Below are 72,089 nucleotides of genomic sequence, written 5' to 3'. Positions count from 1 at the left end.
CACAGTGTGGAAAGGGTGGAATATTTGCCGGGGGGCCTGTCGGACCATAATCCTCTCTCCCTCACCCTGTCGTTTCCGACCGGATCCGGGAAGAGGGGATGGAGGTTGTCTGCCAGTTGGTTACAGAAGGAAGATGTGCTCTCCCAGCTCAATCCTGCTTTTCAACATTACTGGTCAGAGAACATGGACACCTCGGATCCACCCGTGGTTTGGGATGCCTTTAAGGCAGTTGCAAGGGGCGAATGTATCTCAGCAATAAAAACAGCTCGGGTCAATAATAACGAAGAATTGGTCAGGTTGAAGCAGCAGGAGAGGGAGTGTGCAGAGGCTCATGCGGGGTCCCCGACGGGGGCCACTCTTGAGCATCTCCTGACGGCAAGGAGGAGTTTGTCGCTTCATATTAAAGAGTTGACTAGCGCTGAATGGACTAATACTGCCCACAGAGTGTTTGCTGAAGGGGACAAAAATGGAAAGCTCCTGGCCACTTTGGTGGCTGATAAGCCACCCCTGGTGCATATTCCTAAAATTAGAACTGACTCAGGTGCCTTGGTTACTGACCCAACCTTAATAATGCAGGAGTTTGTGGCCTTTTTCACGAAACTGTACCAGCCCATCCCTAGGTATGACCCTGGAGCTTTGGATTCCCTATTAGGGGGTCTGCCAATCCCACGACTGGCGGAAGACGACTGCTTGACCCTTGATTCCCCTATTACGCTTATGGAAATTCAAAAGGCCATTTTATCGTTTCCGCCCAATAAGACCCCGGGACCGGATGGTTTTCCAATAGAATTTTACAAGTTAAATGTAGAGCTATTGGCCCCGCGTTTTAATTGGCTGCTACAGCACTGTCTAGATGTGTCAACACTGCCGCCCTCCATGATGGAGGCTTATATGCTTCTATTGTTAAAACCGGGGAAAGATCCTACAGAGTGTGCATCCTATCGTCCCATAGCTCTCCTAAACACGGATCTTAAGGTCCTCACGAAAATCATAGCGACCAGACTTGCCAAAGTTATTCAGACGGTGGTGAACAGCGACCAGACAGGGTTCATGCCTGGCAAATCAACGGACACAAACATAAGGAGGCTTTTTACACATCTGCAGCTCCCGCCAACGGACTCTGACTGTAGAATTGTAGTGTCCATAGACATAGAGAAAGCGTTTGATTCTATTGATTGGGAATATATGCTTAAAGTGCTACAAGTCATGGGTTTTGGGCCGCAGTTTTGTAAATGGGTATCCATTTTGTACACGAATCCTAAGGTGGCTGTTAGAATGGGAGCAAAGACCTCTGATTTTTTTGCGGTGGGCAGGGGCACCAGGCAGGGTTGCCCGTTGTCTCCCTTTTTATTTGCCCTGGCCATGGAGCCCCTGGCCATCGCACTTAGGTCTGCAGAAGGGGTACAGGCCATCAAGGTGGGGTCTATTAGAGAGACTTTAGCCCTCTATGCGGATGATATCCTTTTGTTCCTTAATGACCCGGAGGAGTCTTTGAAAGAGGCGTTGGCTGTCTTTGACAGATTCGCCGTCTATTCGGGTCTTAGAGTGAACTGGACGAAGCCATCCATCCTGCCAGTGGATGAAAAGGCCAAAACCAGGATGGATCCACATTTGCCACTTCAATGGGTGGACTCAATTAAATATTTGGGTGTAACGGTCACTCCCCGGGTGCGCGACTATTTCTCCTTGAACCTGCTTCCCTTGATAGGTCTCCTTAAGCATAAAACCCAGGCCTGGGTCAGACTGCCCCTGTCCCTTATGGGCAGAATCAGTTTACTTAAAATGAAGCTGCTTCCGGTAGTCCTATATTTTCTGAGACATGCCCCGGTCTGGATACCAATGTCCTTTTTCAAACAATTGGAGGGGATTATAAATACATTTCTATGGTCGCCAAAGTCACCTCGGATCGGGTTGAAGGTCCTACAGGAGCCAACGGATGGGGGTGGCTTGGCAGTACCGGATTGGTTCAAATATTACCTAGCGGGCCAGATGGTGTTTGCACGCCGGTGGCTACTATCCGACGAAGGTGACGCGGCTACTGTACTGGAAGCCGCGCATCTAGGTTACGTCTGGCGCTTTTTCGGGGAACTAATTCGGATTTGACCATCACCGTAACCATGACGGCCACGATAAGGGCGTGGGAGAAGGCACATACTTTGGCTGCCCCTAGCTATAAGGGGATATCTCCGTCCACACCTCTGTGGATGAATAGGAAGCTCCCCCATTTCTATGGTCTACCTGATCCCATGTTATGGGCGATTAAAGGCATAAAAACGCTCGGGGACATTACAAACCTGGGGGATTTGCAGTCTTTTTCGCAGCTACAAACTAGGCATGATCTGCCTAACTTGTATTTTTTCCGTTTTTTCCAACTCAGGCACGCGTATCACGCTCAATTTGAGGAGTTGAAGGTGGCATCTCTGCCTTCGACGCTCGAATTATTGCTATCCCGGGAGGACCTGTCTAAAACGCTCTCCGTAACTTATAAGGAACTCTTTAAATGTTCGCCTAAGGCAGTCACTAGGTGCAGGACTAAATGGGAAATGGAAGTCCCTGATATACAGACAGAGGACTGGGACGATCTATGGGCTCAGCCTTTTCGGCATCTTGTGTCAGCCAGGGATCGCCTAATACAATTTAAGTTCTTACATAGAAGCTACTACACACCGGCCAGAATAGCCAGGATATATGGATTGACGACGGCGGAGTGTTGGAGATGTGCTTTTTCTCCGGCCGATGCCGACCATGTATTCTGGAGCTGTGCTCACATTAGGAGGTTTTGGCAGGAGATTGTCTCATGTATATCGGAGGTAGTGGAGGTACAGATCCCCCTGACGGTGCGGGTCTGCTTGTTGGGCCTGGTAGAGGAGGTGGTGCCGTCCAGGGCACTAAGAACATTGATTACCATCCTGCTATTCTATGGCAAAAAGGCCATTCTACTTAAATGGAAGAACAAACAGGCTCCGAGCATAGGTTTTTGGAAACATCTAATCAATGCTATGCTGCCTTATTATAAAACGACTTACAGGGTGCGGGGAACTGCAAACAAATTTGATAGGGTCTGGAGAGTTTGGTACGAAGCGGAGGGCACTGCGGGCTAGTCCCGGGGGACTCACTGTGACAGGGATGACTAAGGCAACAGGGTCCTGTGGATCACGGCATGGAGGTTGGTCTGAAAAACTGAAATGGGGAGTGTAATGTAATGATATCCTGCTTATGACTAGTATGCTGTAGAGGGCTGCCGGTATACCGGCGCATAGATAATAGTTTTTGATGAACTGCAGGAACCTAGATCTGAGGTACTTGTCCGAGAATTTTTGGGGGGCTGAGTCGTGACAAACAGGGGGAGGGGGTTTGGGGGGGGGGGATAGTTAGCCGAAATGTTGTTATGTTAGGCCCTGCGAGGCCAACGGTTGGGATACTGCTATGTTGGCAGGACTCAACTTGTGTTGTAACTGTTCTTATAAATTGAAAACTCAATAAACAGAAGTTATAAAAAAAAAAAAAAACACGTAAGTCCGCCGGGGCGAACGACGGCAATAGGCGAGCGGACCGCGAACGGCCGAAATTCGCCGCGAAACGACCGCCGGGCGAACCGTTCGGCCATCACTAATCACCACATTTAGGGCATGTCGGATCATAGCCAGATCTAAATTTGGACAGTCGCCCAGGGGTTAGATATGACCTGTGCAGCATGTAAAGGTGTGTAAGTCTGTCTGAGAGTTTAGGGGAAACCAATTTAGGGGTGTCTAGCCCAGTTTCCCAGTCCGCGTCCTCGATAACCCCCACGTCAGCCTCCCATTTAGTCTTAAGTCGGTATGCACGGACGGTAGCCCCCGGCGTGAGTATGTTGTTGTAGAAGAAAGAGATCATTTTCTTAGGGTCATCTCCTAACACCGCTGTTGCTATCGGGAGTGTCTCAAGCCCGGGGATAGGGGAGCCGAATTGGGAGTTAAGGGCATGACGGAGCTGAAGGTATCTAAAGAACATTCGGTTAGGGAGGTTGAAGTCATCTTTAAGGGCTTGGAAGGATCTGACATTTCCGTTGGTAATGACCTGGGACAAAAAGATAACACCCCCGGCCAGCCGTTGTAGATAATTCGGGGAGTAGGGGATTATCCCAAAGGGGGGTGTGGGAGTGAAACCTGGGGGCCCCAGTAATGGACGTAGCCTGCTGCCAAATCAAACAATGATGGGACAGCATGTCTCTCCCCGGGGCGGATGGTCCCCGGGGGCCACGCATAATGAGACGGAGTGGGTGTACGACCGGAGCCGAATGGGGAGAGCATACCAAGATGGCGTAGCGATCTTTGTCAATCTGATTGAGATAATAGAAGTGGGACAGTTGGGAGGCCAGGTAATAATAGTACAGGTCTGGCAGGGCAGTACCACCCAGGTGGGAAGGACATTTCAGAACACCCCATGAGAGCTTGTGCCGAGACGAGCCCCAAATAAACGTATTTAAGAGGGCCTCCAAGGATTTGAAGGTTCTGAGTGGAATTCGCAGGGGAGCGTGCCAGAACGTATAGAGCAGCTTGGGGAGGAGGATCATTTTGACCAAATTTACACGGCCCATCACCCCAAGGGGGAGACGGGACCAAGTCTGGGTTTTTTGTTTGAGCAGGGCGAATAAGGGTTCTATGTTTAAGAGGGTGTAGTCAGTTAGTGATCGTGAACAATGCACTCCCAGATATTTTATCAGACTTGCCCTGACCAAGGGCAGTGCCGCCTGATCAGTGGACGGGGCTCCCAAATCTAGGGGGAGGATCTGGGACTTGGACCAATTAATTCGTAATCCAGAATATTCCCCAAACTGCTCTATCAGTCGTAGGGCCGCCTGCAAAGAGGGACCCGAGTCTTCAAGGTATAACAACATATCGTCGGCGTATAAGCTGAGGGTTTCCGTCAGAGGGCCCGAGCGCAGGCCCTTAATGTGCGGGTGAGCACAAATGGCAATGGCCAACGGCTCAACCGCCAGTGCATACAAAAGGGGGGACAGTGGGCATCCCTGGCGAGTACCCCGAGACAGAGGGAAGGAATCTGAGATCCTGCCATTAACCTGGATCCGGGCAGTGGGAACGCTGTACAGAAGCTGAAGCCATTTAATTAAGTTAGGACCAAACCCAAAGTTGGCCAGGCGTTCCCATAAATAACTCCATTCAACGGAGTCAAACGCCTTCGCGGCGTCTAGACTCACCACTACCCGGGAGCCAGTGTTATCATGGGTAGCCTGCAGATTCATGAAGAGCCTGCGGAGATTAAAGGCGGTGTTTTTGTTGGGCATGAACCCCGTTTGATCAGGGTGTATCAGGCTGAGGATAACTTTATTGAGTCGCAGGGCCAGAATTTTAGCCAGGATTTTTACGTCCAGTTGCAGGAGAGAAATTGGGCGGTATGACTCCGGATAGCAGGGATCCTTACCAGGCTTGGGTATGAGGACAATAAGGGCCTCACCCATGGAGGCAGGGAGGGTCATTGTGTCAAACATATGAGTGTACAATGTGTGCAGCTCTGGGACTAGCGTGTCTTGGAAATGGGTATAAAATTCCAGGGGCAGCCCGTCTGAGCCAGGCGCTTTGGAAGATGGGAGGGAGGCAAGTGCCTCGGCAATGCAGTCGGGGGAGATGGGGGCCTCCAGGAGGGATCTCTGCTCTGGGCTAATAGAGGGGAACCTAATGGTGTGGAGAAATTGGGTGAGGTCAGTGCGCGAGTGTCGCGTTGTGGAGGTGTAGAGGGTGGAGTAGAACAGTCTAAACTCTCGTAAAATCAGGTCAGGGTCAGAGATCACGACGCCGGTGTCGCTACAGAGCTGAACCACAACCGGGGGGCTGTGGTCCAGCCGGGCCATATAGGCTAACAGTTTGCCCGCTCGCTCGCCGTGTTCAAACACACGCTGTCTACTGAAAAAAAGTCCCTGTTTCGCTTTCTCATAGTGAAGGTGGTCGGTCAATCGGGACTGGAGGCGAAGCTGGGTGGCGTGTTCCAGGGAAGGATCTGTCACAAATAATTGCTCAAGGGACTGCAGGCGCTCCTCAGCCTGTGTCAATGCCTGTCTAGAATTAGCCTTGTACCTGTTAATGCGGGTGACCAAGAGTAGCCTAGCATGAAGCTTAAATGCCTCCCAAATTGATCCAGGGGACGCTGATCCCGAGTTTGAGCGGAGAAAGAAAGCCATTTCCCTCTGTAGTTCCTCTGAACCCGGGATAACCGTAAGCCAGAAAGGGTTCAGCCTCCATATACGGGGGGTACAGTTACAGGCAGTCGCAGCGTCAACCAGTATGGGGAGTGGTCCGACAGCACTCTGGCGTCAAAGCCAACCTCCAATAAGTCGGGCAGCAGGGAGGGGGAGAGCAGGGCCATGTCTATACGGCACATGGCTCGGCGAGAGGGGGTGAAGCAAGAAAAGGCCTTGGTTGTTGGGTACTTATGTCTCCAGGAGTCTGTCATGGCTAATTCAGCTGCAAACCTACCAAACCTAGTGGTATGAGGGGGGGGGGGACGTACGTTCAGGTGTGCCAAGTCTGTCAAGGTCGGGGTTAAGGGTCATGTTGAAGTCCCCTATCCAGATTACCGGTACTGTGGGGAATTTGGTCATAAAAGTGAGACCCTCTTGCAGGGCCTGAAACTGGAAGGGTGGGGGTATGTAAAATGCCATGATAAGCAGCGTCAGACCGCTCACAGTGGCATGTAAAAACAGAAATCTACCATGGGGGTCTGAGCGCAGGTCATGTAACTGGAACTGCACAGTTTTAGCAATTAAAATGGCTACTCCTCGGGAATGAGATGTGTAAGGGGCGCTGTACATCCAGCCGACCCAGGGTTTTCTGAGCGCTCTTTGGGATTGTCCTGTGAGGTGAGTCTCGACGAGGATCGAGATGTCTACTCTCAGGCGTTTAAGGTGAGTAAGGACAGCCAATCTCTTGGGTTTGGTGCCAAGGCCCCTGACATTCCAGGTTGCAAACTTAAGCGCAGCCATGGAACATGCAGGTATGTGGTGAGCCATGGCTGGCCTCCAAAATGAAAGGCAGGGACAGGCAGTGTGTTTGGACAACCACTGGATCCCCCCGGGCTAGCATCCACATATACAAGAACACATCTTCAGTATAACTACAGCTGTAAGGAACACAGTACAAAACGTAAATAACCATTAAAACAGTTGTAACAATGCCTACACTGGACCAGCGGGGCAGAACCGTAAAACGGTCACTCGCCGCATCCGCGGTAGTGACTGCTGGCCAGGGAAACAAAACACTTGTGGGCGCAATTATAACAAACTGCAGAGCAGACAGTGTAACGGGTTGCAGGGGGTATACTTTCCAGAGCAAGAGTCAGCAGGTCGTCTGAGAGACCAAATGGAAGCATATCATGGGGGGCAGTCAGGGGGAAAAAGGTGAGACCATGGTGTGCAAAAGGGTAGGCCAGAGGGGGTGGCGGGAGGGTACAAAAATACAAATAAAGGGTCCAAGCAATACAGGGGTACCTCCGTATGCACCAGCAAAAAAAAAAAAAAAAAAAGGGGGGGGGGAAGAAAGCAAAAGTGGAGTGGGACAAGGGCAACGACATCACTTGCCGATGCAGGTCCCCCCGCATGATCCACACCATCAGCACACAGGCGTTCGCTATAGATAGGGCGGAGGAGAGTGCGCCCACCGGTCACCAGCCCATCAGCAATGCAGGAGAGACGGGCAGAGTAGGGGGCAGCAAGAGCTGTATGTCCGGGGCACAAAGGAAGTCCGGTGGTGGGCACCACATAGGTCAACAGCATAGCGTTCTCCCAGACAGGGGATAACAGCAACAAAGGTGATGGCAGTTCATAGGATCAGTGGAAAAGGAAGGGGGGGGGGGGGATACAACAGGAGAGGCAGATGAGAACGGGGGTCACTCACGGTTGTTGAGGTGGAGAGGTATGCACTTCACAAGAGCTGCAGTGGTCATCCTTGAACAGGGCCCCGTGCCTCTCCCTGTTCTAGCCACGAGGAGGCCGCATCAGGGTCCTCGAAAAAATATGTCTTGCCTTCGCGGGTCACCCGGAGCCGGGCAGGAAACAACATTGCATATGGCAAATGGCGAGCTCGCAACTGTCGCTTGACCCCGGTGAATTGCGCTCGTCTCCGCTGAACCTCCGCCGAGAAATCCGGGAACACCGCCACCGTAACATTGTCGACCGGGATATTTCCCCGTTCGCGGGTGAGGTGAAGCACCGTATCACGATCCCTGTAGTTAAGTAGCTTAGCAATGAAAGTCCGCGGGGGTGCGCCGGCTGGTGGCGGACGGGCCGCAAGGTGGTGCGCTTGTTCGATCACGAACGTGGAGGAGAAGGATTCCCTGCTGAAGGTTTTAACGAGAAGATTTTCCAGGTATGTGGGAGGATCGGAGCCCTCCGACCGCTCCGGGAGACCCACGAAGCGAAGGTTGCACCTGCAGAGTCTATTTTCCATGTCGTCCTGCTTATGAAGGACGACACTGAGCTGGTGTTGCAGACGCTCCACCGAATGTTGTAAAGGAGGGATGTCCGCCTCCACATGGTCCACTCTTCGTTCGGTCTCGGACACCCTGTCCCTCAATTTCTGCAAGTCATGCCGAATATGGGAGATGTCCACCTTAACCTCCTCAATCTTGGTAGTGAGGGCAGTTTGACAGGAAGAGACGGCCTCGAGGATCTTGGCGGTGTCATTCGCGGGAGGCTCCTCTGTGGTACGAACAGGGCGGGCGCCATCTTGCTCCGTCGCGTCCTGGCCCTCGTGGCGAAACGTAGCCAGCTTGGAGGCCGCCTCGGAGGATCTTTTAGTCGGCGACATGAGGTGTAGATTGAGCACCAGGTCCCCGGGCTTCGTTGTAGCAATTAGCGAAAATAAATCCCCCAAAGGATAAGGTAGAAGGATAAAGTCTCAGACGGAGCTCTCACTCAACACGTCCTACACCATGAAGCTCCAGGCCCCTTTCGTGCTAGCTTTTAGCATCTTCAGGGATGTTGTTTGCTTGGTCAGTCCTCAGAGAAGGGAGGAGCTTGACCTATATTTATACGCGGTGGTGGAGTTGGGACAGAAGTATAGTGAGTCAGATTTTTTATGATTATCATCGGTCCTTTTCGGCTAAAGCAGCGGTGGTGTTCGCTCAGCACCAGGTCACGACTGACTGGAGCAAGGTGGACACCGAACTTTTTTTTCGGCATTTTGCTGGGTTGAGGTCCCCAGTCTGCGCCACTTGCCAGTCCTCAGCACATACTACTTACTGGTGCTCTCTCATGGGTCCCCCGTCAGTGCCAGGAACTTCCAGGGGCCTCTCTAGTGTTTTACCTTCTCCGGGGCTTTCCACTTCATTTGACAAACTGGGCCGGCCTATTCAGTTTTTGGGGAAATCTCAGGTCTGCAACAATTTCAATCAGGGTTCATGTAATTACAGCCAGTGTTGTCTCCTACATGTCTGTGCCAGCTGCTTTAGGGCACATCCCAAGTCATCTTGTTCTCTCAAGCAGGGGAAATCTTCCTGACTAAGCCGGATCAACGTCTTGGTTTTGCAGGCCTGTTTGGAGTTTCATCCGTCTCCCACTTTACGGCAATTCTTGGTGGAGGGTTTTACGCACGGGTTTCGTACGGGGCTCATCACCTTACCACAGGGCACCTTTGAGTGCAAGAATTTATTGTCCGTAGGCACAGACATGGAGGCGGTGGATCGGCTGCTTCATTCGGAGCTGGAGGAGGGGTTCATCATCAGCCCCTTTTTAGCAGTGGAGGGTCAACCCTCTGGGGTTGGTCAGGGGGAAATTCTCAAATAAACTAAGGTTAATCTATGACTTGTCTGCGCCTCATTGTTCAGTAGTGCCTAGTTTGAATTCCCTGGTTCCCTCTGAGGAATTTTCGCTGAAGTATGCATCAGTGGATTTAGCTATCCAATGCATCATTTGTGCAGGAAGGAATGCTTGGCTGTCTAAAGCAGATATTTCTGATGCTTTCAAGCTCCTTCCTATTCAGCCAGCACTTTGGCAGTGGCATGGGGTCAAATGGAGGGGATTGTATTATTTTGCCACCAAGCTTACCTTTGGGTCTAGTAGTCCTTGGCTTTTTAATGTGTTTGCGGAGGCGCTCAATTGGATTCTCAAGCAGAAGGAGCATTGTCAGGAGGTTATTCATTACCTAGATGACTACCTCCTGATTGAGAGTGCGGGTCGGGTACCTTCGGATCTTCAGAAGTTGGTAGCTGTTTTTTCTGCACTCAATGTTCCCTTTGCAGGCAAGAAGCTGTAGGGCCTGGCTACCACCCTGACCTTTCTGGGTATTGTTCTGGACTCTCAGGCCATGCAGGCCAGCCTGCCGGAGGATAAGTTGGTCAGAATAAAAGAGCGAATCCATGGGTTTTCTCATTTCCCAAGCCGCTACCAGGAAGGATTTGCAGTCATTACTGGGCATGTTGAACTTTGCCATGAGGATCATTCCTCAGGGCAGGTCCATTTTCCGGTTGCTGGCTTTGCTACCAATGGCCCCTGACTCAGATTCTAGGATAATTTTAGATTCCGCAGCTTTGTCAGATTTGCACATGTGGGATGAGTTCCTCCATCACTGGAACGGTATTTCTATGTTTATCCCAGCAGTTTCAATATCTTCCTTACAAGTGGTTACCGATGCCGCCGCCTCTAAAGGTATGCGGCCATTTTTAATACGCATTGGCTGGCAGGGGCATGGCCGGAGGAATGTGGTACGATTCTCAGGTTCTTTCAGTCATCGGCATTATTTGAGATTTACCCCATAGTGGCGGCAGCCCAGGTGTGGGGGCATTTACGGACAGGTAATACGGTCACATGTTTCATGGACAATCAGGCAATTTCGGAAGTCATCAATAAAGGCAGGTCTAGTTCCTTGCTCATCATGTAGTTTTTACGCAGGCTCACTTTGTTGTCCCTTAATTTTAGCTTTCACATACACTGCAGGTTTATTAGTGGCGTGCAAAATTCAGCAGCGGATGCTCTGTCCCGTTTTGATTTTTCATCTTTTTTTTCCATCAGGTTCCGGACACAGACGTCTCGGCGACCCCCCCTCCCCACAGTTTTCGCTTCTGAGGATGGATTAGGGTTGCATTGGACAGGCGCATTGGGGTTGATTGACAGGTCTCTGTCCATCAACACCAGGCGGGCTTACCACACAGCTTGGAAAGCATTTTCAGACGTTTCGCACCCTGTACCCCAGGTCGGATTGTTTGGACGTGCGGTACATTTTGTAGCATACTGTCATTCCCAGCTTAGGTTATCTCACGGTACAATTAGGGGATACTTGGCGGGCATGCACCATTTTTTCTCTTTACAACATCCCGGTAGACCCTCAGTGTTTGCGGCTCACGCGGTCAAGTCGGTTCTGAGGGGTATTCAGAAGGGTAGCTCTCCGAGCCCCAATAATAGGCTTCCTATCTCCGGGGACATTTTCCGTGCCTTGTCAGTCATGTTATCTAGTTTTCCTTTCGGGGTTTTACCTAGTCTGTATTTTATTTGGCTTTCTACGGTTTTCTTAGGCCAGGGGAGTTTGCTCGTACCGGGGCTGGGTCTCGTACGTTGTCCATTAGTCAACTAGTCAGGTATCCTGACCATTTTTTGCTACATTTAGAGGCATGTAAGACGCAACAGACTGGGTCTGGCACAGATATTAGGTTTTTCAGGATCAATTCTGTTTGGTGCCGGGTCATGGTTTTTGATCTGTTGTTGGTCCAGTTGGCAGGACAACCCAGGGATAGTCCTCTTTTGCCCTTTAACAGGGCCCTGCTCACTTCATCACTTTTTATCAAATACTGCCGCACTCTTTTGGGGAATTTAGGGCTCAATCCCAAGTCCTACTCGGGTCACTCTTTTAGGATCGGAGCAGCCTCTGCGGCTACACGTCAGGGGGTCCCCGTGCACATCATTAAGAGGTTGGGTAGGTGGAGGACTTCATGCTACACCAGGTACGTCCCGGAGCCAGTGACAGAGATGCCCCAAGCTTTTCTTCATTTGACTGATTGGTTCTGGTTAAATAAACTTTGCATTTTTCATCTCACTGTCTGTTGTACTTTTTGCCCCCTTTTAGGCATACTGACCACGGCACACCTTCAGGTCACCTTCTTTCAGTGTCTGTCGATTCCCTTTCATCATTATTACAAGAGTCTCCGAGCACAAGTGGGAAGGCAGGACACAGGCCCGCCTGTATTTGTGGGAGGAGCCTCGCCGTTATAAGACTGCCTCGGCTCCTCCCTGCCCTGTCGATCTTTCCGGAGGTTGTCCCACCCTCCCGTTCCCCCTTTTTTCTTCCATCTCTTCTTTTTTCTTACTACTTGGGTGTACCCCCTTTTAGGCATACTGACCACGTGACCATGGCACACCTTCAGGTCACCTTCTTTCAGTGTCTGTCGATTCCCTTTCATCATTATTACAAGAGTCTCCGAGCACAAATATACATATTATACAGTATATATATATATATATATATATATATATATGTAAAATATATATATATATATATATATATATATATATATATATATATATATATATATACATATATACACATACACACACACATAAACATATAGTTATTATTTATATCAATCTTTAAGCTTGCTGCTGCTGATATTAGGAAGAAAGAAGCCTCCTTCCTCACATCACAGCAGCTTCTCACCCATAATCTCCACCTCTGAGCTGGAGAATTTGGGACGGGGATATTTTACACAGACGGCCAGTGAGATCTTCAGATCTCAGCTTCATAAACTGGTCATCTGTGAAAAGCCTCGTACACACGATCGGATTGTTGGCCAACAAAACCGTGGAATTTTGTCCGAAGGGCGTTGGCCCAAACTTGTCTTGCATTTAAACAGCACACAATTGTTGACGTACTACGTGGTTTTTCAGCTCTTTAGTGCCACCCTTTGGGCTCCTTCTGCTAATTTCGTGTTAGTAGAAATTTGGTGAGTGTTGATTCGCACTTTTCAGTTTGTTTCTAAATGGCCGTTCATCAACCAGCCATGTTGCGGAATTGGAGGAGATAACGTGTTATTTATTATTGGCCTTGGAGTCATTGCTTTGACATTATTTTTTGGGTTGAATAATAATGGTTTAATTTGGTATATTTTCTATATTTTTGGATGCATAGAATGCACTTTTTGGTTAAGTTCTATTGGCAGGTAGCATGTCTAATTTTATTTGTTTTTTTTTTAATGCACAATAAAAAAAAAAAATGTGTAGAATAATACTTGGCTATGTGTTTTACTTCAAAAGACAGTTTGGGAGTAGCAGTTACATTAAAAAAAATACAATGTAAATTTGACAAGATACACCAACATAGTTGTATCTTTGATCTTAAAAACTACAGGTAAATGATAAATTGCCCAAAAAAATTTAAAAATAAACATAATACTATTATTCTTGATATCACTAGAGGAAAAAAAGCCTTTGAAAATTTGTTTGCAATAATAACTCCATCAGTATCACCAGCAAAGCAGCTTCATTATTATCCCATTAAAGAAGAAGAGAATTGTGCGCTGCATTTCCAGATTTCATAATTTGCCACGTCACGAATGTTAATTCTCCATTACAAACGTTAGTTTACATGACCGACCGCTTCCGGCTCATCCTTGCTTCCGAGCATGCGTGTTTGTACTTTGGACTTTTGTCCGACGGACTTGTGTACGCCCGCTCGTAAAATCCGACAACAGACATTTGTCTGCGGAAAATTTTAAAACCTGCCATCCACCATTTTGTCCGATGGAGCGTACAAATGGTCAGATTTCCCGCCAACAGCCTGTCATCAAATATTTCCCATCGGAAAGTCCGATCATGTATACTAGGGGGGCACTTCTTCCCTGGTCTCACGATACGATTCCGATTATCTGGTCAACGTTTTGATTCGATTCCGCAATGCATCACGATTACTGACACGCTCCCACTTCCGCTTTGCCCTTCCTCTCTGCAATCTTCTGGGACACATCACAGGTCCCAGAAAATTGCCCGGCTGTGCAGGACAGCTCGGTGAGACATGCGCACCAGGCTGTGAAGCTGCAAGATGTCACACCTGGATGCCCACAGTAGTATTGCCAGCGCCGTGGACAGGCAGGGAAGAGAATGGAGGGTTCGGTTGGCCACATCGCTGGATTGTAGGACAGGTGAGTGTCTTTTTATTAAAAGTCAGAAGATACACTTTTTTTTTGTAGCTGCTGACTTTTAATAAACAAAAAAATTACTAGGCGGCCCCTCTCTGCCAGCGATCTTCTGGGACCATTGGCTGGCCAATGGCAGAGCGCGCCCGCCTGTAAAGCCGTAAGCTGTCACTGCCCACAGTAGATATGATGGTGCTGAGCAGAGGAGGGGGAGAGGAGCGATGCTCCGTGTGGCCACATCAATGGACCGTGGAACAGGTGAATGTCTGATTATTAAAAGTCAGCAGCTACACTTTTTGTAGCTGCTGACTTTTAACCACTTAAGCCCCAGACCAATTTGCAGCCAAAGGACCAGGCCCCCTTTTGAGATTTGGCACTGCATCGCTTTAACTGACAATTGCGCGGTCGTGTGACGTGGCTCCCAAACAAAATTGGCGTCCTTTTTTTCCCCACAAATAGAGCTTTCTTTTGGTGGCATTTGTTAACCTCTGTGGTTTTTATTTTTTGCGCTATAAACAAAAATAGAGCGACAATTTTGAAATAAAATGCAATATTTTTTACTTTTTGCTATAATAAATATCCCCAAAAAATATATAAAAAAACATTTTTTCCTCAGTTTAGGCCGATACAAATTCTTCTACATGGACCGAGCAGTCACATGAGCGGTGTATACAGTTATATACACACACTAAAAAAAAGCGCAGAGAACGCTCTTCCGGGAGGGGCGGGATAAGTCGGGAGGACGTCACCCGACATCGATTTTTCGGGTCGCATGCATCGATGTTGCATCGGGGACCCCCGAATCGCAATGCAGCGATTAAATTACACACCCCTAGTGTATAAAAGGCTTAAAAGTGAATGACAGAAGGATGTGTCCTGTGATGAGAAGAACATGTTCTCCTCTCCTCATTTCACCTTCATAAACTGGTCACCTGTGTAAAAGTGAATGACAGAAGGGCGTGTCCTGTGATGAGAAGAACATGTTCTCCTCTCCTCATCTCTTCTTCATATAAACTGGTCATCTTATAAAAGTGAATGACAGAAGGATGTGTCCTGTGATGAGAAGAACATGTTCTCCTCTCCTCATCTCACCTTCATAAACTGGTCACCTGTGTAAAAGTGAACGACAGAAAGGTGTGCCCTGTGATGAGGAGAACATGTTCTCCTCTCCTCATCTCACCTTCATAAACTGGTCACCTGTGTAAAAGTGAACGACAGAAAGGTGTGCCCTGTGATGAGAAGAACATGTTCTCCTCTCCTCATCTCACCTTCATAAACTGGTCACCTGTGTAAAAGTGAATGACAGAAGGGCGTGTCCTGTGATGAGAAGAACATGTTCTCCTCTCCTCATCTCACCTTCATAAACTGGCACACCTGAGAGATCCACCGTGATCATCAGGATCTCTGCTCTTCTCTGTATTATAAACGCACAGTGAAGGAGTTTTTCAAGTGTTTGTGTTTAAAAAAAAAAAGAACCTGAAAAGCTAAAAAAAAAAAAAAAATATTCCCTTTAAAGTCAATGAATGCTTTCATGGCGGGGCGGTGAAAAAAATGGGGATTTTTTTTTTTTTTTTTTTCAAATGACATTTCATCATTGTTTTTGTTTGTTTTTTTTTTGTTTGTTTTTTTATTGTATTTAGTGTAAATATGAGATCTGATGTCTTTTGACCCCAGATCTCATATTTAAGAGGTCCTGCCATGCTTTCATTCTATTACAAGGAATGTTTACCTTATTGCTAGAATTATTGCTCTCTAACGATCGTGGCAATACCTCACATGTGTGGTTTGACCACCGTTTTCGTATGCGTTCGCTTCTGCGCGCGAGCTCATTGGGACAGGGCACTTAAAAAAAAAAAAAAAAAATCGTATTTCTTTTCTTTTATTTATTTTGACATTGTTTTTTTAAAAAACAAAACAATACTTTGGGTCACCTTTATTTCTATTACAAGAAATGTAAACATCTCTTGTAATAGAAAAAAACATGACAGGGCCTCTTAAATATGAGATCCGGGGGTCAAAAAGTCCTCAGATCTCATATTTGGACTAAAATGCAATAAATAAAAAAAATGACATTGAAAAAATGTGCCTTTAAGAGCCTAGGGGCGGAAGTGACGTTTTGGCATTGCTTCCTCCCTGCAATGGTATGGAGATGGGTGGAGGCCATCTTCCCCTCACTCGTCTCCATACCAAGGAAGTGACAGGACCCGATTGCCTCCGCCGCTGCCGACAGCTCCGGTAAGCGGCAGGGGGAGTGGCACCTCTCCCGCTGCCGATAACGGTGATCTTGCGGTGAATCCGCTGCAGAGACCACCATTATCGTTTACCAAACCGCCGCCTGAAGAGATGGATACCTCGGTTGTGGCAGCAACTGCTGCCGTTACCAAGATATCCCTCTTCAAAAAAAGGGACGTACATTGTCGTGCGGCAGTCGGTAAGTGGTTAAAGGAATTTTTCCTTTTTATTGTTACATTGTAAGCATCATTAAAATCCTGAAAAAAAAATAAAAATCTAACTTTTTTTTTTTTTTAATTGATACATGTCCCCCAGAGCAGCACCCAGGCCCAATATCCCTTTTTAAAGGTCAATTCAGCCTTCAAAAATGGGCACTTTTGATTTTCTCGTGTTCGGCTCCCATAGACTTCAATGGGGTTCACTGGGTTAGAACTTTTCCCTGTTCTGCTGTGAACCAAATGAGGACGATCTCTAATCATTAGTACACAGCTTTCGAGAGCCGATCACAACAGTTTATCCAATGGAACAAGCACAAAAATAGAAAAAAAAATAATAGAAAAATAAATAGAAAAAAATAATAGAAATAATAATAATAATAAATAATAATAATAATAAATAATAATAATAAATAATAATAATAAATAATAAATAATAATAATAATAATAATAATAAATAAATAATAATAATAAATAAATAAATAAATAATAAAAATAGAAAAATAGAAAAAAAAATAATAGAAAAAAAAATAGAAAAAAAAAAAAAAAATAGAACAAAAAATAGTTTCTTGTACAATTTCTGTTTAACAAGAACAGTTTTTGTTCAAAAATCCAATAAAATACAAACAAAAACAAAAAAAAAAAAATCACTTTTGATTTTTTATTCTGTCGTACGAGAATTTTCACTTTATATTAACTTTAGTAACCTATTTAGTTCTGAACATGCGACTAGCAAGCCAAAAAAGTTGGGAGGATCTGTTGTCTGGTTTTTGGGATGGTGTCACTGTGTACGCGGAACACAAGCTGCTGATTAGGGAAAGGCAGGAGGCTCCGACTTCCGTTGCTAATGAGATCAGGTGTGACACCTGCAGGGTGGTCTTCCTATAGTGTGGGAAAAAGTCTAAGGCCCCTTCCACACTGCGGCGTTGCAGGCGCCGCCGGTAAAACAGCGCTATTTTTAGAGCAGCTTTACTGTCGTTTTAGGGGAGCTATTTGGCCGCTAGTGGGGCGGTTTTAACACCCGCTAGTACCAGAAAAAGGGTTAAAACTGCCTGCAAAGCGCTGCTGCAGCAGTATAGCTGGAAGTATAGCCGCGCTGCCCCACTGATTTCAATGGGCAGGAGCGGTGTATACACCGCTCCTTCACCGTCCCTAAGATGCTGCTTGCAGGAATTTTTTTAGGCTATATTTTCACACTGAGGTGCATTTCAGGCGCTAAAATGCTAAAAATAGCACCTGCAAAGCGCCCTGAAAAAGCTGCCCAATTCACTCCGCTCCTACAGCACCCCTTCCCATTGAAAACAATGGGGCAGCGCTGCAAAGCCAGGAGCTTTGCAGGCACTATTTTTAGCGCTGTATCGCCTGCAAAGCGCCCCAGTGTGAAAGGGGTCTAATAGACAGCAATGAAGGACAAAATCCAGAAAAACCATCTGTGGTAATTGGGGAAAACCTTTACATACAGGATATTTTAGTGTTATATTCTTAATATTTTAATTCGGTCCTATAAGTATCTAACGGAGGTTATGAAATCCCCTGTAATTTGTGTACATGAAAGGTCTTTTGAGCTAATGACTTACAGATGTTGACATTTGAACTGAGTTCTCAATTCCAAGAAGCTGTCAAGACATTTTGATTAATATTTCTGGTTATATTTTCTTAAAGGGAATTCATATGTTACTGATATTCCGTTTGAGAAACGATGTGTATATTAATTCTGTGGCAGGTCGATGAACACCAGACACAGGAAATGGGGGATGATAATTAGACATGCTGGTCAAATAGAATTCGTACTCCTAGCCCCCACCCTTGTGGGCAGTGGATGGGAGGTGATAATAGGACTAATATGGGAGGGGTTAGTTTGGTGCAAAATTTTACAAAGGGATCAGGTTTATTTAACCACTTGCTTATTGGGCACCTAAACCCCCCTCCTGCCCAGACCAATTTTCAGCTTTTAGTGCTCTCACTCTGTGAACGACAATTGCGCGGTCATACAACACCGTACCCAATGAAATGTTTATTATTTTTTCCCCACAAATAGAGCTTTCTTTTGGTGGTATTTGATCACCTCTGTTTTTTTGTTTTGTTTTTTTTGTTAAAAAAAATGTAAAAATCACAATTTTTTCCCCATAAAATACAAATAACTGTTTCATATTTTGTTAATAAATTTTGCAAACAGGTAATTTTTCTCCTTAGCTGATGTACACTGATGAGGCAACACTGATGGGCACTGATAGGCTTCATTGATGGGCACTGATAGGTGGCACTGGTGGGAACTGAGAGGTGCACTAATGGGCAGCACTGAAGGGCACTAACCAGCACTGGTAGGTAGCACTGCTAGGTGGCACTGATTATGTGGCCACCAGTACCACCTGCCAGTGCCATTAAACAGTACCCACCAGTACTTATGAGGCAGCTTTGCCTCTTCCTCAGACTGATGTCCCTTCAACAGAAGCTGGTGATCGGCTATTTTTTCTCCTCACGCCGTCAGCATGAAAAAAAAAAAAAAGATTGCCGATCTCCTGTTTACATCATTGGCTGACAGCTGATCATGCGTTAAGGGGTTGGGACTGCCCCCTTACTCCGATCTGTGATCACCCGAGTCTCATTGACCCTTCAGGGGGGCGTGGCGAGCGTGCAAAAGGGGAGGAGGTCTATTGATGGCCTCCCGGCAAAGCAGGTCCGTGCTGTAGCCATCATTCGGCTATAGCGCGGATCTGAAGGGGGTTAAGTCAAGATCTGCATGCAGGAAGTCTCTCTACATCTTCACTTCTAACATACCTACAGAAACCCAACATACAGACAATTTTAAAGCTGTTCTCCGTACAAAAGGAACTGCACATGTCTTGAACTTATTTATTTTTTTTTGAAACAAACAACTTTATCTCATATCTTCGACCTTATTTGAAGCTACATTTATTTTGTATTTGAATGTTCAACTTTTATAAGTATTTTTGTAACTTTTGTGTGGAAATAAATCACACGGTTTGATTCAAGTCTGACTCAGTCATACAACTAAGAAATGCGTCTCGCAAACATCTAGAAAAGGCAGAAGAGTCTTTTCACAGCTATATTGACTTATGACATTTAGTCATCACAACATGAAGCTTCCCGTTCCCACCGATAATTTAATATTAGAGGATTTACATCACATCACGTGAGCGGTCACTTTTTTTTTTTTTTGTAAAATATAGTTCAAACTTGGATAGCTCCTACAACTAAATGAGATCTGAATCTTGTTTTCATATCAATCTGCAACTCTTGGTCTGTTCTGCCTGCCTAATGCCAGTCTGCGTTAGTCCTCCACCTGTCTGGAACCTTAATCATTTCCCGGCCCGGCCCACAGACAAATGACGGCAGGCCAGTGATTTTGATGAGTGGACTTCATCTAACGTCTTTCTCAGGAAGCACCAATCGTGGCTCTCATACACTGGTCTTACAGACTACGGGGTCTTCCTGTTCGAGTTCAGTCCGACAATGCCACAGCAGTGGCCTATATCAATCACCAGGGTGGCACCAGGAGTCTGGTTGCACAAAGAGAGGTGAATCGTATACTTGTATAAATATGATCTATCACTGGCCGTGTCCATGGGACCCATTCCATGACTGATCAGTGTACCGGCACCATGTGACCTCCATGATGGATCACAGCAGGTCACATGACAGTTGTACACAATGGATGGCTTCCTTCCATGCAATCCATCGTGTACAATTGTGTTGCTAGCTGTGATTTGTCAATGTGATCACATGGTACAGAAAAGACCATCCACAGCCCATCTGTACCTAAATATAATGTAAAATCTCCATATCTTATTATAGTTTTGCCTGTAGGTAAAAAATTGAAATTTGGGCATGCAACCGCTTTAACAAAGGTCTAGACATGGACTGAAACATTCCAATGTAAAATGGGGTCTGTACCTTTTTTTTTACTGCCATGATTATGAAATAAAGCTATGAGCATATAAATATGGGAGTGATTGTTTCTCCTCACTATCTGAGGTGTGCACAACTGAAAGAAAAACATGGAGTCACTGCTGACTTTTCTTTCTGAAGATTCTGTATACTTGGCTGAGCTCCACGTCTTCTTTTTTGATTATAGACACTTCTGTGGATCTCCGACTGAGATACATATAGACTGGGTAGGACAGCCAAGTAAGGATGAGCTCTGGCATGTTCGCAGAGCCCACCAGGAAGTCGGCACTGCGCTAATCACAGGTAGTGAGACATTTCCCGATGTGGCAATGTGTCACCTGTGATCAGCGCAGAGCCGACTTCCTGGCGGGCTCTACACGTGGGCTGTGCAGACATGCTGGAGCTCATCCTTACTTGGCTGTCCTACCCAGTCCTTCTGGATCTCAGTGGGAGATGACTCCAGAGCCACGGAAGTGTCTATAATCAAAAAAGAAGACGTGGAGCTCAGAGTTGATGGGATGGAAACGCTGCTCTTTAAACTGCTCATATAGGAAGCTTCACACAAGGATTCCTCAGAATGTTTGGAAGAATTGGTTTCAATGGGATCTTCCTTCTTTTCTTTCCAGATTTCACCCATGTATTTTAGGACTTCCACACTCTGACTTCTTTTGGTATAGCCAATGGCCAACAGATCAATAAACATCTTTTGTATCCCAGTGGAAACCTCTCTCCATGATTTGGGGAGGATTATCCACCTCAAAACTCTTCTGCCAGACAACAAAACTTTTAAAGTCTTCATCGTCAGGGAGGGTGTCCTGCCATGGAAACTCCCCAGTGAGCAGAACGTAGATGGTGACACCAAACGCCCACACATCAAGACTGCCATCTACAGCCAGTCCATCTGAAGAGGCAATTTCATACATCTCTGGAGCTCTGTAGGGTTTGCTACCACACTTGGATCTAATCGCTGTCCCCGTGACCTTCGCAAAGCCAAAGTCCGTTAGCTTAACGGAATGGCAGTCCGGGTCAAACACTAAAACATTGTCTGGCTTCACATCCAATTGTCTTTTCTCCGCTATGAATTCCAGAGCATCGGAGATCTGAACAGCACATTTCTTGGCCGCATATTCTGGAATTCCCACCTAAAAACAGGAAAAAAATAAAAATAACTAACATGTCTGCTAACAAAAAAAAATTAAATACATTAGATGTTAAATACAATAGAGAGAATATAACTAGAAATCCAGAATACTACTCCAGAAACAGGTAAAGTATATGTATAACCTTACTTTATTTAGGTTTAGACTAAAGATTGATCCTACATATATGTACTGTATATACCTGCCCTATATCAACCTTCATCAATTGTCCCGGTGACCCCCCCCCATCACTGAGGCAAAGTGATGGGGAATTTAAAATGTTGGACGATTTACACTTACATTTCGTTCTGACAACTCCAACACAGAGATCTGTAAAAGGCCCTTTTCACCCTGAGGCGCTTGTAAACTGCCAGTAAAACGCTGAGCGCTTTTGAAAAGCTTTCCATTCGTTTCAATGGAGAGGGGCATTTTTTCACCACCATGCCAGCGCACTGCCCCAGTTTTTGGACGCATTCATTGATTTTAATGAAAATAGGTTTTTGTGAGCTTTTCAGGCGCTTTTTTTTTTTTATAGCGCCTGAAAAGTGCCTCCGTCTGAAAGGGGTCTTATGCCGCGTACACACGAGCGAATTGTCCGGTGTACTCAGTCCGGCAAACAATCCGGTGGACTTTCTACAGAACGGACTTGGCCACACACGGACACACAGAAAGTCCGGCGTTTGCTAGCGTGATGACGTACAGCACGCACGACGGGACTAGAAAAAGGAAGTTCAATAGCCAGTAGCCAATAGCTTCCTTTTCGTACTTGCTTCTGAGCATGCGTCATTCTTAGTCCGCCGGACTAGCACACTGACGAACGTATTGTCCGCTAAAAACCCAAGTCCGGCAGAAAGATTGGAGTGCAAAAATACTTTCTAAGTCCTCCGGACTCTACGCTGGAAAATTCCGCTGAAGCCCACACGTGATCGAATTGTCCGGTGAAATGCGTTTCGGCGGACTAAGTACGCCGGACAATTCGCTCCTGTGTACGCGGCATTAGTGTCAACCAGGAGCGCTTCCTCTCACTTCTTGATGCCATCTCTGGCATAGGGATTGAAGGGAAATTTCCCTGAAAGGGAGGTTTAACTGTTAACTCCTCCTACTGTAACTCTATTCAAAACTTGGAAAAACAAAAATTTGGCCATACCTATATCTTAAAGTGTTTGTAAAGTTAGAAGTTTTTTTTCCTCATTATGCATTACGATAAAAAAAAAAACCTGTGTGCCGCAGCCCCCCTCAGCCTCCCTAACACTTTATTTGAGGTCCATCTTGATCCAGCCATGTTGCACAAGAGACTCGGCTGTCCGGGACTTCCCTCCTCATTGGCTGAGACAGCAGTGTGGTACCATTAGCTCCCACTGCTGTCAAAGTCAGTGAGCCAATGAGGAGAGAACCGGGGGGTGGGACCACAGCTCCATGTCTGAATGGACACAGGGAGCTGCAGCTCGGCTCAAGTGCCCCCCATTTACCTCATAGCACACTGGGGGCACTTGACAGGAGTTAGGGGCCAGGAGCACAGAAGAGGGACCCAAAAAAGTCCAACACAATCAACATTTTTTGTTGAGGTTTTTTTTTGCGTTTCGATCCCTCCCCTTTTCCCCTCCTCTTTTTTCAAGATATATAAAGGATGTGGCATTTGGTTTTTCTTTTATAGTGTATCCACAGGACCACCCTGTGATAGATACACACTATATTTATTTGAAGAGGGACCCAAGAAGAAGAGGATCCGGGCTGCTCTGTGCAAAACCATTACACAGAGCAGGTAAGTATAAAAAAAAATTTGTGTTAAAAATAACAGAGACTTTAGTATCACATTAGCATACTTACATTTGGTACAATCAGAGAGGACAGATCACCGAGAGGTGCCAGTTCCTGTGAAAAGGCGAAGGAGTTGATGGTGGTGAAGATGGTCTCACAGCATCCGATGATGTTGGGAAGAGAAGAAAGGAAGAACGAAATGCTGAACTCCCGAAGGAAAGACTCCCGACTGGTTCTTCTTTTATTCATGACTTTCAAAGCCATTCTTCGACCTGTGAACAGTTTTTAACTTGGATTAGAAATAAAGAAAATTTCATCTGGTCATGTTCATTTGAAAATCTCCAACATTGTAATAAGATTTGCTGCTTCCGGTTGAGAATGTATTATACCTCATTTAAAGAAAAAACTTCAGCCTTACCAGCAGACAGTTGTACAGCAACCACTCCTACACTGACATTTCTTACTACGATTTCACTGCACACTGTGAGATTGTCACATTGTGCACGGGAAGCTGCAGCAAGCCAGACAGAGCCCGGCTCATTGCTTGGCTGGAAGACATTCAGCATCATTCGCATCACATCCTTCCCCGCACCCATTCCTTTCATTCATTGGATCTCTGTTTTAATCATTAGAATTCAGCATCACTTATGATGTAGGACAGTTTGCATGCAAATACAACCTGTCTAGGGATTCACATTTCACCAGACGATATGTTCCCATTAAAGTGGTTGTAAACCCTTACAAACCACTTTGACCTACAGGTAAGCCTAGATTAAGGCTTACCTGTAGGTCCAAGAAATATCTCCCAAACCTATACGGTTTAGGAGATATTTGCCCGAAGACGGGTACCACTATCTACGGTGCATGCGCCGTAGACAGCGGCGCGCAGGCGCACTGAGCGGGGCATCATCGATGACGACGATGCTGCGCGGGAGTGACGTCATCGCTGCTCCGGCGAATCACAGCGCCGGAGCAGCGAGACCCACCAAGAAGATGGACGCTCGGAACTACAGGGGACAGCGGTGACTTCGCTGGCTCCTGTGTCAGGTAAGTGACACATAATGGGCTACTATGCGATGCATAGTAGTCCATTATGCTTTGCCTTTGCAGGGAATGAAAGAGGAAGTAAACTCATCAGGGTTTACTTCCTCTTTAAGACATTTTGATATTTGCACAACGGCTCCCAAGAGTCAGCCCGATGTTTAGCTCCCTAAATAATTTTACCAACATGAATTCATATTTTAAGCTTTCTTAAATATTTGTAGAAAGTATTGAAATGGCGATTATATTAATTCACTGACCTGTTTTCCTGTCATTTGCCAAGAAAACTTTTCCAAATCCTCCTTCTCCAAGTTCCTTCACAATGGCGAAGTTCTCCCGTATGTCTACCTGATGTAGTCTTTGTGAATAGGAGGAGACCATTCTATCGAGAACACGTTCCACGTCATGAGCAGTGGAGGCCATAGTGTCCTGGAGAGAAAAACACAGAAAACTTGTTACATTATGAAACAGAAAACAAATATTTAACCGGTTCCCGACCAGCGCACGCCGATGTACGTCGGCAGAATGGCACGGGCAGGCAAATGGGCATACCTGTACGTCCCTTTAAATTTTCTGCCCTGCCATCGCGAGCGCGCCACCGCCGGCGCGCCGGTCAGGACCCCCATGAGTCCGGTCGCGGGTCCCGCGGACTCGATCGCTGTGGGCATACCCGCGATCGTCTCACGGGGCGGCTGAATGGAGGAAATGCCATTGTAAACAGCATTTCCCCATTCTTCCTAGCAACTAGTGACGCTGATCTCTGCTCCATGTGATTGGTGCAGAGATCAGTGTTCACTAAATGAAAGCCCAGCCCCCAACAGTTAGTAACACACCCCTAGGAACACTTAACCCCTACACTGCCACCCACTGGTTAACCCCTTCACTGCCAGTGTCATTTACACAGGAATCACTGCATTTGTATAGCAGTGATTGCTGTATAAATGACAACGGTCCCAATAATGTGTCAAAAATGTCCAATGTGTCCGCCATAATGTCGCAGTCACAATAAAAATCGTTGATCGCCGCCATTACTAGTAAAAAAAAAAAAATATTAATGAAAATGCCATAAAACTATCCCCTATTTTGTAAACGCTATAACTTTTGCGTAAAACCAATCAATAGTCGCTTATTGCGATTTTTTTATACCAAAAATATGTAGAAGAATACGTATCGGCCTAAACTGAGGGAAAATAAATGTTTTTTATATATTTTTGGGGGATATTTATTATAACAAAAAGTAAAAAAATAATGCGTTTTTTTCAAAATTGTCGCTCTATTTTTGTTTATAGCGCAAAAAATAAAAACCGCAGAGGTGATCAAATACCACCAAAAGAAAGCTCTATTTGTGCGAAAAAAATTTAGTAAAGTAAATTTTGTTTGGGAGCCACGTCGCACGACCGTGCAATTGTCAGTTAAAGCGACGCAGTGCCGAATCGCAAAAAAGTGGTCTGGTCTTTGACCAGCAAAATGGTCCGGTCTGTAAGTGGTTAAAAGAAAAAACGATAGAAATGTGTCAAATGTGCAGTTATAGAACTATAAATATGAAATTCTAAGTAGACCTCCCCATATATATGAAGAAAAGAGAAAGGTTTGGACACTATTAAAATTCATGAAGTGCAGCTTAAGGACCTAAATATCTGAAGCCATAAATCTATATTATAAAAAAAATAAAAAAAAATATAGCAAGCAAGGTTATAAGTTTATAAAAATAAAATTGAAAAGCCAAGACATGCTGTATAGCAATACATATATCCAATAGTTACCAGATCAGTTGTGTGTGGGGGGGGGGGGCTCTCTTAATCACAGGGGGCCAAAAGACACATTTTATTCCCAAGTATCCCTGGGTGAGGGAATGTAATACACATTGGCCAGCAATAATGGAAAGGTGTATCTGCTGCCAGAAGCAGCTTTGTGACTCAAGTTTCTGGCAGATACTAATCAGGGAAGTAATTTGTATCAAACTCACCATCTCCCTGCGCAAAGACGCACACAAATTCGCCATGGATGGGCGCTCCGACGCACGCACATTCGCGGCCCTACTGAGAGGCGTGCACGAGTGCGCACAAGCACACGCATAACGTGAATTCCCTGACCAGCCTATATAAGGATCCTTAGCACACAGACAAGTTGCTGGTTTGTCTCAGCTCACCTGTGTTCCTCTGCTTCCTGTTCCTGTTCGCCACTTCCTGTTGTGACCCGGATTGCCTGAAGACTATGCTGATTCTCTCCTGACCTGACCCCTGGCTTGTTTAACCACTTCGGTACCGCGCTATTGCCAAATGACGGCATTAGCGCGGACCTACATTTCCGGGACTACGTCTATTGACGTCGTCCCGTGTACGAGCGGCCTGCGCGCCCCCTGAGGGGCGCGCGCGGCGCGCTCTGTGATCGGCGAGTCCATGAGACTCGCCTGATCACCGATCCGTGCAAGGGGTCGATCCCGACCCCTTATCATGTGATCAGCTGTCAGCCAATGACAGCTGATCATGTGATAGAACGGAGCCGGTAATTGGCTATTATTCCTCCTCGCGCTGACAGCGCGAGGAGAAAAAAAAAAAGCCGATCACCGGCGGCCGTGTTCAGGACATCAGTCCCGATCACGGCCAGAAATGTAAGCGCTCACCTGCCCCCTGCCAGTGCCCACCTGCCCCCTGCAGTGCCAATTTAATAAAAGTTAGTGCCCCCCGTCAGTGCCACCCAGCAGTGCCCACAGTGCCACCCAGCAGTGCCCACAGTGCCACCCACAGTGCCACCCACAGTGCCCACAATCTGCCTCAAAGGTGCTGCACCCCAGTGCTGCCCATCAGTGCCCAGCAGTGCCGCCCATCAGTGCCCAGCAGTGCCACCTATCAGAGCCACCTATCAGTGCCACCTATCAGTGCCCATCAGTCCCATCTATCAGTGGTACCCATCCGTGCCACCCATCCGTGCCACCCATCCGTGCCATCTTATCTGTGCCCATCTTATCTGTGCCGCCTTATCTGTGCCCATCGGTGCCGCCTTATCTGTGCCTATTAGTGCCGCCTTAACTATGCCTATCAGTGCCCACCAGTGCAGCCTATCAGTGCCCACCAATGCAGCCCATCAGTGCCCACCAATGCAGCCCATCAGTGCCCACCAATGCAGCCTATCAGTGCCGCCTAATCAGCGCACTTCAATGAAGGAGAAAAATGACCCGTTTGCAAAATTTTAGAACAAACTATTAAAACATGATTTTTTTTTTTTGCATCTTTTTTTGTTTGTTTAGCAAAAAATAAAACTCCGAGCTGTAACTAAATACCACCAAAAGAAAGCTCTATTTGTGGGGAAAAAATGATAAAAATTTCATTTGGGTACAGTGTTGTATGCCCGCGCAATTGTCATTCAAAGTGCGACAGCGCTGAAAGCTGAAAATTGGTCTGGGACTGAGGGGGGTTTAAATGCCCAGTAAGCAAGTGGTTAACGGACTTCCTGCTCTTAGCCTTGCTGCCCACCGGACTGATACCTGTGTTTGACCCTCAGCCTGCCTCTGGATTATACTCTGTCTGCTGCACTTAGCCCTGCTGGCTCTCGGACTGATACCTGTGTTTGACCCTCGGCCTGCCTCTGGATTATCCTCTGCACTCAGCCTTGCTGGCTCCAGGACTGATTACTTGTGTTTGACCCTCGGCCAGGGGCGGACTGACCATTGGGCCACTCGGGCACTGCCCGAGGGCCCCGAGCCACAAGGGGGCCCCATCAGGGTTGCCAGACTCAGTAAAACCAGGGTCAGAATGTAAAAATCTGTGTTTTTTTTTTTTTTTGCATCTGTTTCTGAAATGTCCCTTACCGACATCCTTTGGGTCTAAAAATCCAGAGATTATAGCTGCCCCACCTCTCCAGTACCTTCTCAGCCAATAGAAACATGTCTGTGTATACTGTGTGATTGTATACTATGTGGCCACCTAATCTCGGATTGCCTGGGGGCCCCATAATCTCCTATTGCCCGGGGGCCCCATGAGTTGTCAGTCCACCCCTGCCCTCGGCCTGTTTCTGCACTTTCTTTACCTGTTTTACAGACCTGCTGGCTACTTACCTTCGGGTCCGGTCCATCCTGCACAAGCCCCTCTTCCAGACCTTCACACAAGTCAGGTATCCCGCTGGAGGCTTGTGCCTCTTGGTGCAACCCACTCCCTGAATCACCTCCAGGGGTGGTGTGCGCTGAGTCGCAACGGCCACCGCTCTCTGCATCTTGGCCTCGGTGAGTACCTCTTTGCTGATAGATACTGCCATGAAAAGACTAACTATAAGGAAGATCTACAAGAGATACTCGGCTTTCTTGTTGCCCCAGCTATGCTGAGTAGGGATGAGCCGAACACCCCCCGGTTCGGTTCGTACCAGAACTTTTCGAACGGACCCCACGTTCGTTACGAACGTTAGAACCCCATTGAAGTCTATGGGACTCGAACGTTCGAAATGAAAAGTGCTCATTTTAACGGCTAATATGCAAGATACTGTCCTAAAAAGGGTTTGGGGACCTGGCTCCTGCCCCAGGGGACATGGGTCAATGCCTAAAATGTTTTTAAAAATGGCCGTTTTGGCGGGAGCACTGATTTTAATGACGATTAAAGTGAAAAAAAAAAAGTGAAATATTCCTTTAAATATGGTGCCTGGGGGGTGTCTGTAGTATGCCTGTGAAGTGCCATGTGTTTCCCGTGTTTAGAACAGTCCCTGCACAAAATGACATTAAACGGAAATAACACCATTTAAAACTGCTTGCGGTTTTAATGTTATATCTGGTTCCTGCAATATGGTTGAAAATCATTGAGAAACATGGCATGGGTAGCCCTCCCTGCCCATTACCAGCCTATGTGGGTCTTGTACGCATATTAAGGGGAACCCCATACCCATATTAAAAAAAGGAAATGCGTGTGGCCCCCAGGCCCTATATACTCAGAACAGCAGTATACAGGCGGTGCAAACAAGACAGGGACTGTGTAGGTTTGTTGTGTTAAGTTGAATCTGTTTGTAATTTTCAACTGGTACATTTTGAAAGTGTAGCTCCAGTCAAAAAACGATTTTTAAGCTTTTTGGAAAACATAGGGAAGGGTTATCACCCCTGTATAATTTGTTTTGTCGTCCATCTTTTTTCATCTCACTTGCTCTTGTCTCCTTCCGTTTGCAAGTAGGAGATGTTTGTAAATTGGATGTTTGAAAGTAGGGGCCTGCCCTATATGCTCTGCAGAAATGGCGGAACAAGGTGTTGGTTTTGCCACAACATTGTAAGCCCTCAAAGTGACTCTTGGTGGGCGCTGGAGCGCCCTGCTGTGAATGATTATATCAAGAATTGTAATTACATGCCATTGTTGAACAGTGGTAGAAAAATTGACCTTTGGTGGTTGTGGTGCTGGTGCCACAACACTATAAGTCCTCACCGTTACTCTGGGTGGGCACAGGAAGGGGCCCTCCTGTGAAATATTATATCAAGAATTGTAATTACATGTCCCTGTTAAACAGGGACAGAAAAATTTGGCCTTAGGCACTGCTGCTGGTGCCACCACACTGCAACCTCTTCCATATACTCTAGTTTTATTGCAGGAATTAGCCCTGCTGCAAAGCATTGCATCAAAAATTGTACTTAATCGCCCCTGTTAAACAGGGGCAGAAAAATTGGGCCTTAGGCACTGGTGCTGGTGCCACCACACTGCAACCTCTGCCATATACTCTAGTTTTATTGCAGGAATTAGCCCTGCTGCAAAGCATTGCATCAACAATTGTAATTAAATGCCCCTGTTAAACAGGGGCAGAAAAATTGGGCCTTAGGCACTGGTGCTGGTGCCACCACACTGCAACCTCTGCCATATACTGTAGTTTTATTGCAGGAATTAGCCCTGCTGCAAAGCATTGCATCAACAATTGTAATTAAACGCCCCTGTTAAACAGAGGCAGAAAAATTGGGCCTTAGGCACTGGTGCTGGTGCCACCACACTGCAACCTCTGCCATATACTCTAGTTTTATTGCAGGAATTAGCCCTGCTGCAAAGCATTGCATCAAAAATTGTACTTAAACGCCCCTGTTAAACAGGGGCAGAAAAATTGGGCCTTAGGCACTGGTGCTGGTGCCACCACACTGCAACCTCTCCCATATACTCTAGTTTTATTGCAGAAATTAGCCCTGCTGCAAAGCATTGCATCAAAAATTGTACTTAAACGCCCCTGTTAAACAGGGGCAGAAAGATTGGGCCTTAGGCACTGGTGCTGGTGCCACCACACTGCAACCTCTGCCATATACTCTACTTTTATTGCAGGAATTAGCCCTGCTGCAAAGCATTGCATCAAAAATTGTAATTAAACGCCCCTGTTAAACAGGGGCAGAAAAATTGGGCTGATGGCATCAACCAGAACCAGAAATGTTCTTCCAACATATCAGCGGAGGAGGAAGAGGATAGACAATCAACATAACAGGACAGTCACTCAGCATCAGCATAGGCAGTCTTGAAGGGATGTGGTATTTGAAAAAAAATTATTCTGTTACATCAGCTTCAGGTGCTTGGTAGCTGTGGGTGATCCGAGACTGATTCATCTTGATGAAGGTCAGTCGATCAACTGATTCGGTGGACAGGCGCACCCTGTGATCGGTAACAAAGCCACCAGCAACACTGAAGGTGCGTTCCAAAAGAACGCTGGATGCAGGACAGGCCAGTAGCTCAATTGCATACTGTGCAAGCTCTGGCCAGTGATCCATCCTCAAGACCCAGTAAGCCAGAGGATTTTCGGTGGGAAAGGTGTCCAAGTCTGACCTTGCCCCTAGGTATTCCTGCACCATGTAAATCAGACGCTGGCGATGGGTGCTGGAACCGATCATACCTTGGGGCTGCGGACTAAAAAATTGTCTGAAAGCATCAGTCAGACGGCCACCTTCTCCACCGCTCCTTCTGACCGATGCCTCAGCAACACGTTGTCCAGGACCAGGAGTTTGTAACCTCCCAGTCTCTATGAACGCATTGCACAGACCTTTCTGCAAGGCCTCCCGGAGATGTCTCATCCTCTGCTCCCTCTGCGATGGCAAGATAAGGTCGGCAACCTTACCCTTGTACCGTGGATCAAGGAGAGTGGCAGCCAGTAATGGTCCCTCTCCTTAATCCGAAGAATACGAGGATCCTTCCGCAGGCTTTGCAGGATCAGGGAGGCCTGCAGCGTAGGTTAGCTGAGGCATTCGGTCCGGAGTCCTCTGGGTCACTAAGGACAACATGATCCGCAGCTACCTCCTCCCAGCCACGTACAAGTCCACGTGTTTCTTGGGACTGTAAATCATCCCTACAAGACTGCTGCTGCTGCTGCTGCTGATGATGCTGAGTGCCAGCCTCCACCTCCATGCTGACACAATCATCCTCCTCCTCCTCTTCCTCCTCCTCATCCTCTTCCTGTGTGATGGGTGGCACAGCAGGAACACTGTCTGGATAAAGGGGGCCTTGAGAGGCAAGAAAGTCCTCCTCTTCCTGCCTCTGTTCTGCCTCAAGTGCCCTGTCCATTATTCCACGCAGCATATGCTCCAAGAGGTGGACAAGAGGTACAGTGTCACTGATGCATGCACTGTCACTGCTCACCATCCTTGTGGCCTCCTCAAACGGTGACAGGACAGTGCATGCATCCCTGATCATGCCCCACTGGCGTGGTGAGAAAAAACCGAGCTCCCCTGACCCTGTCCTGGTGCCGTAGTCGCACAGGTACTCATTGATGGCCCTCTGCTGCGTGTGCAGCCGCTGCAGCATGGCCAATGTTGAGTTCCATCTGGTGGGCATGTCACATATAAGGTGGTTCTTGGGCAGGTTCAACTCCTTTTGGAGCTCAGCCAGCCGAGTACAGGCATTAAATGATCAGCGGAAATGCACACAGACTTTCCTGGCCTGCTTCAGGACATCCTGTAAGCCGGGGGGACCTGCCCAAGAACCACTGCACCACCAGGTTAAGGACGTGAGCTACACAGGGCACATGGGTCAGTTGTCCCTGTCGGAGGGCGGAGAGGAGGTTGGTGCCATTGTCGCAAACCACCATTCCTGGCTTAAGCTGGCGTGGCGTCAACCACCTCTCGGCCTGCCCCTGCAGAGCTGACAAAACATCCGCCCCAGTGTGGCTCCTGTCCCCCAAACAAACCAGCGCAAGCACGGCATGGCATCGTTTTGCCTGCGTACTTGCGTAGCCCCTGGAACGCCTACGAAGCACCGCTGGTTCTGAGGACAGAGTACTGGAAGAGGCCATGGAGGAAGAAGAAGACGAGGGGGTGGAGGAGAGAGGTGTGTCACAACCAATAGTAGCATTTTGGAGGCGTGGTGGCGGAACAACCTCCAACACTACTGCACCTTGTCCTGCATCCTTCCCAGCAGCCAGAAGAGTGACCCAATGGGCCGTGAAAGACAGGTAACGTCCCTGTCCATGCCTGCTGGACCATGAGTCAGCGGTAATATGCACCTTACCGCTGACCGCCCTGTCCAGCGAGGCAAGGACATTGCCTTCCACATGCCGGTAGAGAGCCGGAATCGCCTTCCGTGAGAAAAAGTGGCGTTTGGGGACCTGCCACTGAGGAACCGCACATTGTACAAACTCACGGAAGGGGGCCGAGTCTACCAACTGAAAAGGCAGCAGTTGAAGTGCTAGCAATTTAGCCAAGCTAGCATTCAACCGCTGGGCATGTGGATGGCTGGGAGTAAACTTCTTCCGCCGGTCCAGCAGCTGGGGCAGGGACATTTGCCTGCTATAATCGGACGTGGGTGTACCGCTAGCAGAGTTCCCGGAAGCACTTGGCTGTGACACACCTAATTCTACACCTTCATTCCTCTCAGAGCAGGTTTCAGAGAGGACTGAAGGTCTAGTGGGGTTGGAGATGCCAGCTGATGAGGAGCAAGGAGAGGTCCGCTTTGTTCTTTGGTGTGGGTCTTTGAGGTACGCTTGCCAACGAGCTGCATGGCAGGTCAACATATGTCTGGTCAAGCATGTGGTGCCCAAGCGGCTGATGTTTTGGCCACACGAGATACGCTTGAGACATATGTTGCAAATAGCAGCGGTGCGATCTGATGCACTCGTCTCAAAAAAGGCCCACACCAAAGAACTTTTAGAATAACGCGCAGAGGCAGCGCTCTGCACAGGTGGAGCTCTGCGGTGTGATTCAGTCGGTGTGCTGCCCCTAAGCTGGCCCCCGGAGGGCCTCCTGCCTCGTTGGACATGTGCCTCCTCCTCCTCCTCCTCCCTCCTTCCAGGCACCCACGTGGAGTCAGTGCCCTCATCATCCCCTCCCTCTTCATCGCTGTAGCAAACCTGGCAGTATGCTGCAGCTTGTGGAACATGACTGCCAGATTGCTGTCCTTCTTGAGCATCCCCTCTCTCTGCGCTCACGCTACTGCCTTCCTCTAGCTGAGTGTCATCATCAGAGCCCACCAAACACTGGGAATCCTCCTGGAGCATGTACCCAACACTGTGCTCAAAGAGTTCAGGAGACTCCTCAGGAGGACGTGGTGTGTCTAGGGAAGGAGTCACTGATGATGACATTGAGAGGAGGGAAGACGATGCGTTGGCAGCTGCTTTGCTACTACCCTGAGACTGGGTGAGAGAGGATGAGGAGGATGAAGAGGGCTTGGTCATCCACTCTACCAAGTCGTTGGCATGTTGCGGTTCAACATGTCCAGCTGCCGAAAAGAAGGACAAGCATGTCCCATGGCCACGTGCTGATGACAATGCACCGCGTCCACGACCAGCACTGTTGTCTCTAGACACAGAGCCTGCTTGCCCTCTTTTATCGGCTCGCGCCTGTCTGCCTCTCCTTGCTGGCCTTCCAGACATGGTAATGAAGGGAGTTGGGTAAAACAGCAGTTGGGTAGTTTATATTGTGCTGGAGGCACACAACACCCACTAACTCCTGCAGGTGCCTTTTTTATAGAACAGCAGAGATAAAGGGGTATATACAGATGTATACTGTGCTGTGCTGGAGGCACAGACAACTTCCAATAACTCCTGCAGATGGCAATTGGGCTCAAATAGAGAACAGCTATGTAGGTGGATATAGCGGTATGTACTGGGTACAGAGCACGCAGGCAGCACGCACTATCTCCTAACACTACTGACTGCAAGCTCTATTATTAAAAATATATAAATATAGTGAAGTGAATAGTGAATATAGTGGTGTATACTGCGGTCAGGGCACAGACAATAACCACTACACAACAGCAAGATAGGAAATCAGCCAAAAACGATCGGTGTGTACTGTGTTGAAGGTACACAGAACACCCACTGCTTCAGACGCCAAAACACTACACAAGGCCGCCGCAATGGCGGCCTTATATAGTGTGGGGCGTGCACTACACAGCCTGAGCTATGATTGGCCACAGGCATCCTGCCTGTGGCCAATCATGGCTCTCCTCGCTGCTGGCGCTGCGATTGGCCAAGCATGCGGGGTCACAGTGCATGCTTGGCCAATCATGAGCCAGCAATGCACTGCGCCATCGCAGTGCATTGTGGGCCGTGAGCGCCACGCGAATTTTGACACGAACGGACCAAGTGTTCGGATTTTGCTGAACGGACGAACAGCCAATGTTCGAGTCGAACGTACGTTCGACTGGAACACGAAGCTCATCCCTAATGCTGAGTTTCCAGTTTCTGCACATAAAGTCGGGAGGATGAACACAGAGCTCTGCCAGGTAAGAAGTGTCATTTTAATCAAAACGGTCATGTAAAATATGGAAAATGGTTGCCTCACCTAATGATATCCAGTACAAGACAACAGAGGCCATCAGAAGATATTAGTGACACTTACCTATAACATTCCCACCACATCTGAAGTCCCAGAATGATCCACAATAACCATGAATGATGTCATAACTTCCAAACACTCCATTGTCCCCTGCCTTTTCAGAAACCTTAAACAAAAACCTAAACATGTCCTATGCATTTTCCTGCTCAATGTCATCTTTATGTTCTCAGGAAGAACTCATAATTTCATGGATTCTGTCAGTCTGATGCTCATTGAAGTGAATGCTCAGTGAGGTCATTATGTAAAATGTTGTACTTCTGTTTTGATGAGAGGGAATCTTTCAAATAATTCAACATTGTTCATTAAATTTTTTTTGTCGAGTTTGGAATATACTTGAAATGTATAATTTTATCTATATCCTTATAACAATTAGCGGACCCTCCTGTTGCAAAACTACAACTCCCATCATGCCTCTGCCTCTGGGTGTCATGCTTGTGGCTGTCAGAGTCTGGATATGCCTCATGGGACTTGTAGTTCTGCAACAGCTGGAGGTCCGCTAATTGCATATCCCTGCCCTATAACTTGGCCACCCAAACATTGCTTCCCTTACATCATACAAAATTATTGCCTCAACTTATCGCATTTAATTTCTTACTAACAACATTTTCTTCAGGCTGGTCATGGCAAGCCTCCAATGTCTATCCTGTCTTCTGTATACATTACCGTATTTATCGACGTATAACACGCACTTTTTTCCCCTTAAAATCAGGAGGAAATTGCAGGTGCGTGTTATACGCCGATCCTCCACCATTTTGGAGCCACCGAGATACACAGGACATCCGGCTCTGGGTCTCGGAGGCACCATTTTTAAAAATAAAAGCTGTAAGTAAAACTGACAAGGATGAAAATGACACTGACAAGGGTACAATGATGGACAAGGCTGCAATGATGGACACTGAGGCCGCGTACACACGGGCGGACTGTTCGCCCAACTTTGTTCGTCAAACAATCCGACAAACAGTCCGCTCAAAATTTGCATGAACGGACTTGACCACACACGATGAACGAACAGTCCGCTGAAAGCGTGCGCGATGACGTGAACGGCACGTACGACGGGACGAGAAATACGACGTCCAATACACTGCAATGCAACCTTCGCCGTGTAAATCCTTTCTGAGCATGCGCGAAACTTAGTTTGTCGAACGAGCCTACACACGAGCGGACTGTCCGCTGAAACTTGGACTGTCTTACGGAAATTCCGAAAAACTTTGTTCGTCAGACTGTCCGCTGAAACTGTCCGCTGAAGCCCACACACGAGCGGACTGTCCGCTGAAACACTGTTCAGCGGACAAAGTTGGGCGAACAGTCCGCCCGTGTGTACGCGGCCTGAGAAGGCTGCATTGATGGGCATTTAAATGTAAGTTTTTTTTTTCCTTAAACTTCCCTCCTAAAAGTTTTTTTCCTTAAAATTCCCTCCTAAACTTGGGGTGCGTGTTATACGCCGATAAATACGGTATGTTACATATTATCCAATCCTGAAACTCCACTCATTGCCTAGTATCGGTTTTTATAGGTTTATCACATAAACCTCATGCAGGATTATTATTGAAATGTTCAATAAGTATCCATTGATTGGTTAATAGGAAAGTGAACTTACCTTAACGTGGTGGGGATTCAGCTGTGATGGGATCAAATTCGTTTTCGGTTCCACTGCAGGTCAACACCGGACAAAGTCACCAAATCTCCAACTGTGCTGTAATAGATGAGTATACCGGAATCTCTGGAAGTAGTCACTGATCAGGGGAGGGAGAAGCCTACTTTATACAAGGGAGAAGGGCGGAGAAAACATAAAATTCAGCCAATGGAAAGCCTCCATTCTAATGTAAATGTTGTGTAAACAGCCACAAATGGTTCATGCTGATTTGCATCTAAACAGGTTTGCTAGTGAATAGGTGATAGTAAAACAATTCAAATTATTTTTGTTTTAAGTATGGTGGAAAGATTCATTTAAAAACTCAGTAAAGTATTTGGGTTTATCATGTTTTATTCTAAGATTTTTTTTATATTTATCTGATTGTAGACCGAATAAGTAAAATAAGGAGGAGTACAAACCAGATCATTTATTGAGGAAAAAAAAAAAAAAAAACACATTTCATAACATTGGCTGTAGTGTCAGGAAGATCCTGCCAGCGAAAAAGACAGTCTGGGCCTTCTGCCGCACGTTCGTGTGCGCACGTTCCCTTGTTCGCGTTCGTGTGTGCATGCGGGTGCGTGCGCCCGCCTGTGCGCGCGTGCATGCGCCTGTTGGCGACAGACGGGCTATTTAACTCGGTCGGTCACATTGAGATCTTGCTGTCTGATCTACAGCGTGCGAGTATCCTGACCCTGAGAACCTGCCTTCTGTGACCCTTGACCCGGCTACCATCCCTGCTATCCGCCTGCACCTGATTCCGGCCTGCCTGACTACCCTTCTGCTTAATCCTTTGGTACCTCTGCTGTCTGCCTGATTACCGACCCGGCTTGTCCAACCATCCTCCTGCTTGCTTCTTGGGTATCTCCACTAACCGTCTGACCACCGGCCCGGCCTGTCTGACTCCCCTGCTTCCAGCATCCTGGTGCCTGTCTGCTGTCCTGCCTCCAGTTGTTGGTCCAGCTCCTGCCTGCAGTCCAGCTTCCGCCTGAGTTCCTGCTTCTGAGTCCTGGTTCCAGCTGCCTACCTGCTGTTCTGTTCCAGCCTGCTGCACCCGCCTGCTGACCCAGCTCCTTACCGGTCCCAGCCTGTCTCCTGATCTTGCTGAAGGTTCCGCTACACAGTACTTCCTGGGTTCCAGCCCCCTCCGCTGCTGTTGATCCTGCCAGGCACTCGTGCTACTATGGATTCTTGTGCTTCCTGTATACTCTACCAGGGCCCTCGAGTCGGAGCCGCAAGAGAGGTCTCTCCCTGCAGGTCGGGCTCTTCCACTAGGTATGTGACATGTAGGTTCTTGTTGGTTCTTTTATACATGATGATGTCCTATTTCCAAAAACATTGCACACCAATGGGTTTAGTTTAAAAATGACTTTATTGAAAAATAGAATTTAAATGAGCATAAAAGAGGTCAGCAGCTTAAAAAATTGGGCACCGCAGGACCTGTCGGGATTGGAATATTGAAGCGACCATGTCTGGGCTTATTTCTAGAGATCCCTCTCCAAACATCCTGATCATTTCTTCATTACCTGGTGAGTCACAGACCTAGAACAATCCGTGTATATATCTAGTAATGGAAAATATAATGACATGATGTTCTGAGTAAATGATGAATCAAGTATTGAGACAAGGATGCCAAATCTGCAAACTTGCATCTTCAAAAGCAAATACCTTTCAAAACTGCGGCTTCTGAATGGATCCATAAAGGTTCCTGCAAAGGTTGCTAAAGGTTTATTGAGCAAGAAGCATTTCCTGGCTCCTCGATAAGTTCTTATACTCCAGCGCCTCTCATTTGTTTGGTTAAACAATTAACAGGTGTGTATCATTCATGGCTTGTAGATATATGTGTGCATATAGACATATAGCTCTATATTAGATTATGCTCTATGTATACTCTATATGAGTGTGACTCAAGTGAGCACATTTAGTATTTGGACACCCAGTACATTATACCATTATATCATCCCGGTACCGTTTTTTTTCAGCGGGCAATTGGCTTTCCAGCCATAACAACCGAAGTGGCTAAAAGCCGCTCGGCTGTTATGCCGGAGGAGTGGGAGGGGACGTCCCCCCCCCCTCCCGCCGCATCCCGCGGCTGTTACCGGTGCTCCCACTAGATCGGGAGCACCGATTCACGCTCCGATGCCTCCGGCTGCTGGGGAGGAACTGGAACGAAGCCGTAATCGGCTTCGTTCCAGTATCCTAATAGTAAACACGGAAGCGACGTCATGACGTCACTTCCTGTTTACTCGGCTGCCAATGGCGCCGGTTTAAAAAAAAAATATACGGTATTCAGAAACGCCGTTTGCGGCAATCTGAATACATTGAAGTGTAAAGGAGGGGTGGGGGGTCTTTTAGAACCCCAATCCCTCCATAAAGAGTACCTGTCACCACCTATTACTGTCACAAGGGATGTTTACATTCCTTGTGACAGCAGTAAAAGTGACCAAATTTTTATTTAAAAAAAACAAAAACAAATAAATAAAATAAATATTTTTTTTTTTAAAGCGCCCGCCGTCCCCGCGAGCTCACGAAGCAAAGAAAACGCATACGGAAGTCGCGCCCGCATATGTAAACAGTGTTCAAATCACACATGTGAGGTATCGCCGCGATCGTCAGAGCGAGAGCAATAATTCTTGCACTAGACCTCCTCTGCAACGCTAACCTGGTAACCGTAAAAAAAAAATGTAAGCGTCACCTATTGAGATTTTTAGGTACCGTATTTTGTCGTCAATCCACGAGTGCATGGAATTATAAAGTGTGACATGTTTGGTATCTATTTACTCGGCGTAACATTATCTTTCACATTATGCAAAAAAATTCGGCTAATTTTACGGTTTTGTTTTTTTTAAATTCATGAAAGTGTCCCTTTTCCCAAAAAGTTGCGTTTAAAACACTGCTGCGCAAATACCGTGTGACATAAAATATTGCAACAATCGCCGTTTTATTCTCTAGAGTCTCTGCTAAAAATATATATATATATATATATATATATATATATATATATATATATATATATATATAAATATAAAATGTTTGGGGGTTCCAAGTAATTTTCTAGCAAAAAATATGGGTTTTAACTTGTAAACACCAAATGCCAAAAATAGGCTTAGTCATGAAAGGGTTATTATTAGTTTTTTTTGTAGAGATGTTTACACACATTATCCTCTGAAGTATTCTCCTGAAGAAGCAGTCATACTGCGAAACATGTTGAGGTTGAACTGACATAGGGCAAGATCTATGGTTCTCCTGTATGGGCGGACATGCATCCAAGTGTCTAGTTCCTTTTCAGAGATCTGATATTATGTATTGTATATTTCCCTCTACAGGACCATTTTAAATGATATACAAGTTTTTCTAAAATATGGATGTGGGTCTTTGCTGTACCATGAAGAGTCCATAAGTTGCCTCAACCCTTCTGCCTCAAATGTTCACGTTCCAACTGACACCAATGATTTTTTTTAGCTATTGGCAAGGGGGGTATTTTTCTCACTGACAACAAATCTAAAGACCATTCTTTTACCGGATTATCACACTAATAAACTCTCTCCATCCATAAAAAAAAAAAAAAAAACTACCTGAGATAAGTTTTTAGGGGGATAAAAAATGCTTATTGGTTGCAACAAAGTAGTTTTAACGATTTTGCTTTACTTCACTTCAGCTTGATATAGTTCTACCAGGTAAATGCATTAATACGCCTGAAATTGTGTTATTCATTGAAAATATACTTTTGTTTTTCCTCAAACTTTCACAATGATTGTTTAGATTGTTTTGTTTTTTTGCTGCCGGCCTATAGTGGTCGGCGAGCGGAGACAATGTCTCTGCCGGCCGCCATTTTTAAGAAGACCAGAAGTTGGTCTACACCTGTGGCGCCGCCCACCCCCGCTTCGTGTGTGTGTGTGTGTGTGTGTGTGTGTGTGTGTGTGTGTGTGTGTGTGTGTGTCAGTGTAAAGTGCAGTGGGCGGCCCACAGTTAAATGTCTCTGCGCTGCAACAGCGGCATGTCGGGGGCCAGTCTGTCACTGTGGATGTCGGGGCGGGGGCCAGTCATGGTATCTGGATGTCGGGGGCCAGTGGTATGTCAGGGCCAGTCTATGCATGTGGGGGGCCAGTCTGTGCATGTGGGGGGCCAGTCTGTGCATGTGGGGGGCCAGTCTGTGCATGTGGGGGGCCAGTCTGTGGAGTATGTGGGGGCAGGTCTGTGCAGGATGTGGGGGGGCGGTCTGTGGATGTCAGAGGGGCACCAGATGTAAGGAGGGGCTCCGCTGATGGACACAGATGTGAGGAAGGTACCTCTGATGGGGTACCTGATGTAAGGACAGACTCCGCTTGGGACACCTGATGGCATCTGGTGGCAGGCAACGTGGTTAGTGACGCGCTCAGGGCTCCCACTGATTCTGCATTATGGTGAGTTGAATGATTTCATTTCATATTACAATGTAATAATAGAAATAATGCACTTCAATCATCCTGACACCATAACAATCATCGTGCCGGGATGATTGAAGCGCCAACACCAGGTATTTGGAGTATCTTTATCTGCTGATTGTCAAAATCTGGAAAACACATATTGCTATTGTGGTGTAGGATCGGGGGGCTGCTGTCCCTCCTTTCCCTCCCCCCCCTCCCCCTCCTTTCCCCCCTCCCCCTCCTTTCCCTCTCCATCCCGAATTCATCTCAGACTCTAACCACACCCTTTTGAGCCACGCCCCATGAAAGCCACGCCCGATATTTTATGTAAACCACGCCCATATTTGGCCACGGCACATTTTTACCTTTTCCTATGCCACACCTATAAATGCATGCCCCGCCCCCTAATTATACCACAACTCCGCCTACTGCCAAAAAAAGTGTCCCGATTTTTTTTTTTTTTTTTACAATGTTGGCAACTATGTGAATGGTGATGGGCTTGTGAATTGATATGTTAAAGAGAAGGTAGAATACCTGGCTGAGGTGTGGCTGCCACTACTGTTTCCATCACAATGACCATGTTTATGGAAGCCATCCTCCATTGTTGGGACTACAGATGCCCAACTGTGATCTCAAGGAATGCCGAATTTGCATGATTATCTTAGTATAGGAAGTGAAACGACTGCTTAAACTAATAATTGGTGCAAGATTTGTCATAATCATAAAAAATACAACTATTACACCCAAATATAAAACCCAACTACTATAATGTATAATGATAAGAACTTCTATGACTTCACCGTGTGGTGAAAGTGCCATAGGTCTTCATAAGTTGTTCTTGTACAGTTGAAGTCTTTTGATTCCTCACACATTCATGGAAAAGGAAGACACAAAGCACTGAGATAAATCTTCCCAAACGCAATGTGTAGCAGAAACCACAAATGCTGGACGTGCGTCTATCTTTCTGAAGCTCATACAGGTGTGGACTCGCTTTCTGAGCTTGGAAAGACTGACCACCTGGATTCATTACCAAACAACCGACTCAGGACTATCTTCAGTTAGGACCATGTCGGTGCAGTGATTTTCTGCACTATACAGTGGTCCCACGGATCCAAGTTCCCATTTGTATACCTATCTTCTAACATCACACAGTCCCCGTTTCTTCAAAATCAAATCCTGGGGGAATCGCTGCAGGCCTGTTCCAAGTGAAAAATATAAAGTGCAGCGCTATATGTACATTGACAAAAAATGTGACAAATTATCATATACAAAAAAGAGAAAAATATATGTATAAGAGTATGTGAGAAACCCTCTGTAACATTAAATGCACCTAAGCATTTATACAAGCATTGACTTATTGTAAAAGTAATACATGAAGTGATTAGATATAGTCCATATCACAAATCCGTTGTGCATAGAGTGAAGTCCCAAAACGAACTAAGAATAATCTGAGGAACCTCCAAAAAAAGGTATGTCCAAAGAATTCACCACTGTGCTGATACCATCACCATAAAGAATGCCGGCTTACCAGACATTAATGACCCAATTAAACATACAGTAGGTGACCGCGATATTGTGTCAATCTCGCCGCTTCTAGCGGCGAGATTGACACCCTACGAGCTCCGTCGCGGGAGCCAGCGCCGAGCTGGCTCGCATCAGGAAAGGAAAAAGGTTTCTTTTCCTTTCCCGATAAGCGACAAGCATCGCTGGCCGGGTTGACACTGGTGCGGGGATCCGAATAGGCACTGTGTTTGGTATGAATCCTAAGGGAGAACTCCACGCCAAATGTAAAAAAATTTTTAAAAAAACGGCGTGGGTTCCCCCTTGGGAAGCATACCAGGCCCGGAGGATGCTGGGGCTGTGACATCGTAAGGGGGCGGGGTCACCATGTGACATCAACCGGTGACCCCGCCCCTTGTCCCTATATAAGTCGCCACGCACCGCGTCTCTGGCATTGCGGCCGGAGAGAGCGTCGAGTCAACATCACCAGAAGAAGAACAGAAGGTGGTGACGGCGGCGACAGAAGACCGGGCCACCGCTAGCAAAAGAGCTGGAAGAAGAAGCGGTGGTCCGGCAAGAAGAACCGAAGAGGGGGACAAGACCCCCGAAGTCGGAAGAAGAGGGCGGCGACGATGAAGAAAGCCGGGCTCCTCCGCTAGCAAAAGACATAGCGGAGGAGTCCGGCAAGAAGACCCCCGAAGACGTAAGACCCCCGGAGCTGTGCAATAAACTATTTTAACCCTTGTGTGATGTGTTTTTTTGTACATTTTTTTGCACAGGTGAATGGGTAGGGGTACATTGTACCCCATACTCATTCACATAGGGTGGGGGGCCGGGATCCGGGGGCCCCCTTATTAAAGGGGGCTCCCGGATTCCGATAAGCCCCCCGCCCGCAGACTCCGACAATCAACGGCCAGGGTTGTCTCATCAACATGGGGACAAGGTGCTTTGGGGTGGGGGGGCCGCACGGCCCCCTTTCCCCAAGGCACCCCCCATGTTGAGGGAACGCGGCCAGGTACGGCTCAGGGGGGGCTCGCTCGTCCCCACCCCCTTTCCTGGCTGGCCGGGCTGCGTGCTCGGATAGGGGTCTGGTATGGATTTTGGGGGGAACCCCACGCCGTTTTCTCGGCGAGGGGATTTCCCTTGAAATCCCGACCGGACCTAAGGGCCTGGTATGCCCCCCGAGAAGGCATGCGGGCTTCGTGAGGCGACATTTTCCTATTGCAGCCAGTGCAACGGTATCGCGCTGGTTAGAGGAGCCTGTCGCCGGGAACCAGCGCGATACTGTCGCGCTGGAAACACAATATTGGCAGCACCTACTGTATGTTCAAGGGGTCAAAAATCGCTTATTGCTCCAGATTCTGGTGCACTGGCCTCTCCGATCTACTAAGTCTCACTGTGGAGGTAGCCCGTTCTTCAATTCTTGAGCGTGTGTGGTTACAATATTTGAAGAGACATCTCCAACATCAACCAAAATTAGCATGTAATGGAAGGATAAAGCCAAAATGGCACAATACCGTTTAAAATAAAAATGTAATAAAAATAAAGTAATGAACTCACATTTAAGTAGTCATTAAGAAGCATATCAATAAAAAGTAGGCAGTGGTAGAGTCTTCCCTTTTTGGGTCATTAATGTCTGGTAAGCCGGCATTCTTTATGGTGATGGTATCAGCACAGTGGTGAATTCTTTGGACATACAGTACCTTTTTTTTTTGGAGGTTCCTCAGATTATTCTTAGTTCTTTTTGGGACTTCACTCTATGCACAACGGATTTGTGATATGGACTATATCTAATCACTTCATGTATTACTTTTACAATAAGTCAATGCTTGTATAAATGCTTGGGTGCATTTAATGTTACAGAGGGTTTCTCACATACTCTCTTATACATATATTTTTCTCTTTTTTGTATATGATAATTTGTCACATTTTTTTTGTCAATATACATATAGCGCTGCACTTTATATTTTTCACATATTTTTGGGCAAAAATATCCATGTTTTAGCATGTTGGCTGCTGTTTTAACATATTTGGAATTGCGCAGTGTCACATCGGGTGTACTGTTCCAAGTGAACCTATGGTCACATCGGGTCGGCTCTCCGTCCCCCTTAAGCATCCAGGAGCAGCTGTCAGACACACACCCAGCCGATCAAAGAACCCTGTGTGCAGACAGCTGCTACTTGAATGCTTAAAGGGGTTGTAAAGGTTTGTTTTTTATTTTCTAAATAGGTTCCTATAAGCATTGTTGGTTCACTTACCTTTTTCTTCGATTTCCCTTATAAATGTTTTTTTTTCTTTGTTTTCTTTGTCTGAATTTCTCACTTCCTGTTCCTCCTCAGTAAGCTGTTCAGTAAGCTGTTCTGGCTGACTAACCACCAGCTCCAATGATGGTGAGAAGTTTACTGAGGAGAAACAGGAAGTGAGATATTCAGACAAAGAAAAAAAACATTTAGAAGGGAAATCGAAGGAAAAGGTAAGTAAACCAACAATGCACTAGCTTAGAGCAACCTATGTAGAAAATAAAAAACGAACCTTTACAACCCCTTTAAGGGGGACGGAGAGCCGACACCCAACCCGATGTGATCATAGGTCCACTCGGAAAAGGGGCCTGCAGCGATTCCCCAGGATACAATTTGAAGAAACGGGGACTGTGTGATGTTAGACAATCAGTATACTCTCAAATGTGAACTCGGATCAGTGAGACCACTGTATAGTGCAGAAGATCTCTGCACCGACGTGGTCCAAACTGAAGATAGTCCTGAGTCAGTTGGTAATGAAGCCAGGTGGTCAGTCTTTTCAAGCTCAAAAAGGGGAGTCCACACCTGTATGAGCTTCAGAGAGATATAGACGCACATCCAGCCGAACAAAGAAAACTGTGTGCAATCGCTCTGAAGCTCATACAAGTGCGGACTAACTTTTTGAGCTTGGAAATACTGACCACCTGGCATCATCACCAAACAACTGACTCAGGACTATCTTCAGTCTGGACTATGTCGGTGCAGAGATTTTCTGCACTATACAATGGTTCCACTGATTCAAGTTGCCATTTGGGGTTACATCCATCTTCTATCATCACAAGTCCCCGCCCGTTCAGACCTCATCCTGGGGGAATCTCTGCGGGCCTGTTCCGAGTGTTCTCATCGGGCTGGGTGTCAGGGAATAACAATGCATGGCCTGCTGATGCATGTTCTTAAGCTTCACAATATGATTTATCACTCAAAAATTTGGAAAGTTGTAAGTGCTGTATATTGAAGACACCTCTGAAGGAGTTCCAAAACTCGGTAGGTGTCTGTATCTAATCTTTCCAATATTCATGTATGGTTGTCATACACCATTTTCACTTGATGTTTTGTATATGTACAGTTTGTAAACAAATTTGATATTTTTTAAAATTCTTACTTTGACTTTAACCACTTGGCGCCCAGGGTACGTCCTTGACTTTCAGGGGGTATATCTGAATGATGCCTGAGGCTACAGACATCATTCAGATATCGGCATTTTCCGCCGACGATTCCCTGCACCATAAGAACGTTCATAGCGGCTATTCCGCCGCTTGATCATTCTCACGGGCCCATATCTCACCTCTAGGCTGGGAAGCCTAAAATAAAAAAAATAAAAAAACGACCACGGCTTCCCAGCCAAGGTGGCACCATTATTTTGAATGCAGAGCCCGGGCGTGACGTCATAACATCGCGCCCGGCCTCCGAACGATCATAGAGACTCCAGGGACCACCTGGTCCGCCGGAAATCTCTATGGTATCATCCGGGGGCCGGCGCATCCTGTGATCGACTGAAGCGGTGAGTCGGTAGAAGCAGCGGCGGGGGGGGGGGGGTGCTTCTACCGACTCACCGATGGAAGGATCACAGGATCCGCCGGCCCCCGGATGATACCATAGAGATTTCCGGCGGACCAGATGGTCCTCAGAGTCTCTATGATCGTTCGGAGGCCTGGCGCGATGTTATGACGTCACGCCCGGGCTCTGCATTCAAAATAATGGCGCCACCTTGGCTGGGAAGCCGTGATCGTTTTTTTTTGTTTTTTTTTAAATTTTAGGCTTCCCAGCCTAGAGGTGAGATATGGGGTCTTATTGACCCCCATATCTCACTGTAAATAGGTCCGATCATGCCATATTCCTATTACAGGGGGTGTTTACATTCCTTGTAATAGGAATAAAAGTAATCAAATGTAATCAAAAATAAAAGTAAAACAAAAAATAATAATAATAATTAAAGCGCCCCTGTCCCCGTGTGCTCGTACGCAGAAGCGAACGCATACGTAAGTCCCGCCCACATATGAAAACGGTGTGCAAACCACACATGTGAGGTATCGCCGCGAACGTTAGAGCGAGAGCAATAATTCTAGCCCTAGATCTCCTCTATAACGCAAAACATGTAATCAGTAAACAATTTTAAAGTGTCGCCTATGGGGATTTTTAAATACCAACGTTTGGCGCCATTCCATGAGCGCGTGCAATTTTGAAGCGTGACATGTTGGGTATCTATTTACTCGGCGTATCTTCTTCTATCACATTATGCCAAAAAATTGGGCTAACTTTACTGTTTTATTTTTATTTTTTTAAGCATGACATCTTTTTTTTTTCTGAAAAAAACGTGTTCGAAAAATTGCTGCACAAATACCGTGCGAGATAAAAAGTTGCAACAACTGCCATTGTATTCTCTAGGGTCTTTGCTTAAAAAAAACCCATATATAATGTTTGGGGGTTCTAAGTAATTTTCAAGCAAAAAAATGATGAATTTTACATGGAGGAGAGAAATGTCAGAATTGGCCTGGATGCGAAGTGGTTAATCTACCAGTGTCACTATAGTCCCACCCCTTGAGGGATTTTCCCATTTCCATTTATTAGGGTTGATGGCACTCATCCACTGCAGCCAAATTCCACATTTCCAAATGTGCTCAACGAAGCTACACAAAATGGCAAACGCTTTAATTTATGTTTCATCTTTTTATTACGTATTTATGACATCCGCCACTCCATAAAAGTGAATGGAGTGTCCAATCAGGTCTGCCTGATTGGGTACTCCAATCCTGATCGGACAGCCCATGTGAAAGGGGCCTAAGCCTCATACACCCGGTACGATTGTTGGCAGGGGATTAGTAATAGTACGCTCCTTTTGACTATTCTTGTCCAACTTTCAGCCAACAAATGTTGGATGGCAGGCTAGTAAATTTTCGGCGGACAAATCCGTCACACAAAAGTCGAAAGTACAAACACGCATGCTTGGAAACCAATGCTCACCGAACACGAAAATTAGCAGAAGGGGCCCAAAGGGTGGCGCTCAAGAGCTGAAATTCCTTGTAGTACGTCACTAAGTTTGTGTTTGTGACATGACAATTGTGTACCGTTGGTATGCAAGACAAGATCCTGGCACGCCCCCTTTTGCCAAAAATCTGACGCTCGGTTGGCCAACAACCGTACCGTGTTTATGAGGCTTATGGCTTGATTCACATCTATGCATGTAGCTTTTGAGCATTTTTGCAGTGCTTTTTGCTTTTCTGCAGAGTTTTTTATCACAATTTTACCGCAATTTGCTTTTTTTTTTATGCTTTTTTTTTTTTTTTCTTGAAAATTTGTTGTTGGGCAGATTTAAAAATGCAAAATGCAAATCGTGGCGAAAACACAGTAAAAACACACCACATGCTTTTTACGTAGCTTCTCTATTGAACCAAAAAAGCAAAAATAAAAAACAAAGTTTAAAAAAGCCCCTGACCCTTTCCAAAAATGCAGAGGCACAAAAACGCATTGATGTGAACGTGTTCCATAGGAACCCATGTTAACCACTTGCCGACCGCTGCACACCGTCCACAATGGCAGCGGTGGGCAAATGGGTGTACCTGTACATCCCCCTTTAACTGGCGGGGCTAGCGGGCACGTGCACCTGCCGTGTTCAGCGTGACCGTGCCGGCGGACTCTATGTCTGCCGGCGATCGTGTCACAGAGGCGCGGAATGGGGATATGCCTATGTAAACAAGGCATTTCCCTGTTCTGTTCCCTGTCATCAGGAGCAGTGATCTCTGTCATGTGAGTGAAAGCAGCCCCCCCCCCCACAGTTAGAATCACTTCCTTAAACACACTTAACCCCTTGATCGCCCCCTAGTGCTTAACCCCTTCCCTGTCAGTATCATTTATACAGTAATCAGTGCATTTTTATAGCACTGATTGCTGTAAAAAATGACAATGGTCTCAAAATAGTGTCAAAAGTGTCTGATGTGTCCGCCATTAAGTCGCAGTCACGATAAAAATAGCAGATCGCCGCCATTACTAAGAAAACACATTATAATAAAAATGCCATAAAACTATCCAATATTTTGTAGACGCCATAACTTTTGCACAAACCAGACAATATAAGCTTATTGCAATTTGTTTTACCAAAATTACGTAGAAGAATACGTATCATCATAAACTGAGGAAAAAAATAAATAAAATTTTTAATCTATTTTTAGGGGATATTTATTATAGCAAAAAGTAAAAAATATTGACTTTTTTTTTTTTCAAAATTTACGCTTTTTTTTTGTTTATAACACAAAAAATAAAAATGGCAGAGGGGATCAAATACCACCAAAATAAAGCTCCATTTGTTAGGAAAAAAAAATAAGTCAATTTTGTTTGGGTGCAATGTCGCACGACCGTGCAATTGTCAGTTAAAGCAACACAGTGCCAAATCACAAAAAAGTGCTCTGGTCGGGAAGAGGGTAAAATCTACCGGGGCTGAAGCGGCTAAAGAAATGTCCGGCGTTTCTGCAAAAAAAAAAAAAGCAAAAAGCATGAAAAAAAACAAAAAAAAAAACGTATTGATGTAAATGGAGCCCTGAGCTTTGACAATAAAACCTGAAAGCTGAGGAAAGGTTTCTATTGTGCACCATGCAGTTTTAGTAAATAACCCCCAATGTAACAATGGCTGTAGTGTCTTGCAGGTTAATTTATATCATTAAAACATACACTTTGGTTTTCCTCAAACTTTGACAATGACTATCTAGGTCAGTGATGGCGAACCTTGGCACCCCAGATGTTTTGGAACTACATTTCCCATGATGCTCTGGCACTCTGCAGTGTAGTTGAGCATCATGGGAAATGTAGTTCCAAAACATCTGGGGTGCCAAGGTTCGCCATCACTGATCTAGGTGAAGAACACAGAGAAAACCTCACCCAGGGCAGAACTAATCACCTCAATGGTGATGGGCTTGTGAATTGATAAAGAGGAGGTAGAATACCTTTCTGAGGTGTGACTGCCGATACGGTTTCCATCAGAATGCCCATGTTTATGGAAGCTGTTATGTCTCCAGGGTACCTTTCTCTCTCCTAAGGTTCAGAAAAGGGAATTCACCTTGTCATTTAAAGTGGTTGTAAACCCTTACAAACCACTTTGACCTACAGATAAGCCTAGATTAAGGCTTACCTGTAGGTCCAAGAAATATCTCCTAAACCTACACGGTTTAGGAGATATTTACCTGAAGACAGCGGCGCGCAGGCGCACTGGGTAAGCCGCAGATCGCGGCAATATGCCGCGAGTGACGTCATCGCTGCTCCAGCAAATCACAGCGCCGGAGCAGCGAGACCCACCAAGAAGATGGACGCTCGGAACTACAGGGGACAGCGGTGAAATCGCTGGCTCCTGTGTCAGGTAAGTGACACATAATGGACTACTTTGCGATGCATAGTAGTCCATTATGCTTTACCTTTGCAGGGAATGAAAGAGAAATTAAACCCATCAGGGTTTACTTCCTCTTTAATTTGTATATTGTGTTGTTGCATTATTGAGCTATAAAATTATGTTTGTTCTAGGTTAGCTGTTATGCTTGCGCCGCCTACTGGCCAAACATTAATATAGTTTATGAGAGAAATTATCCAGCCACTTAGGAAGTGATGTAAAAATCATCATTTCCTCTTTAGTCAGGAAGTGAAACAGCCACAGGGATGAACATGTTCAATTTCATGGCAGCAGCTTAGATACTATCTCTCCCCATCCATGGCATCGGAGGTAAGCAATATTAATCTTCCCCCTCCACAGGCTATCAGGGAAAGGAGTTGGCCATTTTAGTTATTATTTTATATGATGTTTACTATTGTATGGTAATGTTAGAATATTCTTGTTGTTTTCAGTTTTACCGCATATCACATGTGTCATTCACGTGTATATTAAAATCTGCAACGTGCCAATAAAAGACATAGACAAGAAACAGCAGTCAATTATTGTGTGCGCAGAAAAAGGTTATCTGCCTGGATAGCTTCCCATAGACTCCGGGAGTACGGGGGCGAGGCCAGGAGAGAAGCCAACCTCCATTGTTGGGACTCTTGTTGCCCAACTATGGCCATCAGTGAATGCCACTCTCAGTATAGGAAACCACGCATAATCATAAAACCCAACTATTACACCTGATCCTCACAAAGCAAGAATCACTTCCATGACCTTTCCGTATAGTGAAACCAAGAGTGAATTTCACTGGTTGAGAACCATGGCCGACTCAGACATTGTGCAGATCCATTGGCCACCACTCCTAGGAAGCTGATATTCTATAGGCAGGCTAAGGCTAATGCCGCGTACACACGATTGGAATTCCCGGCCAGAAAAAGACCGATGAGAGCTTTTCATCGGAAAATGCGACCATGTGTATGCTCCATCGGAATTTAGCTGTCCGAATTTCCGCCAGCCAAAAATTGATGGCATGTTCTCAATTTTCCCAACGGAAAAACCTTCTATCTGTAATTCCGATCGTGTGTATGCAATTCCGACACGCCAAAAATCACGCATGCTTAGATTCAACTACGAGACAGAAGCTATTCGCTAGTGGCTATTGAACTTCCATTTTCTAGTCACCTGGTACCTGTTGTACGTCACCGCGTTATAAATGATCGGAATTTGATGTGATCGTGTGTAGGCAAGATAGCTTGAGCCAAATTCCATTGGAATTCCATCGGGAAAACCATCAGAGCTTTTTCCGACGAGAATTACGATCGTGTGTACGCGGCATAAGGCAAGGACACTTCTAAATCTACTCTGATGGGCAAATTGTCCTTTTCGGAGACTTTGACGACTGCAATTTAACACGGATGGTTTGGGGAGATGGGATACTGCATGACCTGTGCATTATAATTACTATTTCATTATGATAAAAGTCATGGAAGACAGTAGAGGATGGCTGCTTGAACATTCCAAAACACCAGAGACAATCCTTCCCGAATAGCCCTAGTCATGTAGGGAGAAGGGTTTTTATCCCATAACATTAACCCTTTCATGACTAAGCCTATTTTTGGCATTTGGTGTTTACAAGTTAAAATCCATATTTTTTGCTAGAAAATTACTTGGAACCCCCAAACATTATATATATTTTTTTTAGCAGAGACTCTAGAGAATAAAATGGCAATTGTTCCAATATTTTATGTCACGGTATTTGCGCAGCGGTGTTTTAAACGCAACATTTTGGGAAAGGGGGCACTTTCATGAATTTGAAAAAAAAGAAACAGTAAAATTAGCCCAATTTTTTTGCATAATGTTACGCCGAGTAAATAGATACCAAACATGTCACACTTTATAATCGCACGCACTCGTGGAATGACGACAAAGTACGGTACCTAAAAATCTCAATAGGCGACCCTTTAAATTTTTTTACGGTTACCAGGTTAGCATTACAGAGGAGGTCTAGTGCTAGAATTATTGCTCTCGCTCTGACGATCGCGGTGATACCTCACATGTGTGATTTGAACACCGTTTACATATGCGGACGCGACTTCCGTATGCGTTTTCTTTGCTTCGCGGGGACGGCGGGCGCTTTAAATTTGTATTTTATTTTTTTATTTTAAAATTAATAAATTGTTTTAAAAAATAATAATAATTTTGATCACGTTTATTGCTGTCACAAGGAATGTAAACATCCCTTGTGACAGTAATAGGTGGTGACAGGTACTCTTTATGGAGGGATGGGGGGGTCTAAAAGACCCCCCATCCCTCCTTTACACTTCAATGTATTCAGTTCGCCAAAAACAGCGATTCTGAATACTGTATATTTTTTAAAACCGGCGCCATTGGCAGCCAAGTAAACGGGAAGTGACGTCATGACGTCGCTTCCGTGTTTACTATTAGGAGACTGGAATGACGCCGATTACGGCGTCATTCCAGTTCCTCCCCAGCAGCTGGAGGCATCCGATTGTGAATCGGTGCTCCCGATCGAGCGGGAGCATCGGTAACAGTGGCGGGAGGCGGCGGGAGGGGGGGATGTCCACTCCCGCACCTCCGGCATAACAGCTGAGCGGCTTTTAGCCGCTTCGGTTGTTATGGCTGGATAGCCAATCGTCCTCTGTAAAAAATGGTACTGGGATGATGCCTGCAGGTGCGGGCATCATCCCGGTATAACCCCCGGAAGCCGAGTACGCACATCTGCGTACGCTCGGCGGGAAGGAGTTAAATTGGGTGAATGTAAGTGTTAGGGCCGGTTCACACAGGGGGCGACACGAGGCGACACGACTTGCCGTGCCGCGACCTGACAAGTCGCCCCCGTTCTGTACTACGGAACCGTTCTAAGAGGAGCGACTCGAGTCGCTCCGACTTAGAAAAAAAGGTTCCTGTACTACTTTTGGGCGACCTCGGGCGACTTGCATTGACTTCTATACAGAAGTCATTTGCAAGTCACCGCTGAGGTCGCGGCAGGTCGCGGCACGGCAAGTCGTGTCGCCTCGTGTCGCCCCCTGTGTGAACCGATCCTTAAGGATAAATGATGTTTGTTAGTGAAATCTATTATGTTATATGCAGATGAAGGAGGACAAAGCTTGTTTAATTTTTTTTTTCCAAAAACCCACCTGCCGCGCTTTTAAAAAACAAAAAACAAAATCTAGAGGAACAAATGTCCAGAAAACGTTTACAATAAATCCTTTTATTTTTAAAAAAAAAAAGGCTCTTAAAATCCTAAAAACAAACAGCCACAATATACCAAAATGTGTTCCTTTTTATGAAAAATGCTAGCAACGATGTTCAAGTGAAGTAAAAATCTCAGTTTGAGGCTTAATTTCGTTTCTTTGATGTAAAATGAAATGGGAGGTCTACATCGTGACATTACTGTGTAGGCATATTTATGCTTACAATTATTAACCACTAGCCGACCGCCCGCCGTCGTTTTTACGTCGGCACTTTGAAGAGGAATATGGTTGTTATGGCAGAAGCCAGCTACCATGACCCCGGTATCCTCTTCTTCAGATCTTCGCTTTCAGATAAAAGTGTTCTCTGCAGCAGATTTGCTGCAAGATCACTTTTAATCGGTAACGAGCGGGAGTTCCCCCCCTCCCGCCGCGTGCCAGTGGTCTCCGCCGCTTACCGGAGATCTCTCCTGTGTTTGGCTGGCTGCTGAGTGAGGAGAAGGTGGCCCCCACTTGGCTCCATAGCACTGACTGGCGGAAGCGACGTCAAACGTCGCTTCCGCCCAATTCTCTTAAAGGAGAAATCATTTTTTCTCAAGTCGTCTTCCAGGGCGGCACCCTGAGAGATGACTGGTCCACCTGACAGGAAACACAATCAAAGAGGTTAAAAGCCCCCGCCGCTCCCCGTGTTCCTCAGTTTTGATTGTGTTTCCCCCCTTTTCCTAGACCCGAAGCCTGGGGCTGGTGGTCTCCCCCTGGGAGCCGGACCAAATGCCTGGGAAGCCTCTGGGTCTGGCAGGATGTTCTCATCCTTCCTGGGGGGTTCCCCTATATTTTCCTCAGGGGGGGCAGCAGAAACTGGAAGAGCCCCCCTGAGCGCTGAAGGACCCTGGGTACAGTGGTGTACCCAGAACTTCAGGGGGGCAATTTTCCTCTCCTCTCCTTACCTGTGCGGTGGCCGTGCAGAAAAGGAGCCTGGTGACCCTTATGGCTCAGGGTATCTCTCTGAAGACTCCAGGTCTAGCAATCCAGAGGGTCCTTGGTGCAGCTGGAGGCAGTATATTCCCTTTGCAGCAGAGGTGCTCAGCTTTCTGGAGAGGTTTGGCACCATATTCCTGGAGCTTGGTGGAGGAATGACATCACTTCCTCCACAGAACAGGAAGTGAGCTCAGAGTTCGGGTCATTTCCTGTCTACAGCAAAATGGTGGCAGTATCAGCATGGAGGTAACCACAGCCTCAACCTCACAGCTGATTTGCCAAATCGGGGACATAAATCCAGGAGGAGCAGGCGCCCACTTCTCCCACAGACCGGCTGCCTTCGCCTGTGTTAGCTGTCCGAAAAAGCTCACTGGCACCAGCGGCGTGGAACGTGAGGAGAGACCCACAGGGTCCATGGCCATGGAGGAGACCACAGGGGGTGAGTCTGACCGGCCGCCGGAGGTTTAGATGGGGGAGGGTACCCCAACTCTTCTCCTCTGGGTGGTACAGTGCTGTATTGTAATGCCTGTATGTTTTTGTTTCAGAGGACGATGCCACTGCCCTTGGGGTTGCCAGCTGTCTCGTGAAATCTTCCACCCGCTCTAAGCGTTGTGGAAACTGTAATGCTAGATTACCCCCAGATCATCCTAAACCCTTCTGCTTTAAATGTATACAGAAGCTGACAGGGAAGGAAACATCTCAGATAATGGAGAATTTCTCACAGTACAAACTGAGATGCTGTCCACTCTGAAAGCCCTTCAGTCCTCCCTTAAGTCTAGAGATTCAGAGGCTCACACCAGCAAGGGCTCCGCTTCCTCTAGGGGGTCTAGGCGGCGGGCAGACAACCCAAGGTATCTCCGGTCTCAGGATTCAGAGGAGGAGGATGAGTCAGAATCCCATGGGCAGGGATTCTCGGACGAGGGTGTGTTGGACAGCCAGGATGAGGGGGAGGACTCCAGGTCTAGCAGGCATATCTTTTCAGCCCACTACATGGAGGGACTACTGAGGGCGGTTTACGCTTCCGAAGAGATTCAGGAGCCCACGGCACAGGTCTCTGCCCAAGACAATGTATAGGGGCTTAATTAAACCACAGACCAGGGTTTTTCCGGTACATCCTGCACTCAAAGATATTATCTTAAGGGAGTGGAAGGATCCGGAGAAGAGGCTCCTAAAATACAAAACATGTAAGCGTAGATGCCCTTTTACTGAGGAGGATGAGGAGAAGTTTTTCAAGACTACTAGGCTAGACGCCTCCCTGGCACAAGATTCTAAACAATCCGATCTTTCCTTTGAAGACACTGGGAACATCAAGGATCAAATGGATCGGAGGGCAGAAACTATTTTACGCAGGGCCTGGGAGGCTAACGCGGCGGCTATGAGCCCCGCGTTGGCCTCAGTCTGCATCGCTAGAAATGCGGATCTCTAAGCTGATAGACCACATCTCCCAGACTTCCAAGTCTAAGGAGGTCTTAGATTCATTGGAGGTCATAGGCAGCGCTGTTGCATACCTAGCGGATGCGGCCGTGGAGACGGTGTGCGCACAACTGCCAAGTCCGGTGCCTTACTAAACTCGGCTCGGCGAGCCCTATGGGTTAAAACTTGGGACGGGGATGGCTCATCTAAGACCCGTCTATGTGGCCTCCCTTTTGAGGGTTCCCTCCTTTTTGGTACTGGCCTAGACCAAGCCCTTGCTAGGAGGGTTACATATTAGGTTACAGATTAGAATTTCTTTCCCCTCCTCCCACCAAATTTCTCTTGACCCACCTTCCCAGGGATACCGGCAAGGCAGCAGGAATCCTACAGAATATAGAAGAACTGACCAGGCAGGAGGTCATAGTGCCTGTTCCAGAGGGCCAGCAGGGTCAGGGGTTCTACTTGCACATATTTGTGGTACCAAAGCCCTCAGGAAGATATCGCCTCATCATAAATCTAAGGCACCGCAATGTCTTCCTGCGGTACAAGAAGTTCCACATGGAGAGTGATTATTCTCTCAGGAGACACCTCCTTAGGGATGTGTTCATGTTAACCTTGGTTTCAAAGGACGCCTACCTTCACGTCCCTATATTTCAGAACCATCAGGTCTTCCTAAGATTTGCAATTGCCTCTCCAGAGGGAGTTCAGCATTGGCAGTTTGCGGCCCTCCCCTTCGGGCTGGCATCCAGTCCAAGGGTTTTTACGAAGATCCTGGCAGAAGTAGTGGCCTTCCTGCATCTCCAGGAAGTAGCACTGATTCCCTATTTACAATCAGAATCGGGATCAGCTCCTTTTGGATCTAGCCAGGGTAGTGGAGACCTTAGAATCCCCAGGATGGATGATCAGCAAGGAAAAATCCTCACTGATTCCGGCCCAGACGAAAATGTATCTGGGATTCCTGGTGGATTCCGCACAACAGAAGTTAGTTCTACCCCAGAGCAAGGTAGAGGGTATAACTTCAGCGGTCCTTTCTCTGTTAGAGGCAAAGACATCTCCATACAGAGGGATTATGAGGGTGCTGGGCCTGATGACGGCAACTATCCCAGCAGTTCCTTGGGCACAGCTGCACTCCAGGACCCTCCAGCACTTCCTCCTTTCCTCTTGGGACAGGAAAAGAGTTTCTCTAGATGTAGAAGTGGCCATTCCGATCGAGGTAAAGGATTCTCTTCGCTGGTGGCTTCTCCCTCAGAGGCTTCAGGGGGGTCTCCTTTGGAGTCAGCTTCAGCCGCTCAGGATAACAACAGACGCAAGTTTCTGGGGGTGGGGGGCCCACCTGGAGGATTTAACAGCCCAGGGATCCTGGGACATGAGTTAGAGAAAGGCATCCTCCAATTTTCGAGAACTTTTGGCCATCGGGGAGGCATTAAAAGCTTTCGAAAGGAGGATCAAGGACCAGGAAGTTCAGGTCCTATCAGACAACGCCACGGCAGTGGCATTTGTCAATCATCAGGGGGGCACCAGATCTCCAACTCTACTGGCCCTATCTTTAGAGATCATGGGCTGGGCGGAGCATCGGATTATCTCCATTTCCGCAGTTCACAGAAAGGGATCCCTGAATGTAGAGGCAGACTATCTCAGTCGTCAGCCGATTCTTCAGGGAGAATGGGAGTTGAATCCAGAGGTATTCTCCCTGGTATGTCGGCAGTTTGGCGATCCAGAGATAGATCTGTTCGCCCGCAGAAAGAACAGAAGGGTAAAGAGATTCTTTTCCCTTGCCCAAGGGGGGGGGGGGGGCTCAGAGGGGATAGACACCTTGGCCCAGGTTTGGGACTTCCGGTTGGCCTATGCCTTCCCCCCCCCCCCCCCGGGGCTAATTCCGAGGGTTCTTCAAAAGCTGTTTCTCTCAGAAGGTGCCCTGATTCTGATAGCCCCTTGGTGGCCCAAGAGAGCTTGGTTTCCAACTCTGCAGGGTTGGTCCATAGCCCCGCCTCTACACCTTCCTGTTCGGCGCGACCTTCTCCTTCAGGGTCCAGTTTGCCATCCAGACCCCAGCTTCTTCAGGCTGACGGCCTGGCTCTTGAAAGGCAGAACCGGCGGGAGAAGGGCCTGTCGGACAGAGTAGTGGATACTCTCCTCCTTAGTAAAAAGCCGGTCACAAGGCGTATTTACGCTAAGACCTGGGGGATTTTTTCTCGCTGGTGTCAGGCGAGAGGGACTTCACAGCAAGAGATCCCGGCCATTCTGGAGTTTCTCCAGGATGGAGCAGAGCAGGGGTTGGCAACCAAGACACTTAAGGCACAGGTCGCAGCCTTATCCTGTTTTTTGGAGAGACGCTTGGCACTAGACCCTCTGATCAAGAGGTTCCTTTTGGTCAGAGAGAGGTTGTCCCCTGTCCAGGTGTCTAGGTTCCCACCATGGGATCTTACTTTGGTGTTAGAGGGGTTAACAAGGTCCCGCTTTGAACCAATAGACCAGATCCCCCTCAGGATCCTCACCTTTAAGTTGGCCTTTCTGCTTGCTTTTACATCAGCCAGGAGAGTAGGCGATATTCAGGGTTTTTCAGTCAAGGAACCATACTTCCGTTTATTCGAGGACAGGGTTATACTTAGGCAGGACCCCCTGTACCTCCCTAAAGGTAGCATCCAGGTTCCATAGGACTCAAGAAGTAGTGCTACCTTCCTTTTGTAATAATCCCCAAAATGAGAGGGAAGTTTCTTTTCACTGTTTGGACGTCAGACGTTGTTTATTATCCTACTTAGAAAAAGATAAGGAGTTTCGAAGGTCCAGCCATCTTTTAGTTAAAATTTCTGGCCAAAAGAAGGGCCAACAAGCCTCCAAAGCATCCATAGCTAGATGGATTAAGCATGCCATTGCTTTAGCCTATGAGCAGTCAGGTAATGCAGTTCCTAGGGACCTGAAAGCTCATTCCACGCAATCTCTGGCAACCTCTTGGGCAGAAAGGGTCGGAGCTTCGGTGGAGCAGATATGTAGAGCCGCTACATGGACAAGCCAGAACACCTTCCTGAGGCATTACAGGGTGGAGTTACTGTCCCCTCAGGATCTGGCGTTTGGCAGGAAAGTCCTGCAAGCGGTTGTCCCGCCCTAAGGTAGGCCTGAGCTACTTGCTCCTCTCTCAGGGTGCCGTCCTGGAAGACGACTTGAGAAAATGACCAGTTACACTTACCGGTAACTGTGTTTCTGGGAAGTCTTCCAGGACGGCAGGCCTACTTCCCACCCGTTCTCTTTAGGTATCATTTAAGGTATAGAGTGTGGTGGTGTGGTTTTCTTCACTCTCGTGCACTGGTGTGGGTCAATACTTTGTCACAACTGAGGAACACAGGGAGGGGCGGGGGCTTTTAACCTCTTTGATTGTGTTTCCTGTCAGGTGGACCAGTCATCTCTCAGGGTGCCGTCCTGGAAGACTTCCCAGAAACACAGTTACCGGTAAGTGTAACTGGTCATTTTATGTCTTTTTTTTTTTTTTTTATAAAAAATTTTTTATTGCATTTTTTTGTGTAAATATAAGATCTGAGGTCTTTTTGACCCCAGATCTCATATTTAGCCGCTTGCTGACCAGCACACGACGATGTACGCATCAGCACAATGGCAAGGCTGTGGAAATGGGCGTACTTGTACGTTCCCTTTATATTGCGGGCTAGTGGACGCGCGCCACGTGAGCGTGTCCGCGGGCTCGGTGGCCAGTGGTGGCCCACGATCGTGACACAGAGAGGCAGAACAGGGAGATTCCTGTGTAAACAGGGCATTTCCCTGTTCTGCCTAGCAACATGACAGGGAGCTACTGCTCCCAGTGATCAGTAGCAGTGAACTCTGTCATGTTCTAGTGCGCCCACCCCCCCTACAGTTAGAACACACTGAGGGAACACAATTAACCCCTTGGTTGCTCCCTAGTGTAATTTACACAGTAATCAGTGCATTTTTATAGCAGTGATCGCTGTACAAATGTCACTGGTCTCAAGCTAGTGTCAAAATTAGCCGATGTGTCCGCCGCACATTCACAGTCACAATAAAAATTGCAGATCGCCGCCATTACTAATAAAAACAAATGAATAAAAATGCCATAAATCTATCCCCTATTATTTAAGAACAATAACTTTTGTGCAAACAAATCAATAAACTCTTATTGCAATTATTTTTTTTACCAAAAATATGTAGAAGAATACGTATTGGCCTAAACTGAGGAAGAAATGTGTTTTTTTTTATATATTTTCTGGGGATATTTATTATAGCAAAAAGTAAAAAATATTGCTTTATTTTTATTTAAAGTGTCGCTTTTTTTTTGTTTATATAGCTCAAAAAATAAAAACTGCAGATGATCAAATACCACCAAAAGAAAGCTCTATTTGTGGGGGGGGGGGGGGGGAAAGTGAATTTTGTCTGGGAGCCACGTCGCACGACCGCGCAATTGTCAGTTAAAGCCACGCAGTGCCGTATCGCAAAAAGTTCTTATGCCATGGAACCGCTGTGCCACGCCTATGGCGCCGCCGCTTTTCATCGCCTCTACACCTAGCAGCCAGGTGGAGGAACATTTTGGCACTGTTTTTGTCTGGGGGCCGGTTGGTTCTGCCCTGCTGCAGTTGCCTAATCTCCATAGTGCACGCCTAGGTGATGTTGGTGGGTGTGGCAGACCAGCCCTTATAAGCCATTCTGGGGCGGTTTGACTCACATGGTGGTTCCAGCCTTTTACCTGCACGCTTTGTGGATCACTTAGAATTGAAGTGTTTATTAGGTAAATTTGACCAAAATTTTTTCACCCACGTTTTATGCTGCACTTTCCTTCTATTCTACCTATTTTCCTTGGTTGATTTGGTTTCTTAATATTCTATGTAGTTCATCTCTTCAGCATCATTACCTTCTACTCTCACTAACCTAACTTTACCTATACGCTCATTAGCATCTCATTATCCTATCCTTTACCAAGTGTAGGACATATGACCCATTGTACCACATAATGAGTTTCCAATCTATTTTACAATCTCACTTTTGTTCTCAGCACTCATGGTCATTTTTGACCATAATCTTTTGGAATTTCCTTCTTAGAAACCATCTTTGTTGAGTCCCGGTCTGTCATTGTTGTGATATGGCTGAACCAGAGTGACTCCATCTTTATAAGTTCATATAAGATTAACTTGGGTTAACATTACTAGTTGGTTTAAACTCTGTATCTGCAGACTGTGGCAGTTTTTCTATATAACATGCATATAAGAAAATATAGCTTGCATGGGCAGTTTTATTCGGTTCTAAATAAAGAAAGTGTGTCACAATATGTCTATGCCACATATCCCATGACTGTGATTCAGAAGCAGATGACATAATTAATGATATGTAATGTACACCTCTGTATTAACCACATCCATGTTCTATGCAATGATTGGATGATAAGGGTGCATATAAAATGCAGCCCCTCCCACAATAAACCAGACAACTGCTGAATTGTAATCTTGACTCATCACCTTCTTGTGTAGGCCAAGATGTTGTCTCCCTAATACTGCAGTGTTAAGTAAAGGGTTTTGTGAGTATTTTAATTGCGTTAGTTATACCTTTAGCTGGTCTTTGTCAGGTATATAGAAATACCATTTTAATCACAACAATCATTACTACCTCAGCTCCCACCAGTGATACCCCTAGGGGTTTTCTGATCCGTGTTGGCACTTTTCTACTGCATAGACACACACAATGTAAGTACTTTTGAGAGTGGTAATGGGGGGTTTATCCTAGGTAAGATTACCTCTAATTATTCTATTTTATCTTAATCTACTTCAGTGTGTCAGGGCTGGCTTAGCCCTTCTTCCTCTGGGCTGGCCGCTCAGCTGTCGGCTAATTGCCAGCTCTCTTCTCTTTCCAGTTACCAGCTGTTCCCGATGATGCTCGTCTGACCTGCCTATTTAAAGCCTTCCAGCTCACTTTTCCATTTGCCTACGCGTTGGTCACATCACAGGGAACCATCTCCTGCTGTTTGTTTCAAGACTGGCTTGCTGACATCCCACCTGGCTTCTTATCCTGCTTACGGTTGCTCTCCTTGGATCCCTAGCTTCCGGCCTGGCTGATTACCCGATCTGGCTACAGGACTCTGGCTATGCTTGACTACGCTTTTTTCTATTTACCTTTTTATTTTTTATTAATAAACAAGTGTGATTTGATTGTACTTCTCAGTCTGTTTCATGGTTTCTGACACCATGACAGGGTCAGACCTTACAGATATTCTTGTTACTATTATACTACAACATTCAGTTTTCCATGTGCATGCTCCTGAAGAGTGGAGGAATCCACGAAAATGCAGAGAGCTATTATATGCCATGTTTGTATGCCAACTATAAGATTTAATGATCACTTGTAATAATATGTGATTTGTATTATTAATGGATAATTGTCATTGCTGTATGTTTATCCTTTTAACAAAATATATTGGTTTTTTTTTGGTGTACTCATGATTACCCTCATGTAACTTATCACTGACTTCCAATAAATTCAAACTTTTTACACCTACCTGCTTCATTTAAAGTCCCAACCCCCCAGTCCTCCAGTCAGTCCATGTGTCTGCTATGGGGCCCTGGGGTAGGAGGGGGGCCCTTTGCGAAAGTTGTGAAAGAAAACAAACTATGAAGTTTCCAGCATAGGAGGACCTCGGGAGTGAGACCTCAGGATCATCACTGGTCACCCATCCCCCTCTGTGCAGTAAGGGGCATTTTCTGATCCCTCTTAGCAGTGTAGATTTATCAGACTCTGAATTCTGCTACAGGCTGACCTTGACCCTCTATGCCTAATGCACTCACAAATTATTGTCCTTTTGACCCATTCATGTTACGAAAAAAATTCAACAAACATTCAGAAACTAAATTTTTTTTCTAACAAAACTCTAGCTGTATACGGCCATCTCAAGCCTTGAGACCCCATAAGAGTTTTGCTACAGGGCTCTATGATTCATAGTTACACCCCTGAAGAAGGGGGGGTGATGACTATCACATTTTAATGTCCATGTTTCCTAAAAACGTTTAATTGAGTTTGTAAGCTGAACCCAAACCCCACTGAAATCAATAGGAATCAAATCTGTCAAACATGAGGGGTCTTCAACAAGTTTCTGCACTCTTTTTATATTTCATACCTGTTTTTATTGGCATATAACACGCACCTTTTCACCCTGAAAATCGGGTGCAAATAGCGTTTGCGTGTTATATGGCAATACTTCAATTTTAGCTGCCTTGGAGGGGATGGGGAGGGGGCGGGACAAGCGCCATCAGATTACATGCAGTGAGAATCTCCTGTTTACTTGGTGGCCTCTGTAATAGGAAGTCCCGTCTCCTGGGCCACCATTGGACCACTGTTCTGTAGGTCTCATATCATAGGACATTCTCACTGTATGTAATCTGTTGGCGCTCATTCCGCCCCCCTCCTCTCTAGGCTGCAGATGGGCATCAATCAGGCTGCACTGATGGCAATGGGGAGGCTGCTGCACCGATGGTACTTGTGAGGCTGCAGATGGGCACTGACCCTTATTTTAGTTTTTTTTCCCTGAAACTTCCCTCTTAAAATAAATGTGCGCGTTATATGCTGATAAATACGGTAAAAAACGTTTTGAAAAACCCTTGTAAAAAAATAAAATAAATAAATGTTAAACTTCTTGGCAAAGGGTTGTAAAAGAATAACACGGGTGGGCACTGCTCTGGTGAATGTGTACAGTGCAAAAAAAAAAAAAAAACTATAAAAAATGTAATTGGCCTGGGAGCCATGTAAAGCCCTGACGTTTACAAATGAAAGAAGTTTTTTTTTTAAACGTAGGCATTTCCCTCCTGGCTTAAAAAACAAAACACGTACTACAGAGGTCCCCCAACATACATTGGCCCCTTAAAACTGTCAGGTCACCTTGAGGCGAGGTGACAGGTGCACACCGTAGGATCAGGAGTGCACCACAAGGTTGTGGACCCTACGGCTGACTGCTGCAGACGGGGGACAGATCCCACTGGGGTTAGAGCGTAAGATTCCCTGGAGCGTGGAGTCTAAGAGCCAGCAGGTGTTCACCAGCACCTCTGGTGGTGAGGATGGACTTGGCTGCAACTGGCTCCAGGTCGTGTCCCCCAGCTCACAGCCACAATAGGCAACAGGAGGATAGGGATGGTGAGGGACAAAGCCAAGGTCGGAGCCACAAGCAGACAAGAATAGTCAGGAACACGCCAAAAGGTCAGGATCACAGGCAAACAGGGATAGTCAAGACACGCCAAAGTCGGTAACAGAAAACAGTAGAAGATCACACGGCAGGAAACAAACACACAAAGGAATACACAATGGTTGATCAGCAATGATGGCCTGCAGTGCACAGGTTAATATAGGGCCTGGGGTGGAGCCATGCTTAGAGGAGAGGTTATAAAAACCACCAGGTAGAAGTGGCTGGCCTCTTAGTCTGAAGACATGAGGGGAGGTAAGCAAACACAGGAAGATCACTGCATAACCATGACAAAAACCCCCTTAGACTGAGATCACATCTAAGCCACGTGCAGTTTCCAGCAGGGGCTCCATGGAGAGCCGGTCACAATCTTCTGTCATGCGAATTGGATGCAAGGAAACCCAGATCTAATTTTTACTAGTGTGAACCCTGCCTTTAAAGGGTCTACTATGTTTTTTTAGGGGTCATTTTGATATGTATGTGTGCAATTTTTTCTATTAAAATAAAAATAAAAAATGTCAATGAAACTCATCATTCACTCAAAATCATTTGCATGCAACTTAACCTTTATCCTTTTTTTTTTTTTTTTTTGTAACTGTCTTTTGCTGTAGCATATCCTACAGCAAACATGAACATGGAGGATGTCATATGACAGCCTCCTGGGCATTAAGGCCCACACTGAATGAATGAAGTATTTGTATAGCGCACAGCGCGAACTGAATCGCCTCAAGGCGCTGTGAAGACCTTGGTTGTCCAACATCTAGAAGAGGAAGGTCTTGAGTTTTTTCCTAAAGGCCAGGTGGTTTTCTTCCAGGCGGATGTTGGTTGGTAGAGCGTTCCATAACCGTGATCCCTGGACAGTGAATCTCCGATCCCCCTTTGATTTGTACCGGGATTTGGGCACGAGGAGGAGGTTTTTGTTGGCTGATCGAAGACTGCGGCTTGGTGTGTAATGATTCATTTTCTCAATTAGGTTTTGAGGAGCTTCTCTATGCATGCATTTGTGGGTGAGGCAGAGGGTCTTGAATGTGATCCGATTCTTTATGGTTAGCCAATGTAGGCTCCTCAGGGAAGGGGAGATTGGTTCCCAAGGTTTTTTTCCTGTTATCAACCTTGCCGCCGTGTTTTGGATAAGTTGTAATAGCGCAAGTTGATATTGTGGTAATCCTATGTAAAGCGAGTTTGTGTAGTCCAGTCGTGAATTAATGACTGTTCAACTACCACTGCTTTGTCATTCTTTGGGATTAAAGGGACGAGTCTGCGTAGCAGATGGTGAGAACCACTGACTACTGCTCCTATTTGCGCATCCATTGACATTTGTGAGTCCAAAATGACCCAGAGACTCTTGGCCTTGGTCTTTGGGGAGATGGTCTGCCCAAAGAGGGCGGGTGGTGTCCAGGAGGTTTTGGTTGAGGAATTATGGTTTGGGTGTAGGATAAGAAGCTCTGTCTTTGATTCGTTGAGTTTGAGGGAGTTGGTGGTCATCCAGTCTTCTATTAAATTGAGGCAGTTTTCTAGTTGTTGGTGGTGATCTCTTTGTCCAGTGATACGAAAATAAAGTTGCGTGTCGTCAGTGTACAAGTGGAAGCAGAGGTCTGAACCTCTGATAATTTGGAGGAGTGGGCGGATGTAAATGTTGAAGAGGACCGGTAACAAGGGTGATCCTTGAGGGACTCCACGAGTGACTGCCTGGGGTTCAGAGAAGAATTCTCCTAGTTTCACTGTCTGTGAACGATTTCCTAGGAAGGACGCGAACCATTGGAGATCTGAGCCTGTGACTCCTGCTACTTCTGAAAGGCGGACGAGTAGAGTAATGTGGTCTACTGTATCAAATGCTGCACTGAGGTCTAATAGTACCAGAAGACATGATTCTCCGTCATTTTCTACTTCGAGGGCGTAGTCCCATATCTTGAGGAGGGCTGTTTCTGTTCCATGGCCCGTACATGACTGTAGCCGTCATTTGGGTAGAGCACGGGTGCGAAGAGGTTAAGAAAATAACCTAAAAATCCATACCAGACCCTTAGAACAAGGATGCTACCCGGATATCTAAGAAAGGGGGTGGTGACCATGTGCCCCCCTTCTTTAACCATAGCAGGTCACATGCTCTCAACATATGTATATATATATACAAGCACCACGTTAAAGAGGACAAGGACCTCTTCCCCACAACCCTGTCCTGTTGGTTCCTGAAGTCTGCAGGCTGGGGTTTACCCAAATCTTGAAGCCCCTTTTAACAGTAATGGGCACCCAGATACCACCCTCCCATATGAATGAGTACAGGGTAACATATTGTCAGCAGTAAAAAAAACAAAAACAACAAAAAAAACACACTTTTTGATGACCTTTTAATAAAAGAAAAAGTTTCACAATGTAGAGCCAAATCACAATTCCACTTGCTGGCCAATATTTGGTAAATTTCATCATATGATCTCAATAGGTCATTGGCTATATATGATCATTAACATTACTCTAGAGACCCTTATGACAGCTGTCATCAATTTGCCCTGTCATTTGGTGGAATACAAGCAAAAAAGGCTAGATGTGTCTTGGCGGGTGCCATTTTTTTCTTTTGGTTGGTCAGCGGGCTTCGAGAGTGATGTCAATTTATATCACTGGATAATGTGATTGCTGGTGAATATACATTATGGGACAATAATAAACCAAAAAAGGAGTCCTCTTTGTATTTAAACATTATTAGTGCTGTGTGCACAAATGCAACGAGCAAGACGTAGGCAAGGCATACAAAATAGAATACAATTATATACAAAATTTACAATTTTAAAATCTGCTATACAATTTTAACAGTTATAATGCTTAATTTACGGCCCATTTGCATATTCCTGGCCATGTAAGTGAATAAGCCAAGTGATGTCAATAGCTGGTAAGGACATAAGCTGGCAGCACCTGCTACTTCCTTGGTTACCATTGACAATGAAAAGCTGTCAGATTTGTCCACGCCAAAGGCCTTAAGAATTTGGTGTTTAGACAAACATCTGAACAGCCAATGTTCAGTCTGAACTTGCATTCTGACTTATTTATCATCAAACATTGTTGGTGTCTCTGCCATGTTGTCCTCCTGTGGCTCTAGAGTCATCTCTGTCTGAGATCCAGAAGTCTCCGTGGACAAGAGGCAAGACATGTTGCTGAGAGTTGATGTGACGGAAATGCTACTCTTTGAGGTGTTCAGGTTGGAAGCCTCATACAAGGGTTCAATGGGTTGTACTGAGAAGCTGCTTTCTATGGAATTCTCATCTTCTTTCCTTGTGGCTGAATCTGGGGTCTCTTCTTTCCAGCTTTCACCCATGTATTTTAGGACATCCACACTTTGACTTCTTTTGGTATAGTTAATGGCCAAAAGATCAATAAACATCTTTCGTATCCCAGTGGGAACCTTGCTCCATGCTTCAGGAGGACTATCCATCTTGACGCTGTTTTGCCAGTCAACAAAACTTTTATATTCTTCATCATTAGTTACGGCCACCTGCCATGGAGACTCTCCTGTAAGTAGGCAGTAAATGAGTACTCCAAATGCCCACACATCAAGGCTGTTATCTATAGCTAACCCATCAGACATGGTCATTGTACACATTTCAGGGGCCATGAAGGGAATGCTGCCAACTTTATTTCTAATCACCGTCCCTTTGACCCCAGCAAAGCCAAAGTCTGTGAGCTTGATGCAATGGCACTCCGGGTCAAACACTAAAATATTTTCTGGCTTCATATCCATATGTACCAGTCCTTTATCTGCTATGAATTCGAGAGCATTGGAGATCTGCACAGCACATCTCTTTACTGAGTCCTCTGGAATTCCCACCTAAAAATACAATACATGTAGGGTAGACTATAAGAAAAAAATGCAGAATGCTTATCCAGAAACAATTAAAAGCATATAAAATGGAATGTATAGGTAATATTTTTTTAGGCTAGATTATTATTATATATTGTCTTAGCCCTTGTACACACGGTCGGAGATTCCAACGGAATGTGTCCGATCGGACCGTTTTGTCGGATATTCCGACTGTGTGTGGTCTCCATCGGACTGTTTCTGTCGGAGTATCCGACGGACCAAGTTTTCCATCTTGTTGGTAAAATTTTCCGACAAAATGCTCCGATCGGACATACTCCGATCATGTGTAGGGAATTCCGATTGGATCCACAATCCAAAGACATGCAGGTAGGTTAATTGGCTTCTGTCCAAAATTGCCCATAGTATATGAATGGGGACCTTGGATTGTGGGCTCATTGAGAGTAGGGACCAATGTGAGTGTGCAATGTACAGGGATAGGGACAATTGTAGACACTCACTCAACCTTACTAACTATGAAACCATCTCAAAATATCCCAGTGACCACTAATTAATACAAAGTGATGGAAAATGAAAAATATTAGAGTTTGGAAGATTCACACTTGTCCCTGTTACATCACTGGGACAGGAAGTGGAATGGAAATTTCCCCAAAGGATACAGATAACATAAAATAAATTGACAGGTGTTTTATCTTTACTCTAATATAAAAGTATTGCAAAAGTTGTTTTTCTTAGTTTTGGATATTGTAATGTACTTACATTTGGTATAATCAGGGAGAACAGATCCCCAACAGGGGCCAGTTCTTGGGCAAACACAAAGTAGTCGGTGGTGGTGAAGGCGGTGCCACAGCATCCGATGATGTTGGGATGAGACGAAAGTAAGAATGAAATGCTGAACTCTCGGAGGAAAGACTCCTGACTGGTTCTGTTTTTATCCATGACCTTCAACGCCATTCTGTGTTCTTTGGGGGGGAAAAAAATTACCTTAGATCAAGCAATGGATGTTTTTTTTTCTAAATCAGCACACAGTTGTACAGCAACCTTTCCTATCCTGAAATTTCTTACTCTGATTTCATTGCACACTTCTCACAAGCCTGAGAAAAGCCTATGGTGCTTGTGCTCCTGTATTGGCAGGCCAAGGTTGGCAGAAAAACTCACTGTGGGGTAACTAATTGTGTTTTAAGTATGGCACCCTTGCATATTTATTTTCAAACCGGCCTCCTAGGCTGTGCCCAGAGAATAACCATTATCTTCCACATTGACACCCCCAAAGCACTTTGTAATTTCGACAGTTTTCTTTTACACAGCACATATGCATTTTACTCATTTCCGATTAATAGAGTGTAGGCCCTCAGACTTACCATGGAGTCTTGGGATTGTGCACTTGGCCTGATGGTTAGGATTCTCGCCATCTTAGGAGGTCTCTCTTCAGAGGGCCCCACCTTGTACTTGGATGACTTCCCCTGAAGAATCGGGTCTGTCTGATTTTGGGTGTGTGAACTCGGAGTACCTCAGAACACGTCAGGAGTCTTGCACCCCAGTGGAACAAAGCCGGGGTTCTTTCTCTTTAGAGGACGACTGTGTAGACTTTTTTGTGTGCTTCATTTTTTATTGCACCTGGTGTTGAATATATGCAGTGCACTGCAGAGCTAAAAAAATAAATAAGTAAATAACCCCCCCAGCCTGATTGTTTCTGGCCCAATTCTTTCATTTATTAGATTCCTATTCTAATAATGGAAGCTCAGCATTACATGTGGTCATAACCTAGGGTGGTCTGCATGCAAATACAGCCTGTGTAGGAACGTCAACTCCTCCTGACAGACATTTACCCATCAAGTCATTTTGACATCTGTGCAGCCTCTCACAAGAGCAAGCGCACTGCCATAAATAAATTTTACTAACACATATTAATGCTGTAATAAATGTTATCATTTGGCCATGTTTGCCAACAGTATATACTGGCTGTTTTCCATTTCGAGTGTTGCACAGGGGTTCTACTTTACTGCTCCTTTTTAGTCTTAAGCCTCGTACACGCAATCGGATTTTCCGAAGACACAACCTCTGACTTTTGTCCGAAGGCATGTGCCTGGATTTTGTCTTGCATACAAAGGGCAAGGAATTGCCGGCCAACAAACACGGACATAGTGAAGTACTACATGGTTTTTCAACTCTTTAGCGCCACCCTTTGGGCTCCTTCTGCTAATTTTGTGTTAGTAGAAGTTTGGTAAGTGTTGATTCGCACTTTTCATTTCGCACCTTTCAGTACGCGCTTTTCATTTTGTGCTTTTCAGTTCGTTTCTGAACAGCCGTTCGTCAACCAGACATGTTGCGGAATTGGACGAGATAACGTGTTATTTATTATTGGCCTTGGAGTTATTGCTTTGACCCAAGTCCAGTCCAGGAACAGGAGGAGGAGGAGTTCTTGGACCAAAAATTGGTTGCTTTATTAATCGTGACTGATTATGTCATATGCCTTTGCTGTGGGAGCTCCAGGAGAATAATCCGGATGATTTTTGGAATTATGTTCGGATGACGGACCATTGCTTTCACCAACTCTTGGCATTGTTGACCCTCTATATTAAGAAGCAGGACACATGCATGGGGTTTTTTTTTTTTTTGTTTGAATAATAATGATTTGATTTGTTATATTTTCTGTATTTTTGGATGCATAGAATGCACTTTTTGGTTAAGTTCTATTGGCAGATTTTTTCTTTTTTTATGCACAATAAAAAAATAGTGTAGAATAATACTTGGCTATGTGTTTCACTTCAAATGTCAGTTTGGGAGTAGGCAGTTGCATTTAAAAAAATACAATGTAAAATTAACAAGGGACACCAACATTGTTGTATCTTTGATCTTAAAAACTACAGGATAATGGTGGTAACTTGCCCAAAAAACAAAAAACATAATTGTATTATTGTTATCACTAGAGAAAAAAGCCTTTGAAAATGTGTTTGCAATAACTCCATCAATATCACCAGCAAAGCAGCTTCATTATAATTCCATTGAAGAAGAGAATTGTGCGCTGCATTTCCAGATTTCATAATTTGCCGCGTCACGAATGTTAATTCTCCATTACAAACGCTCGTCTACAAGACCGACCGTTTCCGGCTCGTCCTTGCTTCTGAGAATACGTGTTTGTACTTTGGACTTTTGTCCGACGGACTTGTGTACAGACGCTCGGAAAATCCACAACACACATTTGTCCGCAGAAAATTTTAAAACCTGCTAGCCAACATTTGTCCGCAGAAAATTGTCCGATGGAGCGTAACAAACGGTCAGATTTTCCACCAAAAGCCTGTCATCACACATTTCCCGTCGGAAAATCCGATGGTGTGTACGAGGCTTTACTCCAATATAGTCTAGGTCTTGCAGATAAAATTTACGTGCATTTACCTTTGAATGTTTGTAGAGAATTTTGAAGTAGTGGTTGGTACAGATGAGCTCAGTGTTCAATCCGGACATAAGCTCAGACCAAACACTGACTGTTGAGATGAATGCCAAACATTAAGGACAGGGGTCCCTACTGGTAAGGTACTCCCAAATGTTGAGGGCATGTGGCCTGGTAAGGTTTAGAAGAGGAAGCACACACTCGTCTCCCCCTCAGATTAACCACTTAAGGGCCACGTACATATACTTCGGTAGGGCGGCCCTTAAGTGCAAAATCACATATCTGTACGTGATTTCTTAGATTGGCTCTGGGTCACGCACACCGCCAGAGGAGAGCTCCCGCTGTTATTGGCAACAGGGGACGTGATGGCCGGCGGGACCCGCCAATCAGAAGCAGAACGTGATCTCCGAGAGAGAGATTTTTTTGTTACTGCTAATCAGGAACACAGATGTCTCTCTTCCTCCATTCAGACCACCCCCCACACAGTTAGAAATCACTGCCTAGGGGGGGCATTTTAAATTGGAACTAGACAAATTTGTAAGAGTCGACCTCTGAGCTTCTTTGAAGTTTGCTGAACCTCTGCCAAACCGAACCCAGTACTGTTGGGCTCATTACTCGTAGTTTGATGAATTCACTCACCTGTTTTCCTGTCCTTCGCCAAAAATACTTTTCCATAACCTCCTTTGCCAAGCTCCTTCACAATGAGGAAGTACTCCTCTAAGTCTATCTGATGTAGACTATGTGAGGAGAAGGAGACCAGTC

At 46.0% G+C, this 72,089-nt stretch overlaps 1 protein-coding gene across 1 annotated transcript; it reads right to left on the bottom strand.

The window, feature by feature from the left end:
* Positions 1-21,158: 21,158 nt before the first annotated feature.
* Positions 21,159-67,156, bottom strand: LOC143997968 (serine/threonine-protein kinase SBK1-like). The gene is made up of 4 exons (XM_077493770.1): positions 67,055-67,156; positions 24,665-24,833; positions 23,433-23,635; positions 21,159-21,608 (listed from the first exon to the last, which is right to left on the bottom strand). Exons 1-4 carry the CDS (start codon positions 67,154-67,156, stop codon positions 21,159-21,161), a joined length of 924 nt encoding a protein of 307 aa, XP_077349896.1.
* Positions 67,157-72,089: the final 4,933 nt, after the last annotated feature.

The sequence above is a fragment of the Lithobates pipiens genome, unplaced genomic scaffold, assembly GCF_037356315.1.
Source record: "Lithobates pipiens isolate NorthernLeopardFrog02 unplaced genomic scaffold, aLitPip1_a1.2 Scaffold_19, whole genome shotgun sequence".
Classification (NCBI taxonomy): Eukaryota; Metazoa; Chordata; class Amphibia; order Anura; family Ranidae; genus Lithobates; species Lithobates pipiens.
This window is presented reverse-complemented; position numbering and strand designations above follow the sequence as displayed.

Coding starts and splice junctions, on each gene's coding strand:
- LOC143997968 (XM_077493770.1), bottom strand. CDS start 67,156: ATGCAAGTTCAGACTGAACATTGGCTGTTCAGATGTTTGTCTAAACAC. Junction 24,834..67,054: donor ACAGCTTTTCATTGTCAATG/GTAACCAAGGAA, acceptor TTTTCTCTCCAG/GACACTATGGCCTCCACTGC. Junction 23,636..24,664: donor GGCAAATGACAGGAAAACAG/GTCAGTGAATTA, acceptor AACTGTTCACAG/GTCGAAGAATGGCTTTGAAA.